At 40.6% G+C, this 72,089-nt stretch overlaps 1 protein-coding gene across 1 annotated transcript; it reads left to right on the forward strand.

The window, feature by feature from the left end:
* Positions 1-14,135: 14,135 nt before the first annotated feature.
* On the forward strand, positions 14,136-51,625 carry T265_02215 (hypothetical protein; the record flags this gene model as incomplete). The annotated part of the gene is made up of 2 exons (XM_009166403.1): positions 14,136-17,625; positions 51,059-51,625. The coding sequence occupies 2 exons, from the start codon at positions 14,136-14,138 to the stop codon at positions 51,520-51,522; spliced, it is 3,954 nt and encodes a 1,317-aa protein (XP_009164667.1).
* Between the last annotated feature and the right edge of the window lie 20,464 nt (positions 51,626-72,089).

The raw sequence follows: 72,089 nt of genomic DNA on the forward strand, positions 1-72,089 counted from the left end.
ATGAGAACAGTAATGGTGTTATATGTGCTCCTTATGGCAAACGCAACTGAGAGGGGGTATAATTAATTAATGTCTATATTTCTCCCGTGAGCCCCAAATTAGGTAAACACCATGGAGCATAAATAAAGCAGCTAGAATCCAAGTTTGTACAGAGAGCGATTCTATGAGTAAATTTGTTTTGGGATGAATTTCGGTGAACACAATCCTACATTTCCGGTACCAACATTAAAATGTACGAGGATAATCGGGAGAAATATATTTCAGACTGGACTAGCCGATCAGTCCTCCATTAACCATGCATTGTGAAGCAGCCGCTAATTCCCCGGTGAATTGCAACATATTACACATTTATGAGAATTTTTCAAGCGGTAGGTTTTGTGCGTTGTTGCTGTCCGTTGTCTGATTGAGAATTTTTCAAGTTTATTGTTCGAGTTTAATGTTCAAGTTTTATTGTATTTCGTTGAACAGAACATAGTAAAATGTTGGGAGTGAATTTTCCACACAAATACTATATAGCCTGTGCAACTTACGGGTCAACAGCAATCACCGTTGCAGCAAAAGTAATGAAGTGGGGATCTTAAAGTCAAAAAGGCAAGAAGCCAAAATCCGACGTTTCGGTCACTATGGGCAACTTATTTCAAGGATTTCTATAACCACCTATATACGAGGCAAGTGTATCGTCATTCGTTTTCGTTATCAGTTGTTGTTTAGTACCCGTAGCCTTTACCAGGTGTCCTAGTGAGCTTTTATTCCATAGGAGAAATGCCTTAACATCATATGCACGAAGTAAATTTCCAAAAGCTTCTGAATTTTCATTTCTATTGGGTATTCCCCTGGTGACTACTATCTCACCATTTCTGGTGGCGTTCTACTCAGTTGTTGACAAATTAGCGTTATGAGTTTTATTGTTCTGTAAAAACCCAATGAGTAGTTTTAGTTCATCTGCTCGAATCCACTGGTCCGAACGTAGTTTCTTGACACAAATCACCGACGATCAGAGATCTGCGTCCTTGGCTTAGTGTGAATACGGTAATTTAGGCTGTATGTACCTGTTCGAATGGGTAATTTTTGTCTGGATTACTATTCAGAATCCAGGGCGGGGCTTACAGTCCAGGAAGCCTATACTTCTCTATTAGTTCTTAGTTTCGATCGTGACTCCTATACTAATGAATAGTTTGGTGGAGCATTTTAGGAAGGCTTACCGTTGTGTGGCTAATATTATCGCAGATATGTCGTCGACATGCCTCAGCAGGTGCGCGGTGAACGGGTCGGTTTAGGTGATATTCTAATTTCAACATGATGCAAGAAAAATGACTATTGTGGATAACACTGGAAATTCCATACTAAAACCGTCAGTTTGTCTATGCAGCGTGATTTAGAAGGTGAAATATATGTTACTTGGATACAGTTAAATAGTGTTGATAATATCAACATCGGATAAAGTGGTCCTCCGTGCCAAAATTTTATTGTCACATAGAACAGAGGGAGAAAAGGTCTTTAACTGGCATGCTGTTATAGCGAACTATTACTTCAAAGGTGACTGCTCCCTCATCGTTGATGTTGTTGGTGGTTAGATTGGCAGATATTATCAAAATAAAAGTCATCCGCGTGACCTACTGTCGATAACGTGGCTTCAAAAAAATTGTCCAGGTACTCTGTAAAGTTGTAAGTTGAACACGTGCAATAGTCCAGAATGAGAAGCATGACAGACAGGTCTATAGGATTTTGAGCAAGTTAATTCCACTGTGCTTGAATAAGCTTTGGTTTTTTTATTTTTGTAGGTACTTAGGAACCCGACGTTTGGTCTTCCATGGAGCTGCTGTTCGAACTCACAAGAACCCAGTGTCAGATGTTAGAGTAGGTAGTCTCCTTATTGCTTTTGTTTTACGATAAAACTTGCATCGTCACTGTCCACTTTGGTGACTTGGATGGACTTGCGGTTCTCCAGCGCCTTCAGTGTACCCTTCTTATTCTCCTACTAGCCGCTTCGGTGTTGTCGATGATTTCGAGTATTCACGGTTTCCAGTTAACAAGCGAATCTCAGTGTTAGACAAGCTTTTGTTAGATAGGTTGTATACAAGCTCGTCTGAATTCACTATCCCAGGTAAGATCGCCTGGTAATACATTCTCTTGGAAGCTTCCGCTTTCAGTTGAGGTCTATTGAATTATCCCCCCCGTCTAAGCCTGAACTTTTACAGTGTCTTCTCCATTTCCCTCGTGATTAGGGCCTTTATATCAGCAAACGGATTTGGTTTTGAGAGTGAACCTTAATGATCATTCGTAACCCTCATGCGGAGACTACAGCGATGGAGCGAGAGCGGATACACTGACGCAAGAATATCCAGGATGCTGTATTAGTGGGTTTTTTCCCATCACAGCAAGCCTTCTGGTAACTCAACTAAAAGTGACGTGGGGATAATGCTGTTGTAAAGACAGCTCTGGTTAAAAACACAATGATTAACAGGGTTCGACTATCTACTTGAAAACGTAGTCCGATTGTTGAAAACGCCCGGGTGTTCCGGGCCAAATGCAACGAACACACACATACTGGATGGGCTCATCTGACTGCCAAATTATCACAAGAACACACTAATAAGAACATGATAGCGAACCCAAATAACGCTACACTTGACTCAGTTGATTTAGTTAATTGTAGAAATCCTTGAAAAAGATTGCCCATGGCAGCCGAAACGTTTGGCTCTGTTTTGAATGTGAATTTTCTATATTACACAACACATAACAGCATTTGAACAAAGTCCCCTAAAACAGCAGTGTTTGACTTCTAAACGGAAACCTAGCGTTTGGACAATGACAAGAGTATCAACATGCCAGTGCTTATTTTGTGTTTCCGAATATCATCACTTATGAGTTGTTTTTCAATTTTGTGATAATCAGTGAACCGGTAAGTGAATTGTTATTTACCTTTAGTAGAGGTAGAGATTTCAATATCGATTCCGACCGAGTTTGTCTAACCCACCTGTTATTTCATAAAACAATTAGAGACTATTTGAAAAAACGGTCTACTATTAGAATATCACCCACGCGGATTTCTTCCTTAGATATGCATTATTGTGGATTATCTCGCCACTCTAAAATAAAAACAACACAATATTGACGCAAGATAGTGTGCCAAAAGCAAAAACCACGGGCCTTAGTGTGGAGGAAATGGAGAAAAACCTGCGAGGAGACGGAATAGGTCAACGCACGTGGGATAGTGGTGGCTACTTCTCTTCGACGTTTTGACCGACTGATTCGATACTCATTTTTCTATGAGTATGTATATCATGCTGGCGGGCGTGTTTCTGTTGCTTCGAATTAATTTCGCATCTCGGACAACTACAGGTTTGTGAATCCTACACCCTCTGTTCACTGATTGCCTTCAATCCATTATAGCAACTCAGCAGTGCTGGCGTAGACTTTGCTGCAGCAAAGGGTCCATCATCTGTGTAGACACAAACGTGAATAGAAACAAGCCTCCGAAGCACTGTGTAATGACTGATTGTCCTATGCTAAATTCAGTCAATTTCTGTCTCGTTAGTGATACTAGAGGCTATGATAGCGAAAGATAACCAGTCTTTAATAAGTCATCGCTTCCTATTAACATAATGGTTAAAAACATATCAGCTGTTTTCCGAAGACAGCGGTGTATAAAAAAGTTCTTGAAGCTTCATTCATCTTGTAGTTTCAATCTTACATCACTGTTATAAGGATGTCATCCTACCAGATGCTAAAATGAGAACTTACCTTGGCCTTAAAAGTATGCATATTATCTTGTTCAGATTTATTATACTACATTACAAACATAGTTCCGGCTCAGCTGCAGGCCTTCCTTACTCATATTGTGGCAGAATAATATCTCACAATGAAGTTAAAGTAGACAAATTTAACGTTTTCTGGAACACACCCGTAGTATACGTCATGAAGAAACCTACCCATGAATACAGGATTATTATCCCCCACGGTTATGGTGAGCGCAAATTTCAGAATTTGATTCTACAAGTTGTAGAAAAAGATTGATTGAGTAATAAAAGCGAAACACGTGGGAAAATTGGCCTATGATTGGCATTTAGACAGTAATGAGTGTGATCTCCTACATTCAGGTATATACTTACAAGTGTGTTAATTTTGATGCCGTCCGCTAAATTACTAAGTGATATTGAATCCAGGCGCTTCGTTGGTGTTGTTTCGTAGTTACAAACATCACACTAAATTTATCCCAAAAGATACGATTTCAGGTTTCGACTGCCGTGTTTTGCTAGTCGGATCTTTCAAATTACAAACTTATTGAAATACATTAGTGACTTTTTTCTAATGGGGTTCATATTGGCCACGTTACATCTTCTTACCTAAGGACAATAAACGACACGACGATTGAGACCCTCACGTCGAAGGGATATAACTACTTGTTGCACCCTTCCCATCTGAACTCGCAATGATTTCATTGTGAGCTAAGGCATATGAGAAGTTACTTTTGCCACAGATATGACTGTCTTCGTGCCTCACAAACAGGCCTAGATGTTATTTATATCGCCAGGGGCCATGTCAACCGGCAGCGGAAATTCTGGAACGCCCCATGCGCGCACGGGTCATTGCTCGCACCTGGGATGATGATCCTTCAAATTACAACAATGTACTAAAAATCGTACCACAAAATCCGTTGAGATGGAAACGTTTGAAAAAAAATTAAGCTCAGTAGCTTCGTTTGTGAGCGAACAAAAAGTTATCCTTTTTCAGTGCATGTTCAGAAGAGATACACTAGCAGACAATTTAGTTACATGCAGCTCTCTATTTGGCTAGTTGAATCATGTTTAGATGCACCGTTCATCGAGACTATCGGAAAAGCTTACTTCACTTGGTTAGACACTCACTGGCAACAGGATGATTATCCAGTGGTGTCAAACTGATAAACACGCGATACACCGAACTTCGTTGTGACGAATTCACTTGGCATTCGTGTGGATTTGCGTGACAAATGCCGATAAAACTACCGTGAGCCGGAAAACAAACCGTTGTTAGGTTTGACACTCCGGAACTATGTCGTCTGTGGTTGACTAGCGAGTGAAAGGAACGTGGTCCAAGTCAAAACCCGTTTGTTTTTATCAAAGCCTAATGAAGAAGCTATGTGATCAGCTTGCGATTCGCAGAATTTGAGAGAGAACTACAACTCATTTAGTTGATTTGTCCCCTTGCGTAGATAGATTTGGTGGCAATAATTGTTTTCTTAGCAATTTATTCTATTTCTTCACGACCATTTAGGTGGTATTTTTAGGGATACATCCAGCTGGCCCACCAAATTAACAACACTGGTTTATTCATATACTCGAAAAGTTCAAACGAACAGACTGCAGTCCCAGGAAGATGGAAAATTATGGGCTTTATAAAGCTATGGGATGTTTGTTGAAGTTGTGTTTTAAGCCTTACTTTACACTACATTTAACTGAAATACCAGCAAAAAGACGATATAATGTGCATTAAATAGCCACAAATGAACTTTATGCACACGGTAAAAGTTTCACATCACCCCATCGGTATGGGTGCCCCAAATCTCAGGTGTAACTATTGTTGCAACAACACCTTGGCTGGTTACTCCAGATACTGCACTGAAATCCGAGTAGACAGAATTCATGAAGTACAAAAGTTCATGGTTCTAGGGCTGTTGGCTATCTTCGTATGGGAAGGATAGATTCATCTAAGTAAAGTGCTTTCTGAAAAGATATTTGTGTGAAAACGTCGGACCATCACTCGAGTGGAAATAAAAATCACACAAATTATACAAGAAATCGCTTAAGAATCTCAGAAAGTGCTTTGTTAGAGGAGAAGAGGTCACCCTCAACTGTTTCAGAGGATTAAATCTCACGCAGATTTTCATTAGGCAGGCTGGTGGACCGTATGTAAGCAAACTAAACGGGAGTAACTCAGTGGTGTCTAGCCTGATGCCCCATTCTAATTTCTGACTGGATGAATTTTCCAAGAGCTCATAACTAGAATGTCTTCTTCTTTAAAGTAGTGCTCATTTCCTTGTCTAAGCTGGATTCCTCTTTGGAGCATTGCTCGTAAATCCGCCCACTTGAAGAAAAACTCTACTTATGATTGCTGCTGCATGAGATCTCCTGAAACACTCCCACTCACACACAAATTCTTGTTTACTATCAGTTTACCGATCGCTGTTGGGCAGCTAGCATCAAACGATAGTTGTGATAATGTAGAAGTAAAAAGACTGGGCCCTGCAGGTACAGCCCTCTAAGATCTTTTGGGAATGATCCTTTTGCCTGTACTCTATTATCATAAAATCCACTGCATATAGATGTTACCCTAGTTGTCTACGAAACTGGAGCCGCTGTTCACTTTTTAAAAATTTTCCCTGTGCATTTTTCGGATCGAATGGCTTTCAGTCATATTTTCTGTCCTTCCTGATGAAAGAGTACTATCTCATATTTTTGACGCATTTAATCACTCTACAAGGTAGATACTGTCAACACCCTTCTCACTCGAAGTTTATCTCGGGCCGTATCAGATTCCTGGACATGATCGAGCATCAGCGACAAGTTAAATAATTCCCTTATGCCTAAACTATGCGGTATTCTCAGTGGCGATGTGTTTGTGAGGGCCTTAACCGTGAAATTAGCAGTATTTATTACTCCATCCATTAAATTCCTCTGTTGGGGCTGCATGCCTACCACAATGTAGATTATTTGCCAGAGCTTTACTATGGAAACCTACTTCTTGGAGATTTTATCCCGGAACTGACTGAATTACAAAACTAGAATTGCGTAGTTACCAAAAGGAAGCGGTACTACGTTTTAAATTTTTGCATACTCATTTTCAGAATGAAACGCTATTACTTAATTCTGACAAATCTATTAGACCCTCATTGACCTCAGATATTTAGTTAGTTCCCTCAGGCATAGCAATTTGAAAGTACATGAAGTAATGCAGCAGAAAAGCAGATCAAAATATATGGCGTTGGATTTCGTGGCTGGTTTTGTGGCCCAGTGTCAGGTGAAATCCGTGTTAACATCGGACGACCACATAGTTCCTGCAGTCATTGATCATTTCATATCCGCTCGATGAATACTGTAACATTTAAAGTCTGAGGACCAAATAGATACCAGTGAGAAACTAGGCTCTATTATTTGGCCACGCTGTGTAAAAATCTCTGGGATCCTGATTCCTCAACACACAGGTTGGTAGGGATAAATATTTTGTACCGGCTGATAAATCCAATGTGAACATTTTAAAATATTTAGAATAATAGTCCCACGTCGCCGGTGAGAAGCGGATGTGACACAACGAAGCGGCCTTCAAAAATTGCCCAACATGTACTCGGCATCTCATAGCTTCTCACCCTTAGGTGAGAGAGCGATTTTACCCATAAGCCGTGATCACATCAGCGTCTATTTGGTCTTATTTTTAGTAAAGCTTGATTTTGCACCTTAAAGCGATCATGGATTGAACGATATATTTTTGAACTAGACTCATTTGTGCATTAATTTAGTTTCATTGGGAGACTCAGAAGGATGACAGCTTAAATTTTCTTGATGTTGCATTTCGGAGAATCTTGAGCAATTTCATGAGTAACGTTCCTTTAAGAAACCGCTGGTCACTATTTTAGACCCATTTTGATCTGACAAAAGACAGGTACTAATGATTGGATTTTCCATCTACATGACACCGCCATTTCTCCGTAAGTATTGATGGTCACGCTGAATTTGCCAATTTGTGCGTCAGGTTTCTTGCAGTGTTGTGAAGTTGGAAGTTTAACAAATCCATGACCCTGGAGATTCATTCAACTTTGTGGGTATTTTCTTTGCGTGCTTTATGTTTTTGTTAAATAAAAATACGTGTAAATTATGAGGTCCAAATAGAAAACTCACGTAATGCTGTATGGGACTACGTTTTGGGGGATACGTCCTATTATTTCATTGTACTAGTCGCCATACATAATCTTTTCGTGACACCAGATTGTGAATTAGATGATAGATCGCGATGAAACTGCGCCAGTTTTTGCAGTGCAACGCTGCCTGCAGCCCATTACTGCGGCTCATCTTACACGTAATGATCATTTTCAAGGTGGTGAAACCTCTCCGTTTCCGCCATATTAGTTTACGACGTTGAACTTCAATTAGAACCACATTCACATGATTCTTTCGTGACTGTATGGCTTTGAATGGTCAGATTTGGAATGTTTCAGTTTTTAGACTCAGGCAGTCATTGAAAAACTAGGAAGGGAGATGAGCCACTGATTTGCAAAATCTATGTGGCCTAGAAAAAGGTGCCCCTAGAAATCCCATTAATTCACACCCATATGTGATCTCAGTTGACAGCCTACGTCATAATTAGGCCTTCTATAGCCAGTAACCCTCAGAGGATTGTTGTCATTGCCATTTGACGCCACCAATCTATCTCATGGTAAGTTCAGCCGACTTCCATTAATGACCCAGGATGCTGAAAAAATATGTATTTGGTTTGCATGGAGACTGGCTTTCCTAAAATACAGTGTGGCCTGGACGACAACCAAAGTATTTATAAAAAGACCTTGTGAAAACTGCAAACTTTTTATCCTGATATAACTTTATCCAAGGTTGAGCCGAAAATTATTCCCCAGTAAAGTGAATGTGCTGCTTCTTTTTGTGGATGGTGCTAATATGACTTGCAATCAACGCTAGGCTACCTTTACTCTGATCATGCAGATCTAATTTAATTGAGCCGGATAAAAATGAGTGTGTTGTGGTGTTTAACTTGCTTAATAACCAGTCACATAGAACCCACCAGAAATATTGGCAAGTTGGCTCATACGAGCACATAACCAACGAATGTCGCGTTCTTTTTAAGATACTGATACTGGGATAAAATTACCTCCCGGCTTGCGACAGATATATGTGCTGAAAGACATGTAGATTATTAAAACACTATTTAAAGACGTCCCTGTTAGTTTTTAGCGTTGGACTCACAGTTAAATTCTTGAATGTAGGAACAGCGTTGATGCGCCCGTTGATTTCAAAGCTATCTTGGTGAGACATGACGACACTAAACTGACCCTAACTACTTCTACCTCAACACTAATCGCTTCTATCGGATATCATATATAGTCATCTGAAGACTTTAAAAACATTTGCCGAAAAAAAAACAGGAAAACGCAGAATAAATGCTAGAAAAGTTTCATTGAATGTTTACTTCATACTCGTTGCTAGCAGCGCAGCTTGACTCACGAATATGTGCGAAATGGAAGAACAGGTAGAAGAAGAAGCTTCACCATAGTATGATGACCGATGACGGCTTTTTCTAAAATTTTGACATATTTATCTGGCCATTTTGAATCTGACGCTCCACAATTTTCTTACGTTATGGTTCTTAGTTTTATTTTACTCTTGTTGCAGCGTATAAGTATTTTTGGAATGTTTTTTGCTTTCAGCAGGTATATCAAACGCTTTGTTGAAACTGATCCGTCGATAATACTTCTTCATGTAAATTCCGAGCAATAAAACCACCCAGAATAAGGCAGCTGCAAGTTTCTGTAGGACAGACACTGAATGCTGAATCTGTATTTCTCCACTCTCAGACTGAAATATGTGGACACCAAAAAACGTCACAAACCTTAACTTTAACTGTAGAAATCGGATGTGCAGCACTATTGAACTAACGCATGAGGTAAACCAATTACGCCCTGATTCATGTGGTCTACGGCCACGAATCGGACACCGTTTTCGCTCTGGCTTCTTTGTGCTGCTTTCACCAGCAGGGAGCATAACTGACTTTGGTCGTCTGTCGTCTCCACACTCTGATGTACACTGTCTTTGAGGATTCGAAAGTACGTATTCCCGCCTTGTTCAACAAGTCCTAATTAATAGCTGTTCGGAGCTCCAAGCAACGACCGTATACTTAAACAAATTCTCGGATGGGTTTGGAAGAATTGTGCGGAACCAGAAGTAGAATTGTGGTACTGCAAATCATTTGGACACTATCATCTCAGCTTTACTACCATCGATTTTGACCCAGACATTTTGATTTACAAACCCATGGTGATTTTACATCGAAGTATCCTTTTACTCAATGCATCAAGGTTTTGTTGGACCAGGACTCAATAGGTTACGGTCACTGACATGTGTCTGTTCACCACCGTGCTACATGGCGATGTGTTTTCTTTCTTACTTCTTTCTTTACTTCTTTACGAATTTATCCTGTGTGACGGTTGTTTTATGCCTGATGGGCGAGTCTTGTTGTCAGCGTTCAGCACGTCATGATGAGCGCAGTTTCTTGTGTATTTTTTCTTTGGTTACTGATCATTACACGTGGTTCTCTTCTTCGCCTTGGGTCCAAAACATTTGCGAGGACTTCAGACATTTTTACTGGAGTGCAGGTAACATGGATTTGTTTTCTTTACTCATCACAAGCTCACGAACTAAATACTTAATATACAAGGCATCGCTGTCTTTATTGCTCCAGTTAACTCTAGACTTTACAGTTGTTTTATTCTGTGTCTTTGGTCGAGTTCAGCCGTTTGTTCATGGAAGGTTCAACCTTTTCTAATCTGTCACTTTTCGGGATGATGTAGCATGGCTGTGATAAATATAGGGATGCTGGTCGTTTGAAAAGACCACATTACTCCTATCAAACTTCTGTTGGAGCGAGTAATACAAGCCCACCCACTCACCACCCAGAACCGCAACTGCATTTGCCTCGGTTACCCATTCACTTTGTCAGACTGCACACCATCAGCCTGGTATGGTCAAGCTTTGAGGAACAAACTTCTCGCTTAGGTAACCGTCAGCAAAACTGGAACTCCGAAGTCCAGCTATGGAGAAAATGTGGCAGTTTGAAGTCAGACTTCCGCCACTGATCATCCAACGAAGAGAGCTTGGGGACTTTTGTTCGAGGCATTACCAGGTAAATTGCATCCTTGTTCCATAACTACTGGAGATGTTGCTTTATTACGCTTCCTAAGTGTTGGTCAGCTCTTCATAAATATGAAAATACTAAGCAGTCCCGCAAAACTGATGCATTCACAGACGACAATTTATGTGGTGTTAGGTAATGGGATGCGGCCTTTCTATTGGTCGCACAACAGTGTACTGAAGCTAGTGCACCGATATCGTGACCATCATCACACCAAAACTAGAACAAGTGATCCCTATGGAAACACCTTTGGTATAGGTAAAAACGGCCTCTAATACACCAAAGCCGGATAAAAATAACGTCTTGTTAAACTTAACTCCAGGTATTTCGCAGGTTATGTTCAGGTTCACACTAATATGTACCACAGCATGTTTTCGTATTCTGGTGGACAAAAAAAGTAGACTTTGTATTGTGTTCTCAATCGTGGATAATTCACAATGCACCTGTCAATTTCAGGCAATGAACGGTCAATGAACAAATCCCAACTTGGAGATTACGTGATTTCACTTGATACAAAATCATGCTAACTCATGATACAAAATCTCTAACAAGTAGTTAACGTTAGTTTACTGCGAATAGTCACTTGCCTACTTGGTCTCTTAGTCTAGGGAGGCCGAAAACGTCAACCTCAAAGCCTGAACACTTTTGAACAAAGAAATTGTTCCATGGGGAATACCCAAGGTGTTCCTTGCCGGAGTTTAAATATCTCTCTCCAGATATACAACTTTCCAACCAAACTCTCCGTCAGTGGATTGAAGTAGTACATATACAATAGATGGGGCCCTCCAGGAGATATTGTTTTTGTATATTTTAACATTTTTGGAGATGATCCATGGAAACCACTGGATAGAAGTTAGTAGAACAAAAGCCCAAACCGTCCAGTGACTCAAATGCTAGGAATGGAAGTAAACCGGCTACTCGTGTAGGTAAATATGCACCAGAATATATACTGGAGTGAGAGCGTGTCACCGAGTGTCTCACGATGACTTGAAAATGAATAACTGATGCATGTGTCAGAGGTTTGTTCCGTACATCCAAATCATCAATAATAAACCCCAACTTGTGATATTGTGTTTTGTAACTTGTGCCCTTGCAACATGTAGCTTGTGATATCACTTACAGTGCAAACTGGCGACTAATCCATAAGCTTGACATTTTTGTCAGTCTGCCGACGCATATTCACGCGAATCCATATTCACCCTTAGAATCGTAAAACCCGTGTCTGACGCGATCGTGGCACGTGAACTGAGGAACAATTATTTGCAATGCTGGTGAAGTAAATTATTCAACCTGATATCACTGCTTTTTAAACAGTTCAGCTCAGTTCAGATAAGAGAGAGAAATACTGAGCTAGAATTTCGCTCTTCAGTGAGATCCACGCGTCCGTGGTGCTGACCAACTGCGAAGTCCTGAAAGATGGAACAATCAATCAGCAAAGCCTGTGTCGTCAGTTTAAACGTTGGAAACTAATCCGCTCTAACGTGAATACGTCTGCCTGTTCAGAATTGATGACTCGAGTGTCCTAACGTCAAATGCTGTAATCATGCTAATGCGTTCTCCTTGTAGACGACGGAAGTTCAAATCTTGCCAGCGCTTTGAATATGCATTGCTGACCAGCTTTAACAGAAGTGACGTTCGGGTCCAGTATTTCGCCCTTTGATATGAACTCACCATGCTACTTGTACCCGTATAGGAGGAGGACCGTTCAAATGAGAGAGCTGTGAAATTCAATTATACAAATTACGTAATTAACTGCCACCTATACAACAGGTAGTCTCTCGTGAAATTATATTCTGCATATTTTTTCTTCAAGAGTGTAGCAATGTTCAAACGCCGCAAGCCGGTCTATAACCTGGGCCTTTCCAACATTACAGTCTTTGTACTTCAGGTTATCCATAGCAACCAGCGGCTGCTGTGAAATATTCTAATATAGCTGATAGGAAAAATGCAGTGCAATATGCGGAGTTCAGTTCGAACTGCAGTCATTTCAACCAGTAAGTTCGTGCCTCGACTACTGAGTTCTCTCAATGTGTTGTCAGGGTACCACTCGATAACTCAAGGGTCAAACAGAAATGCCTGGATGATCGATCGATGGGCATTTTTTCAGAGATTTCCTCCAAGAATTGCCTTATGATAGGCTTCCATAAGAGAGGTGAGTGCGGCCAAAATAGTGTCCCATGATCATAAAAGGATAAATATTTTACTGATGGCACCATTGTGTGCAAACTATCTCCGATGTCAACCAAAAAGACTAACTTATAATGCATTTGGCGAGTAGCGTCGCGTAAACGGCACCCAAATGCGGCAATTTTGTTACGCCGTGGACAGCCAAAATCCCCAAATACATAAACCAAGAAGGCAGGATCACCTTTAGCGGACCTGTTAGCTAAGCTCATTGGACGATTCTGAGGCAAGCCAGCTGTGGACAAGCTGCGAAACCAGATTTTTACGGAAACCAGAAGGGTTCGAATGACTAGTGTGTGCTCAAAAATGTCTCAAATGCGACATTAAAAAGTTTGCTATTCACTCTGAACGGCTTAAGAAAAACCCGCAAAAGTTCATGTACGATCGGAATCGACTGCACTTTCATCCCGTAATTACCGGTTGAGTTAAACGAAAAACTGAAGATTATCACTGATTCCGGACAATACTCTGCTAAACAATTAAAGGCAAACTAACTGCAATGTCTGTAGACCGGAAAATTGTTTTGGTTCTGTGGGAAAAATAATGAAAACTTTCTTGCTATCATTAAGTCTAGACGGTTCAAGTCTACCCGACCAAGCTCACATATAGCACACAATAACGCGCTGATCGCACAATGCGTGTGCCACTTCGACAGTGGCATTTTCAAACTGACAACTACTTTGTCACCATTGCCTTATCTGGCGTAAATGATTATCGTGGCTGTCATTTTATTCACTTGTTGCCACTGGCCACATTTCATGGGAATAAACTGAGTATATTTCGCTTGTTTGTTACCGATGTCTGACTGGTTTTTGTGACTCAGCGTAATACACAACTGCGAGCATGCGCAAAAGTTTTAGTTTTCGCTATCCCAGTAGGATACGACTAGCGCACAACAACATTCGTAGAATTTATTCACCAAAACGAATAACACGGAATCCATGCACGATACCAAACAAACTCTGTGGTCCATCCAATGGGATTTCAGCTATTCCATCCAATAGGGTAGTGGGATTTCAGGCGGCTTATATCCATCAAGGGGTAATTAGGATTTGTGCATGCACAGGCAGTTCAACTTTCATGTGGAAGTCAATGATGTGAGCAGTATGTTACAATGCTGTCATCCTTTATCGCCGCTCTGCGCTTATGCGGTATTCACTGTGATCGGTTTCTTTGGAATTTTCGTGGATGTTAAATACTGTGAGTCGAAATGCACAGATCAACCTGATGGTATTCACCATACTTACCAGATTGAAGAAGAAACGCCTGTGCCCATTCACATAGGTGATCTGACAGCCGATATTTGTTTCGACAACGTAAACGGCACTGAATCTTTTCCAAGCACCATGCGCAGGTTCATAATATTCCCTTCCACACAACCATACTTCAGCTATTTTGAAATTCGTCAGGCCAAATTCCGTAGCAATTTAGATGGAACTCAACGGACAATTTTCAAACAGTATCTCATTCTCGTTCGTTCGATCGATCGGGAGGTAATGTGTGATCATTCCATTGTGGACTGGACGTCTTCAACTGAGGGTCCAAATTCAGCACTACTCAGCTATCGAAATTCCCATTGCTTATGTGAAAGTAGTTCCGGCCTATGTACAATCCACCTACACTTGCTGTTACAACTGGCACCCGTGGTGGACAGTAATACGAATCCGCAAATCAGACCGTACACGCTTTCGGATAACAATGAATTTATCACCGTGCAACTAAATATTATAGACATAAATGACAATACACCTTCATTTCAACCGTCAGAATATACTTTGTTCGTGAGTGAATCTGAGGGACCGGGCAGTAAATTCCGGCTTCCTTCAGCCGTGGACAGGGATCTTGGTAGAAATGCTAGGGTTTCTTATGATCTTTTTTATCTCAACCATTCCATTTCACAGCATTCAAAAAACCTTTCGATTCCAAGTTTACTGGAAAGCATCGACATTTTAGATAATGGGCAACCAACTTTTTTGCTGGAAATGATGGACTACTCTGACGAGCTCTTCCTAAAATTGCAGTCAAAACTGGACAGAGAAATGAGATCTTCGTACCAAATCATGATAACAGCAACGGATCAAGCGCCGGTACGTCAGAAAACGGGACATTTGCTCCTTCATGTAATAGTGGAAGATGTGAACGATTCCCCTCCAAAATTTGAGAAAAGCATTTATGTGTTCCATGTACACGAGTCTACATCTCCAGGCTCGAAGGTTGGTGGCGTTCACGCAGATGATGAGGATTCTGGGGCGAACGGGGAAGTAACTTATCGTCTACTTCAGTCCTTTTTTAACGGATCTTGTCGGCACACCTGGAAAAACCGTTTCCGGATTGATGCAGGGACCGGCGTGATTAGAGTTCACAGTCCGCTTGATAGGGAGCAAGATCTAAAATTAGTTTTTCAGGTGGAAGCTGTAGATCATGGGCAGCCTGAGCGTTCTGCAACAACCAAAGTGATAATTTTTCTTCTAGACGATAATGATAATAGCCCTTCAATTAGAGTGTGGGGAAAACACGTGTTGACGAACCCGAATGGCTTAGTTGGTTGCAGTGATCCCGATGCTTGCTCCCTTTTGACTGCTGGCGTACAAATGCAACTAACTATTTGGGTGACAGAATGGCTGAAGCCAGGTTCGGTGGTAGCATTTTTGGAGAGCTGGGACTTGGACGAACTGGAACGCGGTAATGTGTCTTGTTCGGTTAACAATGGCGAATACCTATTGCAGCATGTCCAAGAGCTACTTATGGGTAATAGTGTTCTTGTTAGGCAGTCTGCGAGCAACAAATCTGGCGATCCTTGTGCCATTCTTTCATCGAAACAAAGTTCAAAATTTTATCAGCTTGTAAATTCGCGTATTATGGATTGGGAAATGAAGCCACACATTTACATCCCGATAGTTTGTCATGACGCTGATAAGGTACTGCCACGATCATCAACTCTCCTGCTTCAAATATCCGTGAAGGACGAAAATGACAACGCACCCATTTTCAACTTGCCTGTTATTGTCTCCCCGGCAATATGGATAAACAAACATGACTGGTTGCCAAATGTACCTGAAGAAAAACGTGGTCCATTGAAAAGCCTGACTCCTTTTCAAAAGGAAATCAAAATCGTTGTCCCCGAAACGCTACCCCCAAACACAACGCTTGCCTATTTCTCAGGATATGATGCCGATGATTCTCAAAACAGCGAACTGCTTTTTCAGATCAGTTTGGATGAACGAAGTGGATTTGCACCTCCATCGACTGATGTACATCATTTACTGACTCCCGGGAAGGGGTTCTTATCCATCAGCGGGATAACCGGCAGTTTGCTTATTACATCTTCATTGCTAAGTGCACCAGCTCACCAGTGGCACAACTTTAAGGTAATTTTAAGTGACAAAGGCGAACCTGCCTTGACAACCAGCCTTCCAATTTCAGTATGGATTCAAACTGTTAATCAGCATCCACCTGAAATCCTGATTGACGTAGAGTTTCATAGTGGAATTCAGCACCCTGAAAATCGCACTAGCTCTTCAAATATCATAAAAATTATGGAAAATGAACCCCCAGGCACAGCAGTCTGTCGTCTAAAGGTGATTGATTTTGATCGTCAGGAGGCTGGACGTGTTAGTTTTTGGTTGGCAGGAGTATATAAAGTAGAACATAACGCGACCACAGCAATACACGAAAGCCCGTTTTTGCTCAACAATAGAACAGGTTTGGTAACAACCACGCGTTTTCTTGACCGGGAAGGAGATGGGGACGAGATTATTTTGCATATTTACGCTCAGGATTACGGAACACCGATGAAAACTACGCTGAAGAATATATCTGTACGTATTTTAGATATGAATGACCACACTCCCATCTTTCTAATGCCATTGAAGCCCTGCTTCAATGGTTTGGTTACCGCGGACCCAGAGTCAAACAATCAATTGTTTATCTTGAATGGGAATTTCACTTATGAACACACTGTTCCCCATTTCTTGTCCGGTGACTCAGCGTCAATTCCTGGTGTTTTATTTAGAGCTCGTGACGCCGATATAGGACAAAATGGAGCCGTATCTTATTCAATCATTCCTAGTTGTCTGTCTTCAACGGACGTTTCACGAGCAAAGCAATTTTTAACACTTAACAACAGAAGTGGCTGTCTAGTTCCGAATAAGCAGCTTATTGATCAGGACCTACCAACCGTGTTTCATTTTCGACTCATGGCTCATGACAGTGATGTTGGTCGACATCTTTGGTCGGCCCTGGAATTAGTAGTGTCCGCAAGACTAACCAACAACACCAGTTTAACTCTGGAGATCTCAGGATACCCAGGATCAGTCCACTGTGAAATCCAACCCCAGGGTCAATATGGCCAAGAAAATCGGGTTCAAACTATTCATGAACTAACCCCCTTAATGCGCGCTTTGCTAAGCGTTACCGTAATGGCAGGAGCAATGGTGGTGACGGTCGTCATATTTGTGCTTGTGAAACGCCCTGGTTGGATAATTGGACGAAACTATTTATTTGAGGCGTCGCAGAAAGTGAAGATTGACATCTTTCAGTGCCGTACGGGTAAGTTCGCCTTATCAAATAAATTGAAGTGTTGTCTATGAGAAGTTGTAGTTGGCAGCGTTTCCTTCTGCACGTCGGTTACTAACAAGTGACATGGTTTGTACTGTGTGTGGGATGCACAATGAGTCACCTAATATAGGGGCCTTGTATCTTGTATTCAGCTTCTTGAACTGGGAAGCAACTATAGGTTGACACTGATTACCTTCAAGTCTGCCACCCGAGTCAACCATTAGCTGATCAGATAAAGACAAGTCGGAAAGTTAGCTCAAATCTCTGTCTGATTGAGGTGGGTCACTACGATATGATAGATGAGGGCGTATATGTCTTATCCTTCAGTTATACACGCTAAGCCACTTTTATTCAAAATTTGTTTTATTCGGTTGTTTCACGGTGCTTGAATGTTCTTAAAGGCCTATCACAGCGGTCTTTAGGGTGGTGAAGCTAAACATATATTTTGATTGCTAAGACTCATGCGACGAGTGATTTATGCACCTTTCCTGCGGTATAGCATAGTCATCCGAATCATCGCCTTTCTGGAAATATAAGATTACGTAATATTGTGAAACTTTGTGGGTTATCCAACTGGTTCTACTGTGATACATCAGAAATGAAAGTTCAGTAGCTTCACCACTGGTACCGTCTGATGTACAGATGACGTAGATGACATGTAGAGATTATACGTAGTTCTTACACAGGGTGCCCACTTGGAACAACCTAGTGAAAACAAAGCGAACACTTTCTGTTTTTTAGATTGTGTTTAGCGTGGTTCTAAAGACACGCGTCCATTGATAATCTGGGCGCATATCAGTTGAAGCTCTAGCGTGGTTCTCTAATACCAACATTCAAATTCCAATATGCACACCATTAAATATAGGTTTGAAATGTTGCCGTGAAGGTGTACAGTAGAAAATATTCTCCATCGATTCATGAGGAGTCAAGGGCCTATTTGCAGAATGGCGGAAAGTTAGTAACGGCAGTCGTTTTAAACAAAAGTCTGTCCTTGTCACTCACTTAGAGCATGTGTAGTGGTGAAAATAAACCAAGATGAACCAACATCGCTTTATGGTTTGGACGGCTCAATAGGTGTCTGTTTCCCAGTTACTTTCATTTGATTCGCTCTTTTAGATATATCCGTACAATATGCTACCTTTGTTGATCACACTTGGCACCCAAGGGCATGATCAGCGTTAGAAAATTAAAGCTTCTTGTCAGTGTGCTCACTAGCCGATTTCCACCAGCCCACGCTGATATTACGTAATTGAATTATGCTGGGAGACCTGTGCCATCAGTCGAAGAAGCGGCCAGAGATTCTCTGAAAGCAAATATTGCTGGGATGTTTTTGCGTTGCATGCAAGTGACCTGATAATCGACGTGAAAGAAGAGCGATAGGGAAATCGTTTGAAACAATTATAATTAAACAGACTGTTGAACAGAACGCAGCCAAATATCTGGAAGATTAGGAGGTTAGCAATTTCCGCACTTGGTGCGAGTAAATCTATGGTTTCCTTTCTCTTGTAGACGCACTTAATTTCATTGTCCTAAAGCCAATTTAATTGATTCGGGAGAACAATGTAGAGGGGGGAGAGGCTTCAGAAAAATGCAAAAGAATGGACACATATTCACATTGTCAGGCGATGTAGGCAAGTTAGAATGAATACACTAAACAAGGTGCAAAATGATCGCTAGTGTGCTCAACAGGTCTTTGAAGTAGTAGCAACTAAAACTGGTTGGTGCAATCCTCAGAATCATCTTGACCAAACCGGCGGTTGCAACTGCTCCTTGCCCATCAAAATTAGAATAATGATGATAGGTTCTACTGCGTGCTGGCTACGATTTCTGGCGTACACTAGCGTTGAGAAAGACGCACCTAGTCATTTGGAGCATTCGATTTTTGGACCGAAACTGAAGATCTTGGCGCTGGTACTGTATACCTAGTAAGTTGTTTCGTATACCCAGTACTTTGCCATACTTCTTGAACGTTGGTAATTCTTACTCAAATCAAGAAAATAGCAAATTTGTCTTACTCTTTGGACAAATTACTGTAATACTCAATAGGTTTAATTAGCAGCATTGGAGTGAATGAGTTGGCTAAATATGCAACGTTTACTCAAAACTATGCTGGTTCCAAGGGAGGCTGTGAACAAGCAGCTATATTAGTGAATATACACTCATTTGCAAACTAATTTGTTTCTTTCGAGAGACTCACCTGGAACTTAGCTAAATCTCTCGTTTTTGATGTTCTCAGGCAACTGAATGTGCTGCACTAGGCTGCCTCATATTTCAGTCGTTACGATATTTGAAATATCGCGATACATGTATATCTTCGTAATGTGCTACTCATAAGGTTGCTGAAAATCCATCGACAGCCCACGACTGGTTTCGCCAATCTTGGGGCTCCTCAGGTAGGCGCAGTTCCAGGGTTTCCGTCAACCCTATGTTCTACTTGAACTCAAATTACACGAAATTAGTGAATATACACGCATTTGCAAACTAATTTGGTTCTTTCGAGAGACTCACCTGGAACTCAGCTTTCAGTGGACTGAGAACATCCAAAACGAGAGATTCAACTGGGTTGCAGTTGAGTCTCTCGAAAGAACCAGACTTGTGTGAAATAATACTTTGATTCATCAAGTTTTGTAGCTTCAAAATTCAGGCCAGATATTGGGATAACCTGATATTTAGACAGATTCACAATGTGCACATTTTAAATCAACAATCTAGTCTGAGAGTGCTTCGAAAGCCGTTTGGTGCCGGGCAAGATTTCGGTCCTGACAATGGATCTCGTGGATTGCTAGAATCTTGGTTTCTTTGATACAGCTATCTGAGTACTAGGACTTGTAGTTCCCGCCTGTGGAATTATTTCTCTTTCCGCCGGAAATTATCTGGTTTCCAAAAATTTTTCCCTTGCTCTCCTGCTGTCATTCTGCAGTACAGAAAACCTCACCTGTTTCACCACACATTTTGTCAAGTTTTATTTTATAATATCACATCAAGTAAAACATTATGTAGATAAATTCCACAGGCACCAGAGAAACAGGCCCAAAATCTCTGGATAATGATCTCTGCACAAGGAAAAATCTTATAATGGTTAATGGCATTTTTACTCCCTTTTATATTTCGTCAAACCGTGACAAGAAACATATGAGCGACCTAAGGTTGTTTCAGCACTGTTGCTGAAATATTTTTCCGCCGGTTTTGTATGAGTTGAGTGACCCTGGATTCCTCAATCTTCTGTCGCATTTTTTTACTTTTTTACTGGTGAATAGTTTTTGAACCGTCGGTAAAAAGTCCTGAAGCATCGCATTTTATTTGCTTGATATTATTGAAGTGGGTCACCTCATTATGAAGATGTCACTGAGATCCGTCGGCTTTTATTCAACCAGGATTTTTGAGTAATGCATGTGTAATTGAACCTTTTAGAGTATGCCACATGTTACTTCAGTCCAATATTACCTGGCTTAACGCCTGTTGAGTCAAGCAAACACGCTACTACCAGTGGACATCACTCAGATCTTTAGTAGTTCAAATTATCAGTGTGAACGGGTTTGTCACTTTATCGATTAATCATTAGAGACACCATAAGCAACTGTGACCTCAAAGTAAATTTTGGGGTTATCGGTTTCCATAAGGAGCAAACCATTAATAACTAGAAAGTCTGACCGTGCACTGGCACTCCGGGTAGTTTACCGTTCCTCTATGCTTAAAGGTGGTTGCACATGAATTAGTAATCTCTGTGTATTGAATGCAGTAGGTTCACAACAGATCTCCCAAAGAACAGCCACGCCACGGGAAAGCCACTGGGAGAATAGCTTCAACGAAGACATTCTGGGAGGAGTACGATGATTCCCAGGAATGTTCCGAAGTAACCGTTTCCATTTCAAATAGTCCATTATTGGGACGTGTCTCTTAGATTAATCTATATTAAACCGTCAACTCGTCAAATAAGTTCGCCCGCTAAACATCTGCCTAAAGTGTTGGATGCTTAAATACCTGATTTTCGTCTACAATAAGCCCGAAGATAACAGAAGTCCCTCGGAGCTAGACCTAGAATTTAGCACTTTAGATGAAACCGTAAACTTCTATCCTGTTTGTAATTGGGTAAACATAGCAAATTCAATTTTTGAGTCTTCCCAGTAGCTTGATATCTGCGAATAAGCACGCTAATAAAATACGAAAATAGTTTAATAATCAGCCAAATCGCATACTCGTTCTACAGAAATATTTCTGACTTTTCGTTTGAGTTTCCCGAAACAACCAACATGTTGAACAATGCCGACAGTGAAGTTGCATTTTTCGATGACAGTGAGATCACATTAAATGGCCCTAAATTAAGGGTGTCAAATTTTCGACATTTTTGAATGTCATTGTGTGTTCCAGAGATACTCTTAAATTCAGCATTGCACAGATTTTTGAACCCGTAATCTTTCTAAATTAAGGTGTGAGTGGGAAAGTTAAGCATAAGTTGAAATTACTCCGTTCCACAAACGTCTCATCACAGAAAGTGAATGTCAGCAACCAAGGCGTTTTAACCATCCAATGCAATAGCATGAGTACCTTGTGAGTGACTTTTTAAAGGCAGACAACGGATAGGGCGTTTTCAAAAACGCACGACATAAGCAAATCACAATTGGTTATTGACAATCAAACCGAGACTGTGCAAACAAATGGCCTGCATTAGGGCTCAGACTGGGCAAGGTAATAGACAACATGTGCCACAACTGAGGCTGTATAGAATAAAATCCCCGATGCAAAATTAATGCTTGGATAATGGCAGTACACGGGGAAGAATATGAATGGTATGCTTGTTTATAATGTGATAAACCGTATTCTGAAGTTACAAGCCCGATAAACTAGATCATCATTCTATGAACAAATTTGACTGTTGGTTGGTTACGAATATCCACAATAGTAAAAGTAAGGTGTTTTGCTGAAACATATCATCAAGCTCGTCGAATACAGGCATATTTTGGTTACTTGAGGGCCGAACACGGCACTGAAATTCTTTGAATGCCCAATTTCACAGCCAAAGAATAATCAACAATGTTTTCATGGTGCGAAATGCCAGCCCAAAAACGATCAATATGTAAATTTGTGGGCAGTTTTTTGAGCATTTGATAACAAATAGGTTACCGTATAAGTATATAAATTGGAAAGATTTTATGCCCTTAACGCTATGGGATACATCACATGCGGTGTGAATTATTGCTACATGCAGTTCAGTATCAACCTGTCGAATACAGTGTGGTAGTCATTGCAGCTTCTGGTGATCATGTGATGTCTGTCGTCCATTTCTGGAGGGATAACCACAGCGGATTGAAGTTGTTTTTGACTAGCTCATGTGAAATTTCGAACTCAAACACTAGTCGTTGGTCAAAGTTCAGATAGTTCCTATAAAGTTTCAGCATTTTCACGAAATCTACCAGCCTTTGCCGTCTTGGCAATGCCCACGAACGGTAAAATGGTCCATATGAGGGATTTTTTCGTATCGCGGTTATAATTGGTGGGAGTAGGGACATTAGCATGCATTAGCATGAGTGTTTAATTATAACTGTAACTTTTAGCATTTGGACCATGCAGAATTCCACCTTTTGTACGGTAGAAAATATATTTCAGCATCCCAAAGTAGGCCCTTCTCCAAATGAGACCACTTAAGCAGTACTTCGTGTGTGGTCCTGTCCACAAAAAGCACACCAGTCCGACATGTAGTGAAGCCCTTGATGTGGATTTTTTTCAACAAACTGCCGAAATCAACTTAAACCATATTTTGGTGGTTGTCATGGTATCTGTGTATCCTGAAGAGAGTGAACTGCTGCGGACAATTTTTGCAAATAAATAACGATTTTGATGACGGTTGCTTCAGAATCCAGGAAGAAATTCATCGAAATCTGGTGTTATTATTCAGCATGGGATTGCCAAACGGACAATATCAAACTAACTTCTACAGTACCGCGAAGTACACCTTCCAGACTCGGTTCTTATAACCATCAGCCGGAATGTGGAAAACGTTGCATGTAGGGTGAGAGGCACCGTAAATCTTCAGGGTTCAAGGTGGAAGGAATAGAACAAATCTGCGAATAGTTTCAAAGAATTGGACCTACCCAACTCTCAGAAGACCCATCTTGACTAAATCGACGAAAGAAAGAAAGAAAACTAGATCAAACGTCCGCAACTCGAGGCCGCAAACTAATTATGGCTACAAGACATAAGGTTGTCAAAGCTAATAGACATGTGGATGCACATGTGGGGAACAACGACTCATACTGGATTCGGTACGAAAAATAGTACAGTTGACCACCGGAAAGCGAACTTGCAACCGAACAACCCGACGAATGTAATCTGGCNTTATGGCTACAAGACATAAGGTTGTCAAAGCTAATAGACATGTGGATGCACATGTGGGGAACAACGACTCATACTGGATTCGGTACGAAAAATAGTACAGTTGACCACCGGAAAGCGAACTTGCAACCGAACTACACGACGAATGTAATCTGGCCTTCCCCCAAGAATATCGGAATGCGCACATGTACTCATAGTCAATCAAGTATGAACCACCAACGAAGGTGAATTTTTGAAGGCATAATCTCGATTGAAAAGCCCTCCGGAAAGACTGAAATCGATCTGAGATTTCAACCGCTAGGCTTGTACAGTGGCGGAAATCCAAAACAAGTGGGCAAGGAATCGGTTACAAGCGCAGAGTTGGCAGCCAAATCCGTTCCACCTGACCAGAGGACATAACTAACTAATAAATGGGAGGGTAGAAGAGAATACAAAATAAAGGGCGAATCGACAATGTAAGGCATTTAATAAACTTATCCAACATATCGCCCGACACATGTTGGTAACATAGGTTTTAAAATAACCAAACAAATTCAGGAATATCGGTTGTTTTTCTGTCACGGCGAAATTATTCTGGTTATTCCGCACCAAGGAAAAACACTAGACCCAAGTTTCGCGCTTATTATGTCCCTTCAGTGAAGCGTGTCCATGGTCTTGACGAGGTCTGAACCCAGGCATCTGACATGAGCGACGAACGTGGTACCACCAGAGTACTACATGCAATTTGTTAAGGACAATAAATATATCAGATTTACCCAACAAAATGAATCAAATGAAAGCTTTAGGGAACAACTACTGCGTGAGTGTAATTCATCTCAGAAATAAAAATCTGCATAGGAAAGTTCTGCTCATATTTACAATAGATCACCCGGTGATTTTGGGATACACAAGTAAGTTATATTTTAGCAAAACCCATGACTTCTTGCGGCGCATACTGTTCCACGATCATGCAATCACTTACAATATACTAACAAGTTGTGGTACCACATTTTTATTTAACTGCACTCTCGTATGCCAAGTTCAAGACAAGGTTGTAACGTCAGGTTTAACAGATGGGGTCGTGGTTGAAATCAGGTGTACAACTAAGCATGAGGAAGCAGGTGTTTCTACTACATTTGCAAGCACCTTAAACAGGTGATTCCAAGGGGAACAGATGAGACAATCGGCTATGTTAGGGAAGAAACCGACATTTTCAGTAAAATAAAATGGGCCTTATTAATACATAGAAGAAGTCTATTGTGTCTGACGAGACACGAGGGTATTCTTTCGTTTTAATCCATACCAACTGGCACGGCTTCCCGACAATAGCCTTTAAGCATGCAGATTCAATAATATATGTAAACAGTTATAGATAGATCAAGGAGTGAGACAGGGTTTTCAAGAGCTGAAAATTACCTGCGCTATCTTATTAAAGATACACTTGTTAGCAGTCACTTGCAACTCGGATTTTGCAATGTAAAGTATTACTTAATCTCAGTATTTCCATTCAATAATTTTTTCACATAAACCGAGCACAGGCGTTTGAAACTTAATACAAATACAGTTAAAATATTATGTTTAAGGTTGGTCAAAAAACGAAAAGCTTGTAGGCTCAGTTTATCTAATTCGTCTTAGCTTGACGCAAGTTTACGTATAAAAACATTAAAGATTTGAGGAGCAGCTGGCGCCACACTTCCTTACTTCTGGAGGGACTGCATCGTGGACCAAAACCAACCCCAAAAAGTTTCGTTCAGTGCTACTTGCTTAGATGAGTACTGTCAACAGCCTAATCTAAAGTATCTAACAGCCGGTCTGATAAGTTAATTAAAGTGCTTGAACTTTGTCCTTCATTTCTGTTTGAAGTTGTTGCGTAACGCGTGTGTGGTCTTTCCCCTTTATATGTATCTCCACGTCTTCTGAGCAAATCTTCAAACTTGTGACAGATCCTGAATGTCCACTGGTTAGCAGACATTTTCGAATTATTACGACTAGATACGCAGGAATAGAACATGCTCTGATGCAGCTGGTAATCCTTATGAATCTCCGGATTTTCATAAAATACAGGCCAACATATTAGGTAAACCGTCATTTGTGAGAAAACCGCCTTTTTGGATGCTCAACGGTGACGAAACATTTACTTTTTAGAGATGTAACAGAATCGATCGTTAAAGATCCGGTACACAGCATTACTGATTACGGAGCTCTTGGGTATCTTCTACCTGACACTTATAAATGGTTGACTTGATTCGCCGGTTATTGCTCCCGAAATCATTAATCTGCTGCTGAATCAAGGAAGTGTATTTGCCCTTCTACGCATTTATTGGTAACAGCACAACAAGCTCTCTTGACCGCTTATTTGAAACGCGTCCATATTGGTGAACAGCAGTCAATATCATGCCGCCAAGTGAGGGGTACTGCGATCACTTCCATTCTTTCTCTGGAAACTAAGCTTTTAGATATCGAACATTTTCCATCCCTCCTAGTTTTCAGCAAAAGTCAGAGTCATTTTGTTGGTGATCAAATCCAAAATTCCGTTGAGGAATTTCACAGTGTTAAAATAGGCAGTACGCTTGTTTTCTTTCCCAAACTATTATGCCTTTCCTAAATCTGAAGTTCGTAGACAACTCCAGGATTTAATGAGAAATTTGATAAAACCATATTCCATCAACTCTGTATAGTGAGAACCATTTGTATCTTCAGTTTCTTATATTTCTATACCATAGTTCGCTTCTGATAATGCTTGGTGCCTCGTATATTTCTACAATTCTCCAAAATACAACATCAGCAGGTCTTATCCGTGCATATTGATCATTGCGTTACAGAAAGTGAAACAGTAGAATATGGAACTAAAATTTAAAACAAACCTCACACCGCAAATCTTGTATGAATGTGCTGCTTGACGGGATATAAATATCCACAAAGCTTCACATCGTATTAGGGTCCCATTTCATCATGACGGATACAGTCAAGTAAACCTAGAGTTATCAGCAGTCTTGTCTGTTAATACTGCCCAAGTCTACATTAATTTCAACTTATTATACAAATGTGACCGATTACCTCTCATCGGGCATTGCATTCACAATCCTGTGATTTGGACTGCCCATTCATCACCCTATTAGAGCATCCATCGAATATGTCACTTTTTACTTATGTCGTGTTCCACAGTTCAACAGATTTGTGCAGCCATGTAGCACGATATATTTTGGTTTCCCAGTATTCCGCTTATATGACGTCCAACACAGAATAGTGTCAATGGAATAATCTAGAGTTAGATGGTACTAGTCCAGTTTGGCTGAAGTTAGTAGCTGAACGCGCTGAAAGCTTCATTAAACTATCTCAAAGTGATGAACACTTACATCACTCTGTCTTGGTTTGCTGTGTTTCGGGAATAGTATATAATTATATTATATTTCAACCAATGGAATGGTTTTTTCTTATACATTCGTCCAATTTTTAAGTAAACGTATTAGCCTCTAATGCATATCAAAGTGTGTCCGGTATATTGTGTTGCAAAATTCTAAGTGTTATATGTGCAGTAATGTAAATTGCCGAGTGAAATTAACACGCTTTTCTGCGCTTCGGTCTGATTAGCTGTAACAGCTAGTGAAGGTACCGGAGGAGGATTTCTTGTTATTCCACTTTTTAGCTCAAACAGGTGATGTTGTTTCACACAGTCGGCCTGCTGTATGGCAGACTTGTAGCCCTCTGAGTATAGTTCGAATGATTGTACGTAGCCCGTGAGGAATCTGGGGGAGAGTGTCATAAGTAAGGAATCATTTGTTACACCCAGCACAATGAAGTTATCTTGCGAGTTGCTTTTGAGTGTTCGAGTCTAATGAATCCGCTTTATCACTACCGACCATAAGGATTTATGGAAAACTTGCCTGTGCTGCCGACAGTAGATGTGACCGATTCTCAAAAAACTTTAACCAATAAGTGGGTGGTAAAACCACCCAGTTGGGTTTATCACTGTGGTGCATGTCGCACTCTTAATTATGGTGAAGCAAGAAGGTAATTTTGCAACGAACTACTGGTTACACTTTTTCTCGAGATATCACTGCTATCTTCTAGCGTATCATTTTGCCAATATTTCCGTAAACGCGTGAAAGAATTTTTTTCAGTTTAAATTCAGCAACATTTGTAGACAGAAAGACACATTACTGTAAGTCTCCGCTTGGTCCGTTGTTGGGCATACGAATCAGCTGAATCTTATGTAAGGAAATTTGCTATTGACGTGTTGGTTGGATTGGTCACTGACCCAACTGAAATCAGCCCTAATTAGTTGGTAACCGGATTTAGCACGATGAGTCCGGAAACCAGGTTCATCATGTAACACTAAGATGGCATTCAAATGAATGGAAAAAGTAATTGCAAAATATGGGAGATAGTGCACATGAAACAGGCTGGAAAGAATTATATATCCATTTCGTGAGTGCTTTGTTTGAATAAGAAAAGGAATATGACACTACATCTCAAACTAGAGAAGTGGGGTTTTCCTGAATGGAAGTGGAGTTAAAACAACCTGAGGATCCTTCGTTTTGGGTGCTTCTTCCATTCATTTTGCGTCTTAACTAGCCCGAATAAAACTGGTTTGGATTACACCCTACTGGTTCTGGTTTTCAATAAAAAAATACAATTAACAGGTGCCCTAATGATCTGCCAAGCACAGTCCTGTATTTGCAAGATCAACTTTCAGATCTCAGCAGCAGTCGAAATTTCAGGCACTTAGCGCTTCAGGATATGCTGTGAGCGATAACGCAACCAACAGATTTCCATAATTTGCTGCGATTATCGTCATTACCATTAAGCAAACGAGCAATAATTAATGTTGCCTAGCTTCTAGTTTACTAAACTAATTTCAGTTAAATAGTAATACTAAGAATAACGAATTCTGACATTTCTTATGCTCTTGTGCAGAGTAGTTTAAAACATTGTGCCAACTAATTCTCCCTGGATTCACGGAACAGAATATTTTTATCTTTCATTATCTTTCTCCGTCTTTTTATCTTTTTTTCTTTCGAGGTTTTACTTCGATTACAATGTTGTGCTCGTGTAGTTGAAAGTAGACACCACGTGATTGTCGAATTTCCATCACACATAAGCCCGTGAGGCTGCAACGACTGAAATATAATGTTTGCATAAAAATCGGATAATTTCCTTTACAGGCTTATCAAGTTTCAATGCTATTAAAATGAATAAATCGGCCGTTTGACCATTAATGATCGTATGAAAGAGTTTCAGCCGTTGAAACGTTAGCTGGTGTAAATTTTACAGGTCTATCTAACTGCAAAACATTGATGGAATCTTTCTGCATGTCAGTCAACATGTGTTTTTAGGCAACAAACTACCACAACAGATCTGTCATACATTTTGATAATTTCCCTTACTTAGGCAACCTTGAACGTATGCTTTGGTTGAAGACAAGCACGCACAATGTGCTGGTACTTTGTTTCCAGACTTGTGAAATTGATACTCACTTATGGACGCTTCACGCACGGATCTCCAGCTTATTCGAGTTTAGCTGCTTTGCCATTCGTCACGCAGTTTCAAGGTGCCTGAGTATGTCAACAATTTCCATAGAGATCCGAGAAGCATTACAAAGTTCGTACGACACCCTTCTAGAAAATCGGGTAACTCGATTTAGACAAGCTAACAGATAATTGTGTTTCAAATATTGTAGCTTTCGCAGCAAGCTAAGACGATACAAAATAGTGGACTTTTGGTGGAGAATTAGCGATTGCAGCTTACTAAGAGGGCGCGACAATATTTCTATTTATGCATCATTAACATGCAGTTAGGTATTCAAGTACTATTCATCTATATTCAACATGCAAAGTACTATGCAATTTTATGCTCATCAGTTTTTGAATTGCGTATATTCATTTTAGTGAATAGGACAGCAGTTTGTTTGTCTGTACATTTTCCCATCTCAAGCGAGCTAACTGCAGGGGAGTTCTACCAGATGTATTATAATTGAAGAAAAAATGCTGCGTCTTTGGGACCATTCGCCAATAGGCGATAATCTTTTTGCATTGTGTCTTACATCAAGCCACATACAATGAAGCAATACACCGGCGTACCCGGATGGTTCCACATATAAACCAAATTTGGTTCACTTGTCAATGATACTACGGTCGTTTATGGTTTACCTGAAAACGATTCTCTAGCCGTTGACATACGATTTCACTTCAGTTTGGTCTGTGTAGGTCTTTCGCGTCTAATGTAACAAATATTTAACAAACATGTTGACGATTATCCACAAACAACTGTTTGTCCCTCAGTTGTTTGTTGTCAATAGGAAGTTGAGGATTTTTCGACTGATTGCGCTTTCTACACGGACACAAAACTTTATCGTCTCAAAAGGCCTACCATTACAATTATGTTGCGATTTGTTCAGGAATTTTAATCTCTGTAAAGAAAAGTCGCAGAATTAAATTTACTTATCGATTGTGGAGACACCCTGGAGACCATTAGACAGTTGACCCCTAAATCGCTAATATACCTGCCAGTTATTTTAGAGCATGGTAAAATAGCAGTTTCGCAAACACTAGCTATTGCATGTACGTATGCAAAAACAACCACCAGTATCTCCCAGCAATATCTTCATCATGAATGCGATGTTGAGGTATAATTTTTAAGACGGCGCACACACATTACAACAACAGCCCAAAGACGTTTGCTGCGGGTATTTATTTATCGATACATCTTGCAGTGAATCGTACATTGATGAGTCTGAAGCAACTTGCTGCAGAATAAAAATGATTCACTTCCAGCATGAAACACAATGGTTGAATACGACAGGGAAGCCTAAAAACAATTTCAGGACGTGCTACGCATCCACAGTGCAGTGAAATTTAGAGCAACCATCACATCTTTCTCCCAGAACAACACCGCACCACCTTTCACTGGGAATACAATGCTGTATTCAGTACACATTTTTCGCTGGAGTAAATTTCTGACCAATGGTTTTGATAGAATGTTCTAGTGCATCAGTTATCAAAATGAACGGAGTATTTGGGAACCAACTTTAGTAGAATAGCTGAACTGCTGGATGAAATGAGCCATTTCTCATAAATTCCTTCGCAATATTCACTAAGTGCCATCAGACTCTGTACCAGTCAGCAGCATTTTCATTTAAAATTGAACAAGTGCGGCTTGTTAGAACATTTCTGGTAATTAAGTTATTCAGACTGTTTGTCGAAAGTTTCCATAAAGTAGACTTCTAATGGTGGGGGTGACAGATTAAAGGAAGTTTTTTTCCAGCAGTCTAACCAAAAGTTGTCACAATTTGAAAGTTTCTAACCTTCATTTCCGAATGCTTGTGCGTTTGTTGATGATATTAGAAGTGGCTGGATATGCATCCATTTATGCAATCACACTTTTCATAAGTTTACTGCTTATGCAGGGTGGGATATGTGTTGCATTAAAAATTAGACTAACAATGCTGGCAGCCAGAACTTTAATATTAATCTAGTCAAAACACGGAAGCGAAATTCTCCACTTCTCGGAAGTGGGTTTTTCGACCTAGAGCTGCCACATTGTAACGACGATGGAGCATGTGTTCTGTGTTATCTCCAGTGGCGTTCCCATAGGACTAGAATAAATATTTGTTGTGAAATATGAGTAGATTGGACGCCCCGCTTGTTTGTTGTTTTGTTTGCAGAGCTTGACATGTGAACTGCAAACTTCTCATTATCGGTCTAGTTGACACTGACCACTCGCACGGGCAGACGTCAACTCGATGGAACATAATGTTGGCAATCTAACTAACATACGCAGCGAACACACCAACGACAAAATCAACAGTTTGGAGCAGGTATCAAGAATAATTGTGCTGTGTAATACGGCAAACATTGAAAGCTGGAATGATGTTTCTCCCATACAATTAGCGGTCAAGAATTCATGGAAATTGAATGCAAACCACTCTTTACATAGGATGAGTTGGCTGGGGTTACCTTATGAAAACATATATTCCACGTTCTCGTTCTTGTTAACTAACGCGGCAATTATGCCTAGATCCTCTTCCAAATCTACTTTTTCCTGCCCTGTTCAGCAGCACCAAGTCAAACCCTGTAAATCCGTGCCAGACAACCTTCCTCAAGAATGTGATATGACATCCAGATATTGCCTATTAAGGAAGCTCTACAAGCTACTATCCTTTGGGACGGTCCTTTGGGTTGAAGGCTCAGGAGGCATTTCTCCGAAAGTTAACTACACACCTCGAACACCAGTGGACGGACCACTTAAGGAAACTTTTCTAAGCACGAAATTGTATTGCATAGGAAGAACAGCCAGTTCACATTATAAACAAGCGGCCTCTTACTGCACAACTACGTTGAATAACGAGGATAAAGACAGACTGTATGAGAGGAGAGTAACGGTTTTCAGCGTATTCAAACGTACGGTGTTGACCTCGTAAGAATTGAAGGACAGATAAAACTGTTGGGACTGCAGTCTGAAAATACTTTTTCGGGAATAACTTAATCATCTTGGCGTTAGTTAACGATTCATTTATCCGGGCATGTCAATTAACGAAGCTGGGCTAAAATAAAGTATTTTATTTATTTACAATACCTTGCGCTTCAGTCATCTTAGTCTAAATAAGGAATTACGTTTCTTATCCACCTTTAACACATATATTAATAACTTTTCGCTTTTTGGAACTGAGTAATGTTTAGAAGGTTAAAAGAACATATTGAGACACCTTGAAGTTCGGCTAATGAAGGGAATTTGCAGGTACCCATTGTTCTCTTGTCTGCTATTTCTAAAGCCTGTTTGGGCGCTTGAGAGAGTATTTTTAAGCTGGTTCGCAGAAATATTATTTTTTATACTTTATATTTAGCAAAATGGCGCAAACACTAAGACCAATTCACCACAAAGACATTTCCATCACTACGTTAACCACCACACTATTTTGTCAACGGTAAATATTCAGGCAGTGTTCGAGGTGACATAGTTCGAAAGAATGAACTGATACTTTTTTGACTTCTGTTACATTTTTGTGACTTCTAATAGTCATTAAAAAAATTTGGATCACAATCTGTTCTCTATATGGCGCAACGCAGACAAAGATATCGGGTTCGAAACATTCACAAAGAATTTCGGCTTTTTTGATGACTTTTTTTTAATACATTCGCTCAGCAATGTTCAGTCTTAAATCAGTTACTGCACAGGGAGACTTGCTTTACCCTAGCAGGACGATTTGTTTGTCTCCGTGTCCCACTGGGCTATACTAGGGGTAGACGTTGCAACACACCATATCAGGTTGATCAACCCGTTGGTCCTCAGGTGGTTTGGACATTCCGGGCGACTTGTTATCTTGAAAATGCAGGGAACTAGCATTTTCTCGCCTGCNACCTATTTGTACATATATATATATATATATATATATATGCACGCATATGCATTAAGCCGATTGTTCCCATAATGAGCAAACATTATGAGCAAAATATGTCTGTTAACAGGAATCCAACCAGACTCATAGATTATGCTGCAAAATAGTAATAAATAAATACGCTTGTTCACGTTCTCCGGTCGATAGGGAAAAACCACCCAGTATAAACCTGGTGCTAACCCTCCATTTTCCTAGTCACATTTATTAGCCCATTAAAGCGTCTGAGTTCGGATATAGTGGAGAGCACTATAATATTAAATTTCTGCAATCTTTTATCAACATGCTTGTTAGAACTGTTTGAAATGATGTCCTTTGTACACATATACCTGCTTATGTGGAATTCGCAAGCAGTAGTTTTAGCACATAGTGACATGAATTGCAGGTGACATTTTGGCATGTTCAATAGCGGGTTTTACCCTTCATCCAAAACAAGAAACAGAGCTCTTCCTTTTTAGAGATCTTCATTCTTTAGAGTCTGCATCAGACATCTCTGCCTGTCAAAAACAGCCTGCGAACTGGGAAAGCAAGGGAAAAAATTCAAAGTTCTGTACAAAAATGAACTATTTTTGCACTAGTAGCTAGAATTTCCAAAGTCGCCTCTAACATGGACATATATTAAGAAGTGCAACATCTGCGTGCTGCAATTCGAAATTCCTAATTTCGACTTTTGTTCCTATACAAGGGACGAAGTGCTTCAAACCTGTTTTACAAAATTCAAACGAAAGATTTCGAAGCCTAGAAAACGAAGTACTTCTGCAACAGTTTTAGTGGACTCATATTTTGTGGCGAATATACTAGGGTGAACCATTTGTGAGCAGTTTATTATGAGAAGCTGGGATATAGTAAGTTTATAGAGCTCATCATATTTGATTTCATCAAAACCACCGTGCCAAACGAGCACCGAGTGTTTGACCCACCTAGCTCCCAATAAATGCTTAACCGCACTTGTTGAAACTGATGTTTTCCGGAAGTTTGAGACGGCTACTTTAGGGAAACTTGGAGCTACAGTCGATATATTTGACCCATTATTACGATTGGTGCATAGTGACGCTTACATTATAAGTAAAGTTGCGGCACCAATTCGTAAAGGCAAATTAATATACAGAATAAGAGCATGTTTTGCTAAGCCCAACTCATTAAAACGTTTTCTTTCATATTTTTCGTCGTTTTCTTACCAGAAATGGCATTATTTTGCGTCTTTTTATTTTTGCCCACATGCAAGTTAAATAGCTGATTGACTCCAATATCGATGAACTGTGTTCAGTGACGTTTTGTGTGGTTATTTTCTTTCAGTTAGAAGTCGAATTTTACAACCAATCAAAAACCATTTGTTCTTGGTAGGCCATAAAATATTTCATTTGCTTCCATCAGATTTGGGGCCCAAGGACTCATTACACCACCAGAACAGGTTCGATGAGTTCCAGCCATCCACAGTACACCTGCCGTAGAAGACTTGAAAATGGTGCTAATCCATTGACACAGCTAGCGCAACTAATGGGTAAGCTTGTTGAAAAAAACTGATAACGTCGTAAACTGTGCTCTCTTGCGGGTTCAAAAATGATATCACGTGCGCCTAGTGTGCGTAGCGGAGGTAACGCACTGGCGTTGTACGTCAGGTGTTCGTGATTCATCATTCAGCATATTCAACGTTAATCATTGCTGGTGAGCTCCGATAACAGTTAAATTTGGGATGAATTTTCCTGCTCTCTTGTGGTATCCATAGTTTTTGACGCTAGAGTGGCAAACGACAGTCCAACGGAGAATAATTCGAACAAAATTAAAGAGACTTTCTTTTCTTTAGGTGAATGAAGCAGTCGCATCCGGTTGGAACCACCAAGAGTTTTGTAAAGCATTTTTAAACACGTTTCAAAATGGAGTGTAGATGGTGACCTCAGTATATATTAGTGTCTACTCTACCATATTCTTACCGTTCAAGGCTTCTCCTATGTAGCACAAATGCAGAAGCATTCGAAAATATATTCGGCATGTTTTGGTTCACATGCTGATTCATCAATTCATAAACTTTAGAGACTCGCTGACGAATTTAAATGCCATGGTGAATATTTATTCTGCCATTTAGAGGTCTAATACCAGGGTTGTCAACAGTTATTATATGAATGCTCTATTTAGATTGCGTGTGTCAGATTTTTCTGCTCGAAATGCACAACATTTTCTCAACGCATGATTTACAACCACATCAACAGAACGTCATACCAAAAATTGTGCTCCAAGAAATTTCACCAATTGTTTGGCCGAAATTCATACGACAAGCATATTGAACATGCATAAATAACACCCTTAAAGGTCAGCCCCGTGATTTGGGAAAACGTGACTTAGAATCGGGTGATGTAAAAGTCTTAAGTGTGTAGGGAGATCAACTTTGCTTCCAATATTTGGCTTGGCTATAACGCATTGATACTAATGGTTCCAAGGGTTTCAGTGTGCTATTAATATCTAATTCAATGGATTTTAGCTTTACTGACCAAGATTTTTTTATTGCGTGCCAACGCGGAAGTTTCCAACATTCCAACTCCAACGAAACAAACCTTGTGATGTTTCCTATACAGCAACTCGTTGCCCATGACAATTTTAGGGAAACTGATTTTGTTTATCAGTAACATATTACCTTCATGCTCAAAATCTAGCTCAAACAGAATGACAGTGAAAATCAAAACTCTGGTATGCACCATTTGGTTTCACATCAATCTCGTCTTACCTCTCACCTAGTAAACTTAGCTGAATAGTGATTATGATGAACACATAATACATAGTGACTCAGAACATGTGGTTTACTGTGAAGCTGCGTGTTCTTGAAACCTAATGATAAGTGGCAGACAGATCATGAGTTGACTTCGTAGCGTAACTGCAGTCAGCATTATTTGGTCCTGTTAGGTGAACGAAAGGGCACAAACTGCTCAGCATCGACAGTTTGTAATAGTATTTTAATGCCTCTTAAGACCAGCTAAGACCTGGCTGGTTCAACAGCGGATACAATCATCTATCCAATCCTTGAAGCTATATAATAGCAGTGAAATATTTGTCTGAAATATGCCGCTTCCATTTTCAGCTTTCTACTCGGTTACTTCACTTCCTATTACCAGCAATTTTAGAATCTCTTTTCCTAACCGTTTTAACAGAACAGATCCAGTCAAGATGTCCTTTTAAACGATTTTGCAACAACAAAAAGTTTGTTCCCAGTCACAGTTTGATCATGTGTATCACTAGCGAATATTTATAATCCTTAACTTCCTTCGGTTACTGTTGCTTCTGTGATCAGCAACGTTATCGCCTATAAATTCGTTGGTTCAATAAACCGGTAAACAAATCAAGCCGATTCTCCCTCTCCGCAGTAATAATGATAGGCAGATAAAATCAGTCCTTGTCGAAGTTTTCTGGCAAACTGTGTAATATTATATAAATGAGGCTGTTATCAGAAGCGGAAAATGCCATGGTCAGTTAAACTACCTACGTTTTCAGTATTCGACAAAATGTTTAACTTTACTGCTGTTAATAATCTATTGTCAAGTTCAGATCTACCGTACCGTATGTATTCTGAGGCGGAATAAAATTGACTACGGGATAGGACGATGATATAATTAGTGACATAATTACGAAGGACCCAAAGCATGTGCCAGTTGGTAATGACACCAAAATGGAAACATGGGCATCTCCTACTCCCTAGTGATTATTGTTTGAATATATGTGAAACTTATCACAATCAGACAGCAGAATTTTCAACGATTGTTTTGACGATACTTTTTTCATACCTCGGTGCAGATGATGTTTCGCCTCATTGGTGCCGGTATACATGGCACTACATTTTTCTGCAAATATGGCCTTGTACTCACTGTGAATAATCTCACTTGCTCTAGAATTAATTACTCCATATAAAACTGGAGGCTGTAATGCAGCTATCAAACTTACATAGTAACTGAAGAGAAAAGTAGAATAGGAAATACAATAAGAAAATCAAACCGCCCCCGGATCTTAAGTACACAGTATACTGTATGTTGTTCCGCATAGTTTGGAAAGTTACACTCCACCTGTCTCCCCGTCTACACGTAAATAATCAAGTAGCATTGACAACACTGTTCTCTGCATGACTGGTGGACATTCGTGTCTCGAACGTCAAAACTTACCACAATTCTGCGGTTCACACGAGTGTGAGTGGCGCCCCTTGTGATATTGGGAAGCAGTGCTAAACTCTGCGCATATATTCATCCTTTACCAGCCAGCATGGACTAACTTTGTCTAATCAGGCAAACTCTGATGTGCCCCATAGATGGGACTATACTTCCGTGGTTACCCCCTTTTCGACTTCATATAAACAGACATAAGGTACCTAAAGATTGCGCCTAATTAATGATGGAAATTAAAGCTCTTCAATCCAAATTTGCAGGTAGCTGGTTACTTCCATTCCATGCCATTAGACCTTGTCATAAGACTTTATTGTTTACCAAAGGGGGAATGTAACCAGCCCACACACAACAGTGCAACATTTCGGTGAAATACAACAGAATCAATGCCTTGTGAGTTAATTATTCCGTTGGTGAGTTACGCAAGTCGATTGAATCCAGAGTTTACTATGCCCAGTTTCCACCACACAGACATCGGCGGATTCGAGTTTGGTTTAGGGGTTCGGTTTTGTGTATTCATTGTGTATAATTGGCTTCTTAAGCAGATAGATTAGGCTCTCACTCAACGTTCAAAGATGGGTTACGATCATGTGTTAACCTTCAGTTTTCAGTATTTTTTTCTGTCTCGAATAAAGGCAGCAGGTTTTTAGATGAGACATTCAGTTACTGGACTGTTGTTCCGTCATTCTCCCGGTCGTCCGTCTATTCAGTATGTCATCAAGCATTAGTGCATTTCTCCAAGCATAGAGGACCTTCGATAGCGGAGGAATGTAATATATCGGTCAAATGTCCGATATTCCACAAAGGCATTTGAAAAGGAAAACATTGCACGATTTCTATGGCTACCGTCACCATGTAAGGTGACTTAACCCAGGGTTTGTTGGAACTGTTGGAGGAAATGCTCCGGAACCAACATTAGATTACTTTAAATAAGTCTGTAATCAGTGTTGTATCTTTCACAATGCCAGCGAAATGTTTCTTAGGAATAATTAGCTTTAGATATTGTAATAGTTATTGGTTTTGCCTAACAGTTCTGTATTGGTGGGTTCCGAGATATCACCTCAACTTATTCCGACTGAGATAAATTGTCCGCCTTCTCAGAGGCAGTCGAAAGTAGAGGTTAACTAAGGGCCCCAAGACCGAAACTTCCACCCGAAGTCTTCAAAATGTTATGCCTATTTACTAGGAAACATAGATTGTCTAACAATGAAACCGGGTCACTTAACAGTCTTATGGTGTGACAAGAACAATCAATCAGCCTCATGGATTATTGGTGCAAATTAGTAATAAAGGTATGAGTCAGGGCCGAATCAAACATCGACTTTCGACAAAAATCGCTTGGCGATAAGTAGCGGAGTAGAAAATGCCTATTTTTATTATCATGTTAGGAGGGTCGGTATTTTTATTACAATATTGGAATGTTAACAGCAGTAAGACGGATTGACGCATTGAGAAACGGGGTGTACAAACTTTGGACATACTCATGGACACGAAAATACCATACTTTTGATGTGAATTCTCAAGAATCTGGTTTAACACACTGCTTTGATACCAAACTGCTGTGGTACAATTTGGCTTTAGTTTGAGAAAAACTTGAGCAAACATGTCTACAACACGCGCAAAATTTTGTCTCAATTTTACTTAAGACACTGGCTATCAACGGAAGCACTTTCGACACCTGAACAAGCAAGTTCAGAGCGAGGATAGTTGGGGCAAATTAAAATGTAATTTATGACCAGGTAAACATAGATAGGATGGCTCAGAAAACCAGTGAATGAAACGAATGTCATGGTTGATAACACTTTTTTCATATTCTATGGCACTGTCGAGACCAAATTAAGCAGTATGATTCTTGTAGCCTAATGTAGTGGATCATTGAGAGACCCATCATTTTAAATTTTTGGCCACATGAACCACATCTAAACAAACTTGAAATATTTCAAAATGCTCCGAGAACTGATTTAGCTTCTAGAGAAACCAAATATTTGAGTGAGTTACTCATGATCTACGAAATTTTCAAGTGGTAGGCTGAACAAAGTAGCATGGTCGAACGCTTACACGGAAAGACTTTGCAGTTATGTTGATGCCATGGCTTGTCAACAAAGAGGACACGTTGCGTGAGGATGATGTGGGGTGTGCTTTCATTCTAAACGCAACTGCGAGTATAGCCAGTATACTATTCACTTTCGACTGAAGTATTTTTAATGAAGGCCTGCGTACTCTCAATTTGAAGTAGTGTCCAGAAGTACTTTAATTGTTCACCCGGGAAACATACTGTCTGCTTAACTCCACTTCAGAAGCGCTCCCGCCGGACAAGGGCCATTGATAAAGTGTCTTCTGTATGCTTTCCTTTAGCACAACTCGTAGCTACTGTTATTCACAATAACTACCTCGTATTCATCTAATGTTTTAAACAGATGCCGACACTGCTTTGTCTGCTTTTGTTAGTAGCGTGCGTTGTAGCCATGTATCTGCCATTCGTTTAGTGGACATAGCATTTGGTTACACCTAGGTGGATAAATGCTTCATTGATAACACTCGACCCGAACACATAGTTTCTTTGAGGTTCAAACTCTAATTTTTAGCACAAGCTGGGCTCCTGGTTCCTCTCTTCAAAATGCCTCATAAGGTCACAGTATTATTGATAGATTTTAAAATAAAACCAATTTATAGTTGCACGTATCAATGCAGAGGTACGTTGTACTTGCAATTTAAAAGTAAGGTGACAAATCTAAACACAATCCTCGTCTGCCAACATGCAACTAAAGCTGGCAGACTAGCGCTCGGACAATTTCCAGTTTTTGGTTCCACGTGAGATACACATGTAAAGCAGTCACAACAGCTATAGCTCATACCACCATATTCCTAGCGCAAAACGAAGTTGGAAAGTCTGCATGGAACTCTTTTAAAATTATCCAGGTCATTCTGCAGACCTAGTCCATTGGCACTTACTCATGACATATATAGTCTACTTTGCGCTCTGTTCCGTTTTTCAAATCTCAATGTCATATCGCTGAGAACGGTTTACCGGCATGGTGCTACATATGATCACCCGTGCTGGTATAACATTCAGTGTTTCTTTTCTACATTTATGGTACCCTTGATATTAATCTTCGGATTATTGTTCATAACAAAATAATAACCCCTACTGGGATAGGAATTGTCTGATCCCCGTTTTACAGGTTTAGAGAGGAAGGTGTTTTATCTTCTGTTAGAAACGTGTTCCTCCAGCTTAGTTAGACTATGATTTTCCAGGTATTGTGCTGACTGGAAAAATCTGATTAGGCTTATTGAATTGGGTAAAAGTGACACTACTGGGTCTGAGGATGCCTAAAGGATGACAGTATGCATCAAAATGCTCTAAGCATAATGGAATGGGATGTAGACGTTATCTAGATTCGAAACATCTGACAAACTTCAAGTCTGATCTGCAACATTTCGGATTCATGGTTGTAACGTTTTTGGGGAACGATGGGCTAAGTTTCTGAGATAAGGCCTATGCTTTAGGCATTTGAGCTCAATCAATCGATCATTTTGTTTTGGAACTTAAGACGTAAAGTATGTTGGTTGCAAACGTTGCGATTGAACCACAGCAAATTCACTGGAAACCGGATAATTTTCCTAACGAAAGCTTTGGTACAATAGCGATTTGATGGATTCGGTTGAAGAAAATAGCCACTTGTGATTTTTAAATAATAAGGTTGATACACCGAAAAGTTTTCAAAAATGAACAAGCATCAAGGATAAGAGTTGTATTGTTTAGAAGACAGGCGCCTCATCCCAGCAGAAATGTTTTGCCGTAAGCGGGTAGTACTTTGCAGCGGTATATCGTGGACATGGGTTACAGTCATTGTACGGAATATCAGTGCTGAACAGCACTCACGTTAAAATTGTTATCCTGTGAGAACTACACGGAGAAACACACCATAATTTATGAGAACTTCCATTCAAACAAACGTGAGGAACTTAGGCACGTACACGTTTATATCTGCATATATAGAGTATTAAATGTACATACACGTATATATACGTATATTTATGCAGTAGAGGACTTGGCCTACACAAAAGCCCAAAAATAGGAATCACCTTGACCTAGATTCTGATACCGGCGGAAAAAAATCGAATGTTGCGTCCAACGAAGTGGCTGACTGACAAACGAAACTGAATTACTGGTAAACACTGGCTGATGCACCGTGCATATTGGATAATCCACAAGCGTTTTGCGTGATAAACTGTGGCATTATTATTGACACCGTCATCCTAGTTTCAGCGGACAACCTAAGAAGGCAGTGTCTGCATTCAGGTTTTTCGAGATAATTTACTTAGGTCTGAATCTAAATATCTTAGCAGCAAATTCTGTCAGTCTCCTTCTGTGGGGCTTCAAAACACATCAATTTGAGGAGTAAAAGTTTACAACACGATGTGCTCCTTGAGATTGTGCAATTTTGACGGACCTCTGAAAACCGGCCAGACAGTCAGCAATTAATCAGGGTCGTAAACATTGGAAGTATTCACAAGCTTGTCTGGAATAATTCCAATATTTGACTGGGCCATAGATCAGCCATACTAACGAGACTACCATAACTCGGCATACTCAACTTCATAATCGCCCTTGTCTGAAGTGCCTGGTAAGGTTTGTGTTCATTAGGCGGTTAAACGAACTTCATAAAGACGAGGTTCTTCCATATTCAAAACTAAGGGATCCTCACCCAAGGGCAAGTGTTGGATGATGTATATATAAGCTATCGAGGAGAATGAAAACTGCAGGTGTGTTTCGGTTTTGAAAGCAAACTGAGTTCATCAGGCAAACTAATTAATAAATTTTGACTTCAAGTGCTTCTTGCTACGCAAAATTGAAAGAATTTATGCAATTGTTTATCAGGCAGCTACTACCTCGTTTATCCACACTGCCTATTCAGCCTGTATTACTGATACTGTATGAATCTTATTACGATTAGGGTGCTGTTTTTGCAAATATGAGAAAATAGACCGATGTTTTTGTTTGATGTGTTGCTACTGATTACCGTTAGACCATCATGAATACACAGATCGTTTTACTCTTTTGCTCATGAAATTTGTTCTTTCCTTCTACACACATGGAAAACCCGGTTCCGCTTATATCACTTCTCATACTACAAAGAACATATGCCTACCGTGGTCAACACATTTGCGTTGGGCAATTGCCGTTTATAAAGACACGGTTTTAACCGGCAGCAACCGCAAAGCAACAGCTGTTGAGTAGCCTATTGATTAGATAAAAGTTAGTAATACCTGAAAATTAACTGGCGCATGACGTTAAGTTTGCAGCTACAAACAAACAAAGAAACAACCGGTGACGACTTGAAACCATTACCATTCGATCATCTCAATGATTTCAGTGTAAAGATTTCTGAACAAGAATGCTATTTGTTCGTAACGAATAGATACCGGAAGACGAAATGCATCTCAGAAGCTTGGGCAGTATGCTTTGAAAATAATGAACGCTCACTCTTGTCAAATAGTGGTATATGTTTTGACTGATATGATGTGACATGAAATGTACCGACAAAATGGATGTGCCAGTGATATGCACACGACGACGTTCATGGACGGGCAAGATGAGTTTGTAGTCATCAGCAGCTTAACGAGTGGATGATCAGTGAAGTAAAGCATTAAACACAGACGTATCGCAAGGATAGTTCATGATCTTTTATCACCAAAGCATAAATCCCAAAGCCGTGAACTCACTCATTAATCTGAGTATGTGGCAAAACTTTTTCGATTCCCTGATTAATGCCGAGGCTCAACATTCGAAAGTCACCCAAAAACCACCTTGAACAGTCATCGATCTTGACCCTTATGTTCTCACACTCGATGTATTAATAAGACATGAGAACGAAGAAGGTAGCGAACAGAGCTTGTCATCTGTGATTGTTCCTCTTGGCCAATACATCACAAATTTATATGGCAGCAGAAATCGCGTGGAAAAGGTTAAGATCGAAGCTACATACACTCTAGCGAAACAAATCAAAGGAAGGGGGGTTGAATTAGGGTAACGTCAATCGGTCACGGAATCATGTAAGTGACGTTAATGTCAGACAGACATGTGGGACCGGATGTTCCGTAAGCCAGTTCGAGTTCATAGGTCACTTAAGTTTCTTTTGGATGCGAAATTGTCTGAAGCCCCGATCTTAACCTTTTCTACGTGATTTCTGCTACCATATAAATTTGTGATGTATTAGCCAAGACGGACAGTCAGAGAAAACAAGCTTTGTTCGCTACCTTCTTCGTTCTCATGACTACCACGGGTATATATAGCCATTTAACAAGACATTCTGAGTGAAAATTTTAAGTGAACACGCTTCAAATCAACGGTTGCCCAGAAAACACGAATGCTTTACTGGCCACGTTTGTTTCAAAATGTGTGACATATTTGTCACGTTCATCCATATAATTACTCTGTAATCTGACAACGGTATTCTTATTAAAACGCATAGGGTAGTGTTATGTGCATGTGACACTGCCAACTTACTTCGACATACCTGGCAGTACTTATTAGTCCAGGTAAGCTGAGAACACAAGAGCTTCCGGTTCTGTTTTTGTTAATGCCACAACCACAACCTCCACCCATCTGGAATGCTTTCATTCATTCTTACCCAGTGACTCGGTATTTTCGCATCTTCATAAAAACTGAACCACACCAAATTCCGCTATCCCTGAAACTGGAACACTTGAAGGTATCTGGGTTACCGTTCTCCTGGCATTTGTTTAAATCTTCTCATGGTGCACGGGTTAGTAAACGAATTGCCAAGCCTAAAGGTATCTTATAAATAAACCGCATAAACCGGTCCGATTATCCTATTGGTGGTAGTGCCCAAACCCCAGTGCATCACTTCTGAAATTTCAATTTGTACATTCAAATAAAATTTGCGGTTAAGTTCTAAGATAAGTAAATTATACGCATAGAGTGCTTCCGAGTTGCTCTTTTCACTTTTAAATTAACTGTGTTGCGACTTCCAGAGTCACGCTGTTCATACATTTTACCTTGCAAAACGTTCACTTATTTCGAATTGAGTAAGATCATACTAGGTAGTCAATTATACATATCAGAACCGCCAACTATCTAACCCTTAAATAAACCCAACAAATATTTAAGGAAATTTCGCAACCTTATATTCATTATCAATAGTAAATCCCTTTCTATTCTAAAACCAGATCTTTTGAGTAGTCATTTCAGAAGTTTTGAACTTTACTGTCTAAACTCTCGTGCATCTGATCAACAGTCCTGGGCTCGTGATGCAGTCTAGTTCTATCTTTCCAGCCTTGAAATCATGTTGGAAATAATCAAAACGGTTGTTTCTTCTACTGACTGGCCAAAATAGCACACAACTAATATGGCCACACAAAAAGTTTTCATCGATAGATCTACTAGACAGTAGATCAGAAAACATCTAGAAATTTTAATGTGCATCATCATGAACTTCACACCAAGAGTGTCAAGATCGATGCCTCGTTGAACACACTACGTCATGGGGCAAACTTAAAGTTATATACTTCCAGTGTATTTGTTGAGCAAATATATAGTGGTTGATCAAGCAAGAATCTTTCGTTTTTTTTCACCTAGGGCTGCAATTTTATTCTTGGAAACTCTACTCATCACCGAAGCCATATAAGTGCATCCTTACGTTGCAGTTAGGCTCCTGATAAGAGACTCAGTTCAGAAGTACTATTTCGTCTTCCGTAAGCAGCAAAACCCGTACCTTTTTACTCGAAAGTCTGAGCCTAGATTATGCATTGATGATGCAATCTGGCCTATTATCTCCTGTTACTGTGTGATGTGAATTTTCAGCAAACCTTTGTTTATCTACCAAATGCTGATGTGACGTGATAATTTCACCAAAAACAGGATCCTGTTCTTGGGATCTGCCAATCTCTCTTAAGAAGGGTTCAACAAACAACCACTTATTTTGTCACCCACTGCTAGAATCGGGAAGTGCCCACTTAAAAAGGAGCAAGCAGTGTCTCCAAAGTGACGGGAGGGGAACTTGCACAAGGGTTAAGTGGTCCTCTTAGCGTCTGACCGGAATTTGACATTTCTGTGTGGAGAAAACACCAAACACTGGAACGCAAATTTTTAAAGGCCATATTCTAATGGAATTTTTGAATATTTTTATACGTCGGCATTTGGGTTGCAGGTTTTTTATTTTGTGTCAGTTAGGTTCATTACAGCCACAGTGAAATCCAAATCTATTTTCATCGGCTATGTGGTGCATTACCGTAAAAAATGTTTTGCTTTTTACTCATTATTATCAGTACATTTATAACAGATACTAATGATTAATACAGTAAAAACACCAAGAATATGGTGGCAGTAGATGTGGGAGAGAAAAATGACGGGTGTGAACTTGTTACAGGCAGCCATATGACTATGAACAAGGTACTTAATCAATGGAATAGCAACAAACTAATCGCAACTCAGTAAGTGCTACCGTTTGGTATGTGTTCTGGGGAACTGACGTAATATGAGCCCGGAAAACCATGACAGACAAAATTAGTTAGGCAGTCTTAACAAGCACTGACAACATGATCTCCGGTTACATGCCATATCCGTTGGGCTTTCTATCCTCTGTCAAGGAAAATCACGCGGAATTGGACATGCGTGCAATATACCCTGACTAATTTTGTTTTCTGTGCTATTGATTTTGATTCACAACCAAGTATCAGCTCACTCCATGACGTCAGTGTGGACACACTTGAAGCGGCTGACACCTCCTGAACTTTTGATTACTGATAAGGCGGTTGTTTACCTGTCCATCAAATTTATCAGCTGGCTTAAAAATGGTTTCCGTTGTCGTATGAAGGCGACGATCTCCCATTGACGGATTGTTTTGAGCATACAACTGAAGTTCCTGGCAGTATTGCACTATATTGATAGGTTGGGTGAACGCATTTGCTGTGGATTACGTAACTGTTGTTCTGCTCATTGATAATGGCGATTAACTTGCGAATTTGCATGCCAATGATGAGAAAAACGCCTGAAATCGCGTAAGCTTCTCGTATTCCAGGGAACAAATTTCATAAACATGACGTAAGTCTGCTCTCACATTGCATACATTACGTAGTCCTGCTCTCAATTGCATTGCGTATGCCTCCTCGTATACCAATTGAAACGTTTAGAAGCCGAATGTCGAGCTCGGCGAACTAATTAAATACCATCCGATCAGAAGCCCTTTGCCCTTATCTAGTCACCAATATTCCCTCTCATTTCTGACTTCCGAATGAGATTCTGCCAATGTTTAGCAAATTAACGATTCGTGTGAATCCTTGGCGAGATCCAAGACTAAAAAATAAAAAGCCACCGCTGATTGTAGCCAAAATTAAAAATTTTCCGGCCACAAACTACCCGTTCCTATGGTTTTCTTTTGAGAGCTGGTCGACTCCCGCTGTAAAAAATGTTAAACCCATGAAAAAATGTAGGTCGAAGGTAAATTTCTGAGGCTATAATGAAAATGGACGTATTGAGAGATTCCATGAAGTCTGCATAAAAGTAGAACCTGTCGATTATCTTTTTTTCGGACGATATTGTCTGCGGTTTCTGGCCTTCTCAGATTTGGAGGCTTAAATCACTCATGGCGCTCTCATCATTTTAAAAGCTACAGCAACTTACACACTATATTACAACTGTCCAACTACCAGAACAAAGGTCTGCAGTTGAATCCTTCTACATTTGAGTAGTAAGACATGTTTGGAACAGGAAGATCAATCTATTAAAGACATCTTATGTAGGTTGCATCTCCAAAGTCCCCGTCATCTAGAACATATTTTTCTGTGCGATGTGCATTCCGCAGAAAATCTCTAAACAAACATCCAGGGCGAGTCCACTCCACTTAGTACACACAAAAGAATTTTAGCCTTGAAAGTGAACATTCTGTGATTCAAAATTTCATCAGTGTGCCTTACTGTCCACTAAAGTTGGGCTTGGAGCAACCTTTCTTCTTAAAAATTATCATCTCACACATTCAGAAAAGCTTTTTTATCATTTGATGAAATGTTTATCCTCTGTATTTAAACACCTTTTTAAATGCGATATGACTGATTGATATAGGCTAGTGCTCACTGATTTGATTTATTGATTGAATGTCGGTGGGTTGATTACACCCGACCACAAATCAATCCATCGGAAAGGCTTCCCGAGCTATACTTGACAAGTGTGAAGCCTTTGTTTATTTAGAGCTAATTGTGAGAAGGCTTGAGTAATTGTGTACAATTTACTGACACCTCCGTAAACTAATTTGATTTTGCATGGTTTACTTTCGTTCAAACCGGCTTTAACATCCAGAAAGCAAAATGACAAGATAACGCGTGCCAACGCAGGATATTACCGGGCTGTATGTGATAAAACTGAAACTTTAAAGTAAGTTTTGTCATCCCAAACACGACGCTGAATTAAAAACGTCGCAGGTTTCCTTAGCTGAACTGGTCTTGTGTTTTCTAGGTAACTGATCGATATGCNCAACCAAAACCCGACGCTGAATTAAAAACGTCGCAGGTTTCCTTTAGCTGAACTGTCTTGGGTTTTCTAGGTAACTGATCGATATGCGAAACATACCACTCACGTAACATGTTGGATAAAGAACTTCCTTCCGAACTCTAAACTCACGTCTCATGCATCTTTGGAACTCGCACTTCTGTTATCTACTTTGCTTTACTAGTCAACTGCGGGACATAACAATAACCTGGGATCGTACCGTTTTTAAATTTCCGTCTCATTTATGGCTTATGCGTAGTCACATTTGACTGTTCTAATAAGCTTAATTTATAGTGTTTTTGTCATAGGAGATATCCGAACCACATGTTCACGGGTGCAGTTTTTTTAACTAAATCTCCCGATTTGATCAATACGCCACATAGTGCAGGAACTGAACTGGTTCAACCAAATATTCGTTCATCTTACTAATCCCTTAATCAATAACATGCTTATGTTCCAGCCAATGAATACATATTTTCCCAATACTACTAATTGACAGGGATGGCTCATAGGCACTCACACGTAGCTCTGATGACCCTTGTAATGACACTGCCCCCTCATCTACCGTTCCTTTTTTATGCATTACGGCGTTGTACTTTGTGTGTGTGTATCTTAAGGGACATATATTGCCATTCAGGAGAATACTGGTCTGAAATGCGTTTGAATCCTCTGAGGCTATTAGAGCAGGTCAACAACTTGACGGTAATTAACTACAAAGTGAAAGTTTCTTCACCTTTTTTTCTGGATACTTGCCCATTTCTTTCCATTTCTTTCTTTCTAACCTCCGGACTCCTTTTAACGCCAGCTTGTCTGCGTGTTCTGACATCCTCCTAATTTTATTTTTTGTATTTATGCATTGGATTCATCATTTTGACGCATATCTGGGGAACTAAGTTATCGAAGATACCCGTGGAAGCGTACGAGAAATAAGATTTTTGCCACACTATGAAATGCATATTTTCCAAGAAAAAGTGGCCTTTTCACTACTTCTACGTAAACAAAGATGTAAAATTGTAATTGATGCATTCTTCTGATAGGGTCGGTTCAGTGCGCACGGTACGGATTCAGTCTAACTCCTCTATCCTTTTATTCAGTGCAACACTTGCTACGGAACTGAAAGTATCATCACAAAAACCATACTGTATTCTTGCATTTTGCTCTTACTGCAGTGGCTTAAGGCTTTTACTTTCGGGTGAACAATTAGTTCTTCCATAGCTAGACCACCAGTAGGACGCCGTAAACCCTCAGGAGAGGTCATAATCTACATAATAATTAGGCGTGAAGATGAATCAGATTTCGCTGTCCGTATAATATATCCATTTTAATGAGATACTACTTTCATGTAACATTTCATTGCACGACATATATGTGCCTGTCTAGTTCCTTTGTCACACTCGACCAGTGCTGAGCCAAACCATTTTGCTGGTAATTTTCCAGCATTTTCTGTGTTTGTCTGCCCACGTAATAATTCTGAGGGAACCACTTATACACACGTATTTGCCCTGGATTAGCCATAAACGCTTGGTCTGTTTTAGAGATATTTTTAGCCAATACAAGTCTTTTGATCTTCTAGCAGTGATGCGCTTATTACATTAAAACTGTATTTTGAGTATTGTGCAGTGACAGTGTGATTACTTTTGCAGGAAGAAATATTGTTTTCAGTTTTTATGCCCCCTCGTACTGCTGACAAAGGGCAATGCGGAACATGATGTTTTACCCTCAGGATGAGTTGCACCATTCAAATCAAACTTGAGTGTGTTGGAAAAGTTGTGTCTTTAGCTCTTCGGCCATTGCGGTGTCCTTGCTGCTATTGAAAATAAATCGAACTGTGATTTGGACAACTATGCATGGTAGCTGCGAGTTCTTGTGTCATTTAAGCTGCAATGTTCAGCTAAGTGGCGCACTTCCGAACATAACCCTATTTTGTGGATCTACAAGCCAGTGACTTGCCTCTTCCTGCACCTAGCATTTATCATTGAGTCGATGTAGTGAACAATAAATAAATTTACTGGGAATTCATAAAAACATTTTTTGGCTTTATTGTATGATTTTTTTACAAATGCAGGCATTCCATGTAGACCTGTGGACCTTTCTCCATGAAAATAAAACTCAAAATCCTGTCTCACACAAATGTAGGTTTGACGATTTTCGAATTTAATTATAAGTAAGAATAATCTTTGACTAGTCAGCATCACTGCGATAAAACTCAGAAACTACCTCCCAAAGCAGATACTTTTTAACCCAAATTTTAAATGTGGAATAAACCCACTCTGCGAGAATTTCTACTACAAACTGTTTATGATCTAAAGAACAGAGTCGAACATCACTGTACCAACTCAATCAATCTATTCGTAAACACTAATTTACTTTGGCATCCCAAAAACAGTGATGAATACTGGGTGATCTTTGCCGCAGGTTTTTATCTATTGACCAAATATGAAACGTTTTTTCTACAGTCATCTATCGGAAGTGACAAAAACATCTTACCATAAGTGGCTTATTCTTTAAAACAGTCGCTTCTGTGGATGGCTTGTTCGTTTGAAAGCGATCCAATTGATCAGAAATTCATAGAGGAAATTCATCTTGAGAGACATTCGAATGGTGCATTAAACGGTCATATTCCTCGTTGCACCAGGAGAGGAGTGCATAACGTTGAAATCCAAAGCTGTCATTCCTAAATAAACCTCGGGCCAAATATTCGAACCATTTGTTAGGTATCGCTCGAAAACACTTCGCAGTAACATGTTGAGCTTATTGTGCTCCAGAGGTATATAACGAAGTTTAAATTGATCTTACTGTACAACATGGTCCCAAACGCACAGTGCGAAAGCGAAAACTCTCGGTTGAGCACTGCTCTTCATACTAACTTTACGTACCACATTGTCGTTCTAATTTTTGTATAATTACGCCAGCCCAGGTTAAACCTGAATGGGATATGCAATAGATTTTTGCATTTGATCTTAATTTTGGGCACATACGAAAGTTAACCGCTCTCACATTTTCCCATTTTCACGTGTTTGTAGAAATATAGTCGATGAAGTACAATTCTGATGCAAGTAAAATATTTCTTCATTACAGTGCACAATGAAATCGACGCATGGCCTCCGAATTTCCTGCCATTAGATCAACAGGTACGCACGAACGGGGGCGATGATAAATGCGTCATTCAGTTGGAGACGAAATCACCTGGAAGCATAACAAATGCAATGCAGTTTCAAATAAACCCACAAGAAAACTCTGGCACTGTCATGGATAGTGAGCGACTTGACCAACGCAAGCGTTGTCAATCGGTGGAGGTAATTACCTATCCTGTGCACATCCATCGGGAACCAAGTCCGATCACCTCACGCGTTGTTTATCAACAGGACTTCCTGAAGAAAACAGCGGATGACCCTACGTTTTTGAAATGCCCCGTTTACTTGGATCCATTTGATGAGCGTCTTGTTCAACTCATTAGTCACAAGGACTACGACAAATGTGTAAGTTCTACAGTTTCAAACGACACATCTCCCATTGTGTCAAGCAACCAATACATAAAGTAATAACATCTCAGAGAATCACTTGCAAATCCATCGGTATATCAGTTATTTTCCACGAATATGCATGTATCGTTATTCAATACAAACCGGGGAAAGCTGTAATTCATGAAATTGAACACAGTAAACATAATTTCGCCGTCTTTTCAAAAACCTCTATCTGTTTGGATATGAACTGGCTGGATGGAGAAGTGAAGGCATTAAATACGACCGTTCAGAATGCCATAGGGTTTTACTTTCTTGCTTAGTACTTGAAAGCCTTTTGATGGAATATCTCAGTTACTGAAAGTTGCGAATCACAATTGCTTTTTTAAGCCTTATTAGCCATGGTCAGCTATGTTTGACTAGCGTTTTAGTGAATTGGGAAGCGTTTGGCAGAACTAATCAGGCACCAACGACCTTATCGTGACAGCAATATTGCACCATCAGCGTTGCAATGCTAGGTTATGAGCCAAATGAAATGCAGGTTTTGTACCATGCATCGCTCATCAACAAAACGATATGGATAATTTCTAGGCACGTAACGCAACACCGTGTCGTTGAATGACACTGATAGAAAGATCTCTGCCCGAAGATAAAGGTGGCTACCAGGGGTCTGCTTGCAAATCTTTGTCCCTTTGAAGCCGTACGCTCATTTAACCCCGTTCCGAAATAACACACCCACTTGGTTTACGTGGCTCTTTTATAAGCTCCCGTTTGTAAAAAAATGTAAAATGAATATTTTTATTTTTTCCCAACAAAAATTGCTTGACACCCCGGCTCAAATCACTTCCTCTTAACCCAGTGGTATATATGTTGGAGTCCTCGTACAAACTTTTCAGACAATTTCAAAAGTCAACTGTCTCTGCTAGGATTCACAGGAGAATTTCACATGCAGGTTTTATGTATTTCGGTAACATGATAATAAAAGTTTCTACTGCGTTTACCTCTACAAGATCTCCTAATAGGTGATACCCCGAAAATGACGGTAATTTTGAGGCGTTTCACTATACACTGCTCACATTAATTCAACTGATCGATCGCAGTGTAAGATGCACCAACAAAAAGATGAATCTCGTACTGATTAGTTCGCATTGGTATCACTACTGTCTGGGTATGATGTTTATCAACCGTTTATTGGATTACCGTCTACTGCAACTTGGGCCATACAGCAAGAGAAGTAATGCCATATATCCAGCTTAACCTACCAAACACTAGCAGACTCAGAATTGTTACAGAGTGTTCAGTGCTCAGTAGCCGAAATGTGCATTTTTAATTTGACGTCACTAATGAGCGCTTGTGAAAAGAACAAAACCAAGACTCATGTGGGTGGAAACCATTATCGGTGGAAAATTAGAGTGAAAATAATTAGCTAGAGCAACGGGAAAATGAGCAGCGAACAACGTGGCATGAAATTAGAAACATCGCTAAAAAGAATCCGAAAATTTGGCCGGAGCATCCAGAAGAAATGGTACATTGAGCGCAAACCTCTCCTCAATAATCGGCCACCGAATTTCGAGTATACACAGATGACGGTTACGTATGTTATGAGTGAATCTACCAAATTAGTTTGATCTCTGGAAACAATATTTTTCGTATGTTCTGACGTTTAAAGTGTTTAAAGGAGACCGAGCGAACCGGGACATGGAATATACTCGATTAAGTTGCATTTGCGGGGGACATCAGCTGACAAAACCAGTCCAAAGATGGCCATCTAAAGTGAGTTTTCTTTTGAATGACAATTTATATATGTGGATATCTGCACTGAACCCAACGCCTGTTCGGTCATGGTAGGTGCTTTCATCTTCCGCGAACAAAGACCTATTTTGGCTACATTTCTACGATGGGTTATTTGACGTTCACCTTTTTCGAAATCATCTACGGAACGCAAGCCGAAGGAGTCGGGGTTTACCTAGCCATATTTTTGTCCACACAACCTAATCAGTGAATTCAGTTTGTGACAATTCGAAGCCTTCGTTTATTGAAAATAGATTCATCAATGCCGTTAATTAATTGAAGATCGGATGAGAACCTTTGAGAGTAACGTTTTAGGTAAATGTAAACAATTACTACTCAGCTACTTGTTTGTACTGACAAGAGGAAAAATGGCCGACGCTTAGGTCCAAGTGATTTAACTAGAGTTTTGCACCCTTAAGAAGGTTCTACGATTTCTGCATTTTAGAATCTGTACTTAGCTACAAAAAGAGTGATTAATTATCTTATTTGAAATGGTTTATAGAGACAGCAGTCCGAATTTTACTGCAAGTTCATGAAAAACTGGTTACAATATTTTTGGCACACTATATCTTCCCAATACCATGCTTCAGTGAGCAAATGAGTTGTCGATACAAAGGCAACGCTGGCATTGCAAAATAAAATGCAAGTGTACGGGTTATATTGAACAACAATGAATAATTTCACTTCTTAAGAGTGAGAGGTTGCCTCTTAAAAACCCAGAAAACTTTGGTCGAATCAAACAGTTGTCTCCACCAATTATATAACACATGGATGTGAGTAAAAAAGCCGCACTGTTGACTGTACACTGAATATTTTAGTACGCCAACTGAAAAAAAACAAAATCTAGTTAACTGTAGAATGAAAATCAGAATTCTTGAGACTGTCATTAACGCAACAAACAAAAGCTTCAATATATTTGTACAATCAACTGAAAGAATATATGCCTGCAGTAACAACAAACCGAACACAAAGCGACTCACCCTGGCTCCAAGGAAGTAATGCACTGGTGGAAAATTTGGCAGAGGCAAAGGTTTCTAAAATCATAAAACAAGGCTATGAGTATCCACTGAAACATGAGGCAGCTAATGTACAGCACATTCAGTTGAATAATACCGTAAAACAGCGTGTCGGTTTATCCTCTCGTTAAAAGCTAGCTTGAATGCACATGATTGTATTTGGCAAGATCTATCCAATTTGGGTTTAAGTAAAACACAAGGTTGACGGTAACCAGAGGACTGCGCTTACCTACAGAGCGCCAAGAAGGGTGCAACCGGCCGGAGGGCAGTCACAGAGTTTTCAGCAAAACTTTGAGTAATTTCTTCTGTGAAAATATGCTGCGATATCTTGAACCTTGTACCAGCTGGAACTTGAGGCACCCTTTGTGTAGCACATACAGCTGAGACAGCCATTGAGACACTACATTGTAGGCGCACCGTTCCCATGATAAACAAACTCTCCTTGATGAAGCCTCTTCTTATATCAAGTTTAGAAGTAAACCAATAGAAATATGTGATCGCTTTGCTACAAAATTCGCGTCACCTATATGCTATATATAAAAAAACACCGTAATATTGCAAAATATCAAAAATGCTTCAAACAAGCTATTTACCTGGCTGAAGCATTTGCGTACTTGATCTGCAAATTTCACAGCTGATATAACCTCACTGCTTATTAATATTCATGAAGTTACTGTACTTATCTACTCAACCTATCCCGTCAGTGTAGTATTGTAAAAAAGGCTGTCACTTTGAAAACCAGGCGATTAAATAAAGGTGAACGTAGTTAAAGGTGGTTGAAAGTGATGGCCGATTAAATTCTTTAGTTAACAACCTTATTACTGCTAAAATGGTGGCCGCAAACAGAAGACCAAACTTTCCTAAACAGAGATAGCGGGAACGATGTTTACCTATATATGTTTGTTTAATACTCATTCAAGAAAACAGAGTAATCAGTTTTATTGCTAACGTTCACGATTTGTAGATAATGTTTCGGAAATTCATTCACTGTTTGATAAGAAACCAATGACTCATTGAAAATCTGGATCCATTTGCCTAGCGAACCCCAGTATTTTAGACAGCCCAACCGTAACGCAAATTTATGGAAACCCTTTTGGGTGTTGCGTGCAGTGAACAGATTCATACATCAGAATTAAAATAAAACCATCTGTATATATATGCTAATGACGTCGTGCGCTTATAGGCGAACGGAAAGATCTGTGATAATCGCGATCCAAGTAAAATAAATGTTGCTCAACAAACAATGTAGTAATAAACCAGGAATCAAAATAGGCATGGCTTTCCTTTCGTAGTAAGATTAGTTCAGTTCTTTTGAGAAATTTCTCTAACTGATCGTAGCAGCCTTTTCTCTCAAATGTCGTCATTTATTACCTGGCGCGCTCAAATTATACACTGAGGTTGGCAACAGATTTACCAATTTCAGAAAGCAACTCGAACACAAGCGCAACAACTTAGACAATCAAATGCTGATCACTTTCGGACTTTAGAAGAGTGGAGTTTAGAGTAATTTATGGGCTTACAATATTCATGAGTTTTATTCTAATACCAATGTTTTTCGTCATAAAATTCACTAATAAACATTAAAACGTGTCCACGTGAGATGACCAGTTTTGGCCAGCTTTGCTACATTTTTTTCACGGTAGAACAGATGAATATTTTTTCATCTTTCTATTACCAACAGCTTTCATTAAAGTTTTTCTAAATCACCATCTAGCTGGCTTTTCATAAAAATAGGAAGAAATATGAGAGCATATTCAGGGAGAATTTATACTGATTTTCTGATTAATATCGAATTCTAAAAAGGACTTCCTCCAAGCAGCAATCATCGTATTGAATTTTACCAATGGTCATGTGTCCAGAATGCTAATCACACGCATATATCAACCCGACATCATTCGTTTATGGATAATACCTTGAACGTCATCTTGTAGCCACCACAATACTAACATTAGTGAAGTACAACCAAGTGGGGAACTTATTGCCACTGTTTTGTCCGTGAATTCAATCGTTGAATTTAAATTAGATGCTTTTTTGTGCGGACCACCAACACTGGTTTCGGCGGTAGTGTAGAAATGTCAAATTCCCTGCCACTGCACCGAAAGTAGTTGCAAATATGCTCTGGTTTATTCCTTAATGAAACATGCCTTAAAATTTAGGCATTGTTGGTGGATAAGATAGGCTGGTTAAGTTAAGGAAAATACCAAATTTGTTTGACAGATAGAAAGACGACCTTGGAGATGTATGGTGTTAGCTGATGCCTAATAAACTCACGTAAAAGGGCGAGCCCCCGATTGTAATACACCTACATAGAAGAAGGAGGTTAGAAATTCACATTTTTACATGCAGGCGGCGAATGACATGTGCAAGCATGCTTCCTCAGGAGAACAGCTACAGACCACAGTACATTTCAAACCCAAAGGAAACCGACAAATGAGGCTCAGTGGCGAAAATGGCAGTCAAATTTATAAAGACTTATTTGCTATACACTGTCACACAAAAACGGGCATTTGACCTTTTTGGACCCCCTAACGAAAGGGAATATTCGGAGAAAACTGTCAATGTTCTTTGATAAACAGTTGCCTTTTCATTGGCGGGTGCCTCACAGAACAAATTGCGCATGTTTATCCAACCTGCAAATCCTATCGTTTGATTTGATGCTTTTATGCAAAACTATCTAGCAGAAGTGTTTACAAGTATACATAAGTGACGCACGACGCCAAAGCTTAACTGAGCGACTGTCATCCACACTTTGGAATAATAGGATTGGCGCCTACAGCTTGCTAATCAGTAGATGGTGAGTAGAGCCAGTTTGATATCACTGGTTTCTGCCGTATATGAAATCTGGCACACAAGTTATCATGCTGCAGGCTTACCTCATATACTTCACATCAAAACGTACTTACCAAGTTACACCGATTTGTTGTGATTAAGAAACTGGCCAATTCTGACTACTTAAGTCAACCTTCGATTTCATCAGTGATTCACTTTTCCGTAGTGAACGATACAAATTTTTGTGCATTTTTCAGATTTACGTTGGTTAGAACATATTTAGTCTACTGTTTGAGTATTACAGATTTATTGTTGTTTTCCTCATTGTATTCGGGACAGTATTTGCACTTACACAGAAGCAAAGACTAAAATTACTACAACAACGATCAACTCAGAGACGAACTTAATTCTGCTTATACCATTTTTAAAAGAAGAAGCCCGTTCATTTCATAAACTCAGGTAGTACATTAAACGGATAAATTTTCTGGGGTTGGGGCATTCTGTATTTACAAACTTTTAATGCCTACGAATTACAAGCTCTGTACTTTGGTTTGTTCACCGAGCCCAGCAATTTGGTTGCCAAATTTTAATTACCACTTGAGCTGGTATCATCAGTACTACTCCCTTGGCTTATCAGACATGCCGCAATGATTGCTTTTCCATTTTTATTGGCCTATTTCTTGCCATCTGAGTGACATCTTTTGTCCGCCGACCGTAAGCTCTTTTGCTCATTTACCAGCACTTCCTGGTTCCTCATCCATTTTACTCATGACAGATTCTGACTCTGTGACCCCGCTAATGAGTCGAGGTAAAGAGTGATAGACTATACATGACGCCTCAAAGGAACAGAATCCACATTCGTCCATGGTTAATTCAAAGTTTACTTCTCCTCAATTTTTATGAAACCCCGAAGAACATCCCAGCTCAACTAATAAACCGATGATCGACATTACAATTGCCTCGGCCGAACTACACCAAACCAATAATTTCAATTAACGAATATTTTATTTTTAAGCCGCAATATCTTATATTTATGTTGCTTCATATAAATCAACTTGATGAGGACCCATGAAGTCCTAAACTTCATTCCGTCCTTTTTATGCAACCCGCTACAGCGGCGTAGATTAGAAAGCCACCTTCCATCACACTTCCTCGAATCCATTAGCGACATAGGACAAAACTGAAATGTTACAGTGTATTCCCGTTCTTTAACTCACAATAAGCTAGTCAGCTGCTTACGTCAGTTTGAGAAGCACGTATTACGTCAGCCCCAAATTGGGTCAAGATGGCTAGTAGGATTCTTTCCCAACCTGAGAACATTTTCGGAACTCGGGAGCATTAATTTCGTAAAACCGTGGAAATAGACTTTCCTCTTATACCCGAACGTCAATAAAAAACCAGTCAATATTTGGCTTTTTGGTAACATAGGGGAACACATCCACAGTCCAATAAATCAGTAATCAATGGATGATCAACGTAACTACACCGGTTTCACTGAAACGTTGGGTAATTTCTTAAGTACAGTATGAGCCTTGACGTTCAGTCAAATTTTCGAGCTTTAATGTTAACTCGGAAAACATGGTGTCACCCAGCGACTGTTTTAGTTGGTCTCCCAGTTAGCCCAAATGCTTTTCTGATTGTCTTTGTGCGCACCTTGATAAGAAAATTTTGACGTATATCCGAATAATAAGAATGAAAATTTTGTTCATCCCGCCTGAGACAACTTGAATACAGAAACAAGGGAGCAACTAACCTAATGGGTTCCTGTCTGCCGGTTGTTTTAAAACACTCATGCGTTCAGAAAGCTGGTCGAATCGCACTCAGATACGGTTCTTGTTTTTTTTTCCACGGGACAAATTAGTTTACTTTAGGCGAAAAACTAGGAGGTAAATTTATTCATTCTTGAAAATGTGTTTTTAGGTACAATAGCTTATCAAAACACTACCGAGTTAATGTAACGCGTCAGTTAGGAAAATATGGACCTAATTGATTTTCTCACAAAAGTAGAGCATTTAGTCAAACCTCATGGAAAATGAACTAAATTTCAAGGCCAGGTTTTAATTCGGCTTATGCATTTATGTACATACTAATGTATTTTTGATGGGGGACTCAGCGAGAACCAAACCGCATCCCTCGTTTGCAATGTTCTCAGTAAGGTGTTAATTTCTCTAAATAATACTCAGCCGTAGCTTAGGCTCCTCCATAAATAATTGGGAAAGTTTGCTTCTGCAGAATAACATGGTGTAGAACAGCCCCTTATTAATATTGGGGGTTATTGTTTATCGGATTCGCTCTACAAAGTTTTATCGTAGGCGTTGTCTTGAGGACATTTTTTTCATGCAAATAGGCCTCAAAAAGCTGCGACACTATACAAATAACCAGACTATTGTTGAAAGGTGGATTTGTTTCATCTGAAAGGACCTGATAATTACCAAGGCGCGGGCTTGGAATCAATCATGTATACTTGGCAGATTTCAAGATTTATCAACAATTTATTCCTAGACATAGGAGATACTAGTTCTGCCTAACTAGATACGAACTGCTTATTGCATGATGTGATTCTGGATTTCTGAGTAAATGGATACAACTAACGTCTCAACTGCATTCTGGAGTGTGTTCCCTAATGGTATTCACTAATAATCACTGATCAACGCATTCTGATGAAGATCAACGAGAGCTTTATTGGTGGGCAGCAAACTGGTAACACAGTGGCCTGTTTTACTCTCTTAAGTAGCGTGATAATAATTTATGACAGGGAGCTAGTAGTGAAAAATATTAGTTTTCTCTCTCCACGACTCTCACATAGTGGTAAACGGGTGAGGGCGCTTAGAGGGAACATGTCAGGTTGTCAACTTCCCTACTTTGGTGCCTGCCGTACGCATGCGTCCGCCTACTTACTACTTCGTATAATGACTGCAACGGTACAATGCGTGGATGCTTGAAGTAAATTCAGGATGGTTTCGTTTTTTGCCTATCGTATTCGCGCCGATTCGCATTTGGATTTCAGTTATCACTGAGAGTAATCGATACAGAAGAAATATTATCCGTTTTGATGTCCCCTACTCCATCAGTTACACGTACACAAATATGAGCGACCTTAGAACGATCATTCCTTTGTTATCCTGATAATAAAGAGCCTGCTCTTAAGCATGTGAAATCTGTCTAGCCAGCTAGGTGATGGAAGAATAACCCCTAAGGATACAAGACAGTCGTGTCAGCCTTAAACACTTTCTTGACAACGACGAGAATAAACACCACCATCAATTTCGGAGGCCTTTGTTTGCGGGTAGGCAGTTCGCTGCCCCTCATTAACTTTTGAGGACGGCAAAAGTATCAAAATGGAGTTTAGCCTACCAATTCTAGTCCGTAAAACCTTGTAAGGGAAGTGTTAACTTTACAGCGGATCTCAATCAAAACCTTGAAAACGGCTGCAGAATGATCCTGTAGATATGAGTAAGCCCATTTTGGATAAGTACAGCAGGTTAACGTGTGGATCGAGTGAGTTACTTATGCTAATTTACAGCAAAGCAGGGGTGTGTGGCTTTGAGTACACTCCAAAAGAAATCCACTGGACTGGTATTCATCAGCAAAGCGATACGCTTTCAACACTTGTGGTATCAAACACCTATCGGATGTATAAAGTGGATTCAACTTGTCATGGTCAAACACCGCTTTAGGACAAGTGTTAAAATGGCTATTAACAGGTAATATAGGTCCAGGTAAGTACGCACAACAAAGGCGAGAGATTTTTTCCCGCCTGTTACAATGTTGTCAGATCTTCTCCATAATAATGAGCATAGTTACAAGGCATGAGTCCTGCAACGTAAAGGGTTTCGGTCGAGAGATTTTATCAATATGCTTACGTGCTTCATTCTCGGGCACAGAAAACCTGTATAGTCATGCAAGCGTTGCGGCTAGAATGCTCACACTAAATGCTAGTGGCTGGTCTCGGGACATATTTTCTACTAAATTTTGTACGATTTCTGTTATTTCGCTCATTTCTAGGAACAAGGAATATGTTTCCCGTGTAGTATTAAGAGAAAATGCTGAATCGATAGGAAGTGGAGTTTGGGAAACAAACTATTCCCAGACAGTCAGATTTGTAGAAGCATCTGTGGGAAGAATATTTACGAGAATATCTGATCACCACTCAAGGACGGTGAATGCGCTTAGCACGCAAAATGCTTTCATGACTTCATTTTACACTCTCTATGGTTACCAGTTCTATAACTTGAACGGTTTTTATGTTTTACGAATTTAGGCATTATTATTGTTTTTATTGTTTCTTTTATCTGCGTAATTAACACGCGTGTGTACTCGATGATTCCAAATGGTTTTGTCCAAAGTGTCACCGTCGTTACTGTTCCACACTCAGTCTGACATCTACCATTCCGTTCAAGCCAAATAACGGCAGCTATGTGGATCCACAGTGTATTTTCAGCTGTCACAAGTGCAGATTATTCAAAATATTTAACAGCTTGATCAACGGCAAAATAAATATATAGGCATGAAAACGCAGTGAGATGCACGACTGATGGTCAAGCTGGATAGACATATGTCTAACAAGCAGATGAGACAGGCATGACAGAACGGCGCTGTTTTGCACTGAGTGTTGTCACGTAGGAACAATTACATACCGCCTGAAAACTTGTTTATAATGCCATTCTATGGAGAGCATATACTTCTGAATCTAATGGATCAAGAATCGAGAGCAAGAAAACCAACACCAAGAAATCAAGAAAAAACTTCATAAAATGAAAGATGTAAACTTTTCCAATCGTTATCAGGTTTATAGCACGATTTGACAAAAGATAAATATCAGATGCACTTTGCGGGGCGATTGTGAATAGCAAATAACAAAATACTAAACCCCTCAGTGATAGAAATCTACCTTTCGTCAATATTTTTGAGGTTTGCACTTCCGAACTAAAAGACACTTGACGGGGAAATGTTGGTTTTTTTGAGTGAAGTGCCTCAAGACTTCAACCCAGTTTCATTCACCGGAGCACATTTATGTGTGCAAAACAAGCATGCATAAATTTCTAGTCAGACATCGACTGATTATTAAAATGTTAATTATACTTCGAGGTTGATCCAATGGGTCGCAGTGTCGACGATGCGTTACGTATCCTACTGACCTCATCGCCCATTCGAACCTGAATCGACTGATTATTAAAATGTTAACTATACTTCGAGGTTGATCCAATAGGTCGCAGGGTCGACGATGCGTTACGTGTCCTACTGACCTCATCGCCCATTCGAACCTCCTACCTGGCAACCTCTAATTTACTTATAGTTCGGGTACAACAGCATATGATTCACTTGACAGATCAAACAGCAGATCCCATCAGCCTTTCACCGCTATTTCGACGTAGTTGAGAACTTGTGGTGTCAATCCCCAACGGCACCATGTTTGTTTCACATATTCTGGCAAATGGCTTGTGTTGGATGTCGCCGAAACAACTTACAGCATTGGGGCCAAACTGCTAGAATCTCCGGGGTATGCCGAGATAATTGGAAATAACGGTGTTTTATACCCAACATTTCTCGTGTTTAAATGTGCGCGCGTAAAATATCATATCATCACAACACCACAAGCAACCTTGCCCATTCAACGTAAATTTTGTGTTTCTATTATTTTTAGGCTAGTTACAAATGCAAACCTCACTCTTAAACGGAAAAAAACGATCCCTGAAACGGTACAGACGGAATTTGCAGTCTTGTCGAGTAAACGATACTATCCGAGTAACCATGGAACCGCTGTCCAGGCTGTCATGAGCCAACAATGAATCGTTGTATGTTGAGAACGGGCGTATATTTGTATGTTCATAACATGGCCTTTACAAACACCGAACACTTGTCTGATGGCACACACTTGCGTCGTAACGCGGAATAAGCGCGTAGTAATTTATAGGTCTCGCGAACGCGGTTACCACCAGAAATGTTGGTTGCCAATCAGTCGATGTGTGGTCAAGGTGCCACCCAATATTAAATTGCGTACTCGGACATTCAACTTCAACCAACAGGATAACAGACCTGTATGAAAATAGTGCGATTTCCTCCAGCTGATGGAGTTCAAGGGCGTTTGGTTTCTAAGAGCGAGCGTCGTCTTTTTGTCAGTATCGTCATCTTGATGCTGTATCTGCGCATTGAAAACGTCTTAGTTTCTGTGTACACGCTCATGCAAACCACCATTCACATAGGTATTCGCTTAGAATCATTTCAGAACTCGACGCCGGTTGCCAAGGCTTTTTAGCGATTCAGTACATTTTCTCTTAGAGTATATATCTAAGAAGTATATTCAACTAACCACGATTAAGTCCGTTTACAGCTTAATGGTGATGATAACAGCCGGTTGGATGGTCATCGCATGAGATACGGTTAGCAAATAAAGTCGCCATTTATTTAAAAACCTATGATTGATTAGTACTTCTGGCACATAAGTCAACGGATTCCGTCCATTGTGATCAGGGTTGGTTGTTCAAATCCCTGCCCGGGCAGCTTTCCGATAGTGCTGACCGACTTGAAACGTGAACCCTTTCACCGCGTCGATCTGAACTGCCTGTGCTAAAGGGGTTATCCATGTCCGCCGCTGAATCTTCTGAATATTGCTTAACTGTGTGCATGCTGTGATTTAAAGCTGAATATCATATCCGTCGTGTGTGACTTGTACTTTTTGAACAAAAGCAGAACGTGCGAACAATTTAATCGTCTGACCAACTTTAAGACAAACACGTTCTCTGGGCACAGCATTTTCTCTCTCAACTAGGTTCAGGGTTCAGCATCAATATGACTTCTTTCTCATCCGCATGGTCATTCTTATTTTCAGCCGCTTAAATTTCTCAAAATATGTCGCGCGTCTTTTTTGCACGTCTAATGTGCCGGCTGTCAGCATTTAACTACCGTATGAATCAACGTAGCGTAAAACGCGGGACTTAAAGCATTCTCCTATAATGTACGTAAAATTGAACTCTTCATCCTGCATCAATGTTGTATGGGATTGGGTTTTGAGATCGTCTTGTAAAAGCGATGCGCCTTCGATTTGGTGAATTTACCCGGCACATTGTTGATTTTGTGAGCGCACCACTGCTTTTTCTGCTGCTCGATAACGAAATCAAGTTCAGTCCATGTGTGCACGCCAAAGTAGTTGTTTTGCTGTCCAAGTTCTCTTGAGCGGCTTTGTACGGATCACAGTTCTAAGGGATGAAGTCTACAGGACACGCAGCATTCGGCAACCCCCTTTTTCAAATGACTAATACTTTGGGGCCGAATATCCAAGAGGTTTCACCTAGTCGCGTCGACTTGGAGGATAGGCATGGTAGTGTTCGTATCAAAGTAAGCTCCTGCTTCATAAACACAATCGTTGCAGTCGATCCGGTTTGGATGACTTGATGTAAGATAGCCTGAACAGCAACAGCCCAAGCTACGGTGAGAATGGAGTATACTTTAAATGGTCCCCTCCGACCTCATCTCTGTTACCAGTATGCCGTTCCATGTGGCTGCTTGGATTTCGACATTTTACGGGCCTATGTCGGCGTGCGCCTGATGGTATGTCTTGCCTATTCCTGGCAACCGGAGGTGGCTTTTATATATATGAGGTTCATTTAGGCGCATAATTTATCGGATGCAGTTCTTACGGATTGCAATGAAATCTCCTTATAACAAAGCAAAGTAAGTAAGCGTCTCACTGCCCAAAATTTGTATTTGAGGAGGTCGTTTGGTGATTCCGCAACGGTTGCGTGCCAGATGGCAATATTCTGGCAATAGGATATCCTTTATTTAATATTTTAGCAGGATCTTTAGCCTGAAAAGCGTACTTAATTCACGGATTTACTGAATGATACACAAGATCGAGTTTTTCTACCAAGCTTCCCGGCTTGGGTTTCCTCTTGTTCTGCAGGTTCCGTTCACCAGAAAGACAAGCGATGAAAGTATGTGGCACTACTTTTTATGTTCTTGCTGCGTAACATTAAGCTTCTCAGCTTCAGGACTTCATAGAAAGGGTGTCCAAAATGATTTACAAAGGGTACAAGATGCAGCGTGAGAAACGGTCAAAGGAAGGTCATTCCGTAGATCAATTGGTGCCAAAAGTGTGCAATCCTCGAGCATGAAAATCCTCTCACTCTGACACTGTCGTGTGTTATTTGGGTCTATAGTGAAAAACCTGTTGGACAAAACTTGTTCAAACAAGGAGTAAGTAGAGGTCGCCTTGGGGAAATTCCAGGCGAACGAGGTAAGACACCACAAGATGTGTCTCATATTCCACACAGTTAAGGCCGACAACCATTCCCGTAGCAACCCTCTGGACTCGCCCAATGAGGGTTGCGTCTTTCTTGCGACTTGAGTAAACAACTTGGTCAGCAGTTTGTAGCCACCCCGTCACCCACATACTCGACTGTTCAGCTCACATTCGCTCGCTGGATCACGAGACTTGTCTTTTTTCATACTCGCAAACCACGTCACATTAAGCTGACTCATCGGACATCGATTGTCTGCACAGCCTAGTGAGCGTGGCAACTACTCCTGTGCTGACGCGCCCACGTACGCGCAAACCGACCTACACATAGGGAAACCGAACACAGTCAGCACACACAGACTCGCGCGCGCACAGGGAGCAAGGAGTCAGCCAAACACTCGAAGTCCACGGACAATCATGGAGCACGTGTAGCAGCTATACCGCGGAGAAAACACGTTCTTGCCGTCCGGACTTTTACCAAGGGACTCTCACATATGATAAGATCCCTGCTAACTTGCTCTACTTTCTATATTGCCCCTTATTTTATACATGCTGCAAAGCGTTTCTGTAAACTGCTGTCAGTTACAGTTAAAAACTTTTATCAATGCATACATCTTCTGATTTGTATTATGGCTATCATCACCTATGCACTAGTAAGTTAAAAGCAATCTGATGCAGGCCCCATCGGGTATCTGGAAGCTCATGCGAGTAATACGGGAGAATGTGGATTGAATTATCCGTAGAACGGTGAAGGCCTTTTCAGGTGACTTCAGGTGGCACCGTGAGGAGAATTTGCTCAAAAACAGCTATATACTTAAATCTATTTCTGTTTCGATTGTCGCAATATAGTCTGGTCCACTATCGTCATGCGCGTTAGCATTGCGTTTGCTAGGTCTCGTCTAAATAGTACATGCATACATTTTCTGTCATTCACAAGGTGCCAGTCAAGCAACCACTTCCTTGCAGTGTCTACAACCATTTGGAGCAACCTGACCCTATAATTCTAGGATTTCAAGTCGTCTGCAAAAACACACATGGACTGGAAAGCACATTTGACAAATCGTTGACGTAGGATAGAAACAGCAGTTAGCCTTGAGAACTTTCGTGAAGATCAATGCCAGAGGAGTTTGCCGTGCCTATTGTGTCTCGGGTTGTTCTACCTGATAAGAGCAACTTAATACAGCCTAAAGTTTCTTCCTTTTTATTCTATAAGTCTTCAGCTTGGATGGCAGCAGGACTTTTGGTAAGTCCAAAAAGGCGTCCGAGAGGAGTCCTTTGTCCTGAGCTTGCGTCAATTTGTCCATAAATACAGACATTTTCATCACAAAAGAACTCTTTCGCGAGAATCAGTGTTGCACTGAGGTAATTCCAGATGGCTCACTTTTGAATGTGTTCTACATCTGTCACGGTACGCTAATGAGACTGGTAGGAATGTAGCTTCCAGACAGCAGCCTGTCACCAGCCCTGTGGGTTGGCGTGACAATCACTCCTTTTCAAGCAGGGGAAAGGTTTGCACCGCTGAGTTATTGAAGAAACGCAGGTTAGAAATGCTTTGCTAACGTGAGCGTTGTTTTTTTCAGGACCTCGTCTGACCCCAGTGCGTTGAAGGGGTTCAAATTCTGCAATAGTTGACAAGCACTCATCACCACAATGAAAAAGTTGCTAGAGGCCGTTCGGGGTGAAGTATTTTCAAGATAAAACACGACAATGTTGCTGAGGCGAATTACAGGCCTGCGTGGTGCTCCCTTTGAGTGTCAGAGAACAGTTTAGGATGACTCATAATTTACACTTTCCCGTCCCCCATTTGAAGGCTGAGAGCTATTTTTCCGGATGAATCATGTACTTGGAAACTACATGTTTGCCTTTTGGGTTATATCCAATATAGCGACCTGTTTGGGTGTGTTCCATTGTTGATTTCTGGTACACAGAGATTCTGTATTTTATGAAATTTCCGTTCATCTTCGTTGTCACCTGTAGTTAATATATTGTAGAGTAGCTGGGAACAAAAGCTACGGAATCATTTTGGACAGCTCATAGTTTGTTCGACTTTGTGCTGATCCGCACGGCAACTGGGAGTTTGACGACATATTTAGTACAGGTGATCCGTTGATCAACGTCTGTCAGTGTGATTCAAAATGTCCACTATAACCTATGCACCAGAACTTCGTGTAAAGGGAAGCGCTTAAATCATCAAACAGAAAGGGATGCATGAATGGCAATTGGAGTGTGGTTGTTCAATAGTTTGCCTGAGGAGAGATCAATTTCTGGTGGAATTGTAGGGCAACGGTATATCGCGCCGTGAAGAGAACGGCCAGTTCTGCACATCGGGATTTGAATCTACAGTGCATCAGAAAAAGATGCAGAGGTAGCATGAGCAACGTCATTCGGGTGATCAAGGCCACATATATGCACAATTCAAACCAAACTGCCCCACCCATCGTTTCGATTCAGGTCGGAAAATGGATCAGGCGTCCATCGAGATCTCTACTTCAGTGACTTTAATCGTGAGCGAAGCCAGCAGCCCGTAGGATATCGTGAGGTTTGTTGAAGAGCATGAAACATTTAAACGTTATCTCGGCTGGGTTTCAGTGTATGGATCAGATATTTGTGCCACCGGATAGGTAAGCAGATTTGATAAATCTGGCTCAGGCTTGAGTGCGAACCTTCAAAGGGAAACTCGTACTTCGAAGGCGTTTCTAAAATGCCACTTCAAATTCCTAAGCCATTTAGTTTCACTTGTAAAATTTCGCTGTATGTGGCGTTTCGAAGTTTTCAAATTGATTTTCAAGTATGCGAGGCTTATATCACCGCTGGGCGCTAGAAACAAGCTCAAATTGACTTCGCGGAAACTGTCGGGTTATCTGAATTGAGGATTCATTCTATTCTTTTCTGGATGCACCTCGCATTGATGTTACAGATGTCTTTTTGTTTAGGTAAGCAAATATTCAGGGTCACTGACCACGACAAATTCGAATACGGCCTCAATCGCACGAGGAAAAAGCACGAAATTAAATCGTAGTATAATGTAAAGTTCCATGGTTTTCTCAAATGAGGGATAACATTTGCAAAACTTCTCATGTAAATTACATCTAGGTGGACAATAACAACGTTCTATCCGTTATACGCGCCATACGCAGCGAATCACATGGGATCGCCTACCGACTTTCGACGATGCGCTGGTTTTCAGGAAGCCCTTCATGCGTGCAGTATGGTAATTGAAAATATTCTGATGAATAGCTGAAAACTGAAGTACTAATGCATCTCTGTGGAAGATTCTAACTATCACTTATGCGCAACAGGCCAGGAGATTTTGCTGCCCATCCCAGTGGGAGATCTTTTCACCTGAATTGCATGAATTTACTAAGCTCTATCACAACTCCCGAAAATAAAGCAAACTGATATATTTCATCAGGAAAACAGCAGGCTTTGAGATAAGCCTGCTTAGTTATAGCGATTGCTAAGGACGTACTTGAGGATGGTGGTGACTCAACTATGCATGAAGTCGTAACTAAACTGTCAGCGACCGTCCTTTATACTCACACGTTTTTTCTGCCACACCGACGCCTGACAACGCACACCACTTATTGAGAATTATTCTTCATTTATTGACTGCACCGGTAGTGGGGAGTCACTCCTATTCTCGTTCTTTTTGGAGCTGCATTGATCCGGCAAGCTCACTGAAAATTCATAACTGTGCAAATTTGCGGAGACTAGCTCACCGAGGGCCTAATATATCTAAGGCGGGCAATCGTGAAACAATCCAAACGTCTGTGCTGACGTTGATCTAATGTGGGACTGCAAGGTTCATACAGTCCCATTGCTGTTGTCGCAGATATCTCTCAACCACATCCATTCAACCTGCATCGCCGAAATGCTGATGTTTACATCTTTTTAAGCTGTCGATAAACTCCGAGTTCTTATCATCCATTTTCTCAATGCGCCTTGCCTAACAATTAAAATTTGTCTCGTACGGTCAGCATTATCCGCCGATACCCATCGTTAGACACCAACCACCTAGTTCGCACCATTTTCACCCTCGCGCTCTACGTAATACCAACGATGCAAAAGAGTACGAGCTCTCCGTTCAACTTCACATCCTCCACGCAAAGACGTCCTAAATCTCGCACTGAGCCTCAGAGATCACCATCCGCGTGGCTTCCGTTCCATTCTTACTCCTTCATTATATCCTCTACTGCCCTAGTTTGAGTATACCTCGATAAACTCTGGAAATACGCCCACTTTACTCCACCTCTAGTACCACCACCACCTCCTAGGTGGGTGCTAAAACCCCCAATAGACGGCGAGAGAATCTCCTTAGTTAGAACAACTGACTCACCAGTGGAACTGTCAGTAGAACCTCACAGGCTAAACATGCAACATAATATGTGTAGACGATAGCTTGCCAACAATGATCCGTCGTTGACGTACAGGTTGACCCGCAGGGTAAGTTAAAGGATTACCTAGCCATTATTATAAGTAGCACACCTATATGTGAGGCACCAGCGGTACAACCGAGATCTTGCGTGGCTAAGGTAGACCTACCTAGAGTGGACTTAGAGGTTTTCGACGACAACCCAAGGTGCTATTGGAGATTTATTCAACAGTTCAAATACTACATAAAGGATAGAGTGCAAGATAGTGGACAGCGGATGCTATATGTGAGGTCCTGCCAAGAGGTCCTGCGAGGGAAGCCGTGGCTGAATGCGCAATGTTGCCTCCTGAGATTGCTTACGGTGGAGCGAGAGAAATACTCAAGGATCTCCTTGGGAGGGAACATATGGTTGCCAGAGCCATACTGGACGATCTGTCCAAGAAATTGAAACCGTTGCATGATGATGCAGTCTCATTGTCTCGCTTGTAGATAAATCTTCAAAACTGTCACGTTGCTCTGAGTCAGATGAATTATACTAGTGACATGAATTCGGTCTCGACCATAGAGCGCATTCTTCGCACGTTATCGAATGATGCTCGTCGAAACTGGGCAAGGTTGGCTGACTCTATGGACAACCTTGGAAAGCAGATAGGTTTCTCTGACCTATGCAACTTCGTTTCCAAGAGGCCCGCATTGCTCGCAGCCGCTATGGTATGCTTACCATAGGCTCAGAACACCATCGTCCTCAAAAGCAGCATCATCGGGTAGGCAATGGACAGCGCCATAATGTATTTTCCGTTCAGAAGTAAACCGATGGCTTGTGCCCTTTTCGCGACGGAGGACACGGGCTGGCGCAATGTCGTGGGTTTACTGACCTGCCAAGCAAGCAAGATGGCGTGTGGCGAGGAGGAAGTGGCTATGTTTTGTATGCCTAAAACTAGGCCATGCCAGTAACAAATGCTATTCTCCTAAGAAGTGTGGTATAGAGAGCTGCTTGGAGTCTCACCATCATCTGTTGCATGAAATGCCGGATGCCAACAAAACCACATTGGTTGGTTTGTGCAACCCGACATCTCAGACAGAATCAGGGACCTGCCCCGGCGTCGTACCGGTTCGTGTGAATGGTCCGCACGGCAGCGTTCTCACGTACGCATTGTTGGATAGTGGGTCGGACGTAACATTGGATACAAAGGACTTGCTTGATGAGGTTGGTCTGACCGGCACTCCAACAACTTTGAATTTATCTACCGTTAGTGGGACCTCCACTGTGGAGGCTGTAAGTCTCAGAATTGAGTTTAAATCGGCAGATTCATGTGAGACCTTAGTGACTGAACAAGCCTTTGCAATACGCTGTCTGCCCATCAGCCCACCGGTCATGAGCCCAACGAAGATAGCTAGTCAATATAATCACTTGAAGGACACTAACTTTGTGGAGTTTCCAGATAAGCGTGTGAGAACATTGATAGGAGAAGACGTTCCAGAGGCACACTGGCCTATGGAGAAAAGGTTGGGTAAGCAGAAGGAACACTACGCTGTAAAGACACCTTTGGGTTAGGTTCTACTTGGTCCGTTGTCCATAGGACATAGAGTCTGGAGACACGCGCACTATGTAAGTATGAAAGATGATGACATCGCTGCTCATCTAAGGGCTCTGTATGAGGCTGATTTCAACGATTTAGAGACTCCGGGCGTATGCCAAAGTGTCGAAGACAAAGAAGCGCTTCGAATCTTTGAAGAGCCTTCAGTGTTCAAGAATGGTCATTACGAGGTACCATTACCGTGGAGAACGGCTGAAAGACTTCCCGATAATTATCGTCTAGCCCATTCTCGATTACAATATATAAGAAGGCGTTTTGCAAAGGATTTGACTTTGTTAGCGCAATACAGAGAACGCATGAACGGTAACATCATTAAGGGCTACCTTGAACCTACACCAACTCATCAATTTAAATCAGGGAACGAAAGGAAGTTATATTTACCTCATCACCCCGTTTTGAGCCCGAAGAAACCAGAAAAGCTGCGAGTTGTCTAAGATTGCGCGGCCAAGTTTAAGGGAACGATAGATTTTATCAAGGTCCCGACACTACTGCGAGTTTGCTGGGAGTTCTCTTGCGCTTCCTGAGGGAGTACCTTTTATGGCCGCATGTTGCTAAACATCCTATCAAACTACCCCCGGAGCATGACGTCACCAGGTTGATAGTTTGGAACGCTCATGTGCTGAATGGACACTGTGGACTATCGCATACGTTAGCCGAACTGCGCCAAAGATATTGGGTCGTTCAGGGAGTATCGATGACCAAGCGGGTGCTCCACGGTTGCTGGATATGTCCAAGGAAACTTACGACGGCTTCACGACAATCTATGGCGCCACTGCCGGTCGACAGGATCCAGCCAGGCTGGCATCACTTCAAGATAGTTGGGTGTGGTTATTTTGGACCACTGACAGTAAAGAATGGAAGAAAGA

Source organism: Opisthorchis viverrini, assembly GCF_000715545.1.
Source record: "Opisthorchis viverrini unplaced genomic scaffold opera_v5_27, whole genome shotgun sequence".
In the NCBI taxonomy this organism is placed as follows: domain Eukaryota; kingdom Metazoa; phylum Platyhelminthes; class Trematoda; order Opisthorchiida; family Opisthorchiidae; genus Opisthorchis; species Opisthorchis viverrini.